Source organism: Schistocerca americana, unplaced genomic scaffold (assembly GCF_021461395.2).
Source record: "Schistocerca americana isolate TAMUIC-IGC-003095 unplaced genomic scaffold, iqSchAmer2.1 HiC_scaffold_33, whole genome shotgun sequence".
In the NCBI taxonomy this organism is placed as follows: domain Eukaryota; kingdom Metazoa; phylum Arthropoda; class Insecta; order Orthoptera; family Acrididae; genus Schistocerca; species Schistocerca americana.
In genome coordinates this window covers 1,479,257-1,551,345 of record NW_025726049.1, presented here as the reverse complement: position 1 = coordinate 1,551,345, position 72,089 = coordinate 1,479,257, and positions in this window count along the sequence as shown.

Here is a 72,089-nt window from a genome sequence, read left to right as displayed (position 1 = left end):
TTCAATAAGATGGTCCAAGGGATACAGTAAACCTGAAGTGACCCGACGGATTCAATAACTAGTGTCACATGAATGGTTCACATCATAGTCAGTAAGAAGAGTCAGTCTTCTTGCACTTAAGTCGCCATTGTGCCTTTTGTATTTAATTCCGATTCAATTTCTGTGTTTCATCGTCAATAAGAAGGTCCAAGGGATACAGTAAACCTGGAGTGAAGCATCGGAATCTATAACTAGTGTCACATGAATGGTTCAAAACATAGACAGTAAGAAGAGTCAGTCTGCTTGTACTTAATTCGGCATTGTGCCTTTTGTATTTAATTCCGATGCAATTTCTATGTTGCATTGTCAATAAGGAGGTCCAAGGGATACAGTAAACCTGGAGTGAAGCATCGGAATCTATAACTAGTGTCCCAGGAATGGTTCAAAACATAGTCAGTAAGAAGAGTCAGTATTCTTGTAATTGAGTCGGCATTGTGCTTTTTGTATTTAATTCCGATGCAATTTTTGTGTTTCATTCTCAATAAGAAGGTCCAAGGGATACAGTAAACCGGGAGTGAAGCATCGGAATCTATAACTAGTGTTACAGGAATGGTTCAAAACATTGTCAGTAAGAAGAGTCAGTCTTCTTGTACATAAGTCGGCATTGTGCCTTTTGTATTTAATTCCGATGCAAGTCCTGTGTTTCATCGTCAACAAGAAGGTCCAAGGGATACAGTAAACCTGGAGTGAAGCATCGGAATCTATAACTAGTGACACAGGGATGGTTCAAACATAGACAGTAAGAAGAGTCAGTATTCTTGTACTTAAGTCGGCATTGTGCCTTTTGTATTTAATTCCGATGCAATTTCTGTGTTTCATCGTCAATAAGAAGGTCCAAGGGATACAGTAAACCAGAAGTGAAGCACCGTAATCTATAACTAGTGTCACAGGAATGGTTCAAAGCATAGTCAGTAAGAAGAGTCAGCCTTCTTGTACTTAAGTCGGCATTGTGCCTTTTGTATTTAATTCCGATGCAATTTCTGTGTTTCTTCGTCAATAAGGAGGTCCAAGGTATACAGTAAACCTGGAGTGATGCATCGGAATCTATAACTAGTGTCACAGGAATGGTTCAAAAAATAGTCAGTAAGAAGAGTCAGACTTCTTGTACTTATGTAGGCAATGTGCCTTTTGTATTTAATTCCGATGCAATTTTTGTGTTTCATCGTCAATAAGAAGGACCAAGGGATACAGTAAACCGGGAGTGAAGCATCGGAATCTATAACTGTGTCACAGAAATGGTTCAAAACATAGTCAGTAAGAAGAGTCAGTCTTCTTGTACTTAAGTCGGCATTGTGCCTTTTGTATTTAATTTCGATGCAATTTCTGTGTTTCATCGTCAATAAGAAGGTCCAAGGGATACAGTAAACCAGGTGTGAAGCATCGGAATCTATAACTAGTGTGACAGGAATGAATCAAACATGGTCCGTAAGAAGAGTCAGTCTTCTTGTACTTAAGTCGTTATTGTGCCTTTTGTATTTAATTCCGATGCAATTTCTGTGTTTCATCGTCAATAAAAAGGTCCAAGGGATACAGTAAACTTGGAGTTAAGCATCAGAATCTATAACTAGTGTCACAGGGATGGTTCAAAACATAGACAGTAATTAGAGTCAGTATTCTTGCACTTAAGTCGGCACTGTGCCTTTTGTATTTAATTCCGATGCAATTTCTGTGTTTCATCTTCAATATGAAGCTCCAAAGGATACAGTAAACCTGAAGTGAAGCATCAGAGTCTATAACTAGTGTAACAAGAATGGTTCAAAACATAGTCAGGAAAAAGAGTCAGTCTTCTTGTACATAAGTCGGCATTGTGCCTTTTGTATTTCATTCCGATGCAATTTCTGTGTTTCATCGTCAATAAGAAGGTCCAAGGTATACAGTAAACCTGAAGTGAAGCATCGGAATCTATAACTAGTGTCACAGGAATGGTCCAAAACATAGTCAGTAAGAAGAGACAGTCTTCTTGTACTTAAGTCGGCATTGTGCCTTTTCTATTTAATTCCTATGCAATTTCTGTGTTTCATCGTCAATAAGAAGGTCCAAGGGATACAGTAAACCGGGAGTGAAGCATGGGAATGTATAACTGTGTCACAGAAATGGTTCAAAACATAGTCAGTAAGAAGAGTCAGTCTTCTTGTACTTAAGTCGGCATTGTGCCTTTTGTATTTATTTTCGATGCAATTTCTGTGTTTCATCGTCAATAAGAAGGTCCAAGGGATACAGTAAACCAGGTGTGAAGCATCGGAATCTATAACTAGTGTGACAGGAATGAATCAAAATCATGGTCCGTAAGAAGAGTCAGTCTTCTTGTACTTAAGTCGGCATTGTGCCTTTTGTATTTAATTCCGATGCAATTTCTGTGTTTCATCGTCAATAAGAAGGTCCAAGGGATACAGTAAACTTGGAGTTAAGCATCGGAATCTATAACTAGTGTCACAGGGATAGTTCAAAACATAGACAGTAATTAGAGTCAGTATTCTTGCACTTAAGTCGGCATTGTGCCTTTTGTTTTTAATTCCGATGCAATTTCTGTGTTTCATCTTCAATATGAAGGTCCAAAGGATACAGTAAACCTGAAGTGAAGCATCAGAGTCTATAAGTAGTGTAACAAGAATGGTTCAAAACATAGTCAGGAAAAAGAGTCAGTCTTCTTGTACATAAGTCGGCATTGTGCCTTTTTTATTTCATTCCGATGCAATTTCTGTGTTTCATCGTCAATAAGAAGGTCCAAGGTATACAGTAAACCTGAAGTGAAGCATCGGAATCTATAACTAGTGTCACAGGAATGGTTCAAAACATAGTCAGTAAGAAGAGACAGTCTTCTTGTACTTAAGTCGGCATTGTGCCTTTTGTATTTAATTCCGATGCAAGTCCTGTGTTTCATCGTCAACAAGAAGGTCCAAGGGATACAGTAAACCTGGAGTGAAGCATCGGAATCTATAACTAGTGACACAGGGATGGTTCAAACATAGACAGTAAGAAGAGTCAGTATTCTTGTACTTAAGTCGGCATTGTGCCTTTTGTATTTAATTCCGATGCAATTTCTGTGTTTCATCGTCAATAAGAAGGTCCAAGGGATACAGTAAACCAGAAGTGAAGCACCGTAATCTATAACTAGTGTCACAGGAATGGTTCAAAGCATAGTCAGTAAGAAGAGTCAGCCTTCTTGTACTTAAGTCGGCATTGTGCCTTTTGTATTTAATTCCGATGCAATTTCTGTGTTTCTTCGTCAATAAGGAGGTCCAAGGTATACAGTAAACCTGGAGTGATGCATCGGAATCTATAACTAGTGTCACAGGAATGGTTCAAAACATAGTCAGTAAGAAGAGTCAGACTTCTTGTACTTATGTAGGCAATGTGCCTTTTGTATTTAATTCCGATGCAATTTTTGTGTTTCATCGTCAATAAGAAGGACCAAGGGATACAGTAAACCGGGAGTGAAGCATCGGAATCTATAACTGTGTCACAGAAATGGTTCAAAACATAGTCAGTAAGAAGAGTCAGTCTTCTTGTACTTAAGTCGGCATTGTGCCTTTTGTATTTAATTTCGATGCAATTTCTGTGTTTCATCGTCAATAAGAAGGTCCAAGGGATACAGTAAACCAGGTGTGAAGCATCGGAATCTATAACTAGTGTGACAGGAATGAATCAAACATGGTCCGTAAGAAGAGTCAGTCTTCTTGTACTTAAGTCGTTATTGTGCCTTTTGTATTTAATTCCGATGCAATTTCTGTGTTTCATCGTCAATAAAAAGGTCCAAGGGATACAGTAAACTTGGAGTTAAGCATCAGAATCTATAACTAGTGTCACAGGGATGGTTCAAAACATAGACAGTAATTAGAGTCAGTATTCTTGCACTTAAGTCGGCACTGTGCCTTTTGTATTTAATTCCGATGCAATTTCTGTGTTTCATCTTCAATATGAAGCTCCAAAGGATACAGTAAACCTGAAGTGAAGCATCAGAGTCTATAACTAGTGTAACAAGAATGGTTCAAAACATAGTCAGGAAAAAGAGTCAGTCTTCTTGTACATAAGTCGGCATTGTGCCTTTTGTATTTCATTCCGATGCAATTTCTGTGTTTCATCGTCAATAAGAAGGTCCAAGGTATACAGTAAACCTGAAGTGAAGCATCGGAATCTATAACTAGTGTCACAGGAATGGTCCAAAACATAGTCAGTAAGAAGAGACAGTCTTCTTGTACTTAAGTCGGCATTGTGCCTTTTCTATTTAATTCCTATGCAATTTCTGTGTTTCATCGTCAATAAGAAGGTCCAAGGGATACAGTAAACCGGGAGTGAAGCATGGGAATGTATAACTGTGTCACAGAAATGGTTCAAAACATAGTCAGTAAGAAGAGTCAGTCTTCTTGTACTTAAGTCGGCATTGTGCCTTTTGTATTTATTTTCGATGCAATTTCTGTGTTTCATCGTCAATAAGAAGGTCCAAGGGATACAGTAAACCAGGTGTGAAGCATCGGAATCTATAACTAGTGTGACAGGAATGAATCAAAATCATGGTCCGTAAGAAGAGTCAGTCTTCTTGTACTTAAGTCGGCATTGTGCCTTTTGTATTTAATTCCGATGCAATTTCTGTGTTTCATCGTCAATAAGAAGGTCCAAGGGATACAGTAAACTTGGAGTTAAGCATCGGAATCTATAACTAGTGTCACAGGGATAGTTCAAAACATAGACAGTAATTAGAGTCGGTATTCTTGCACTTAAGTCGGCATTGTGCCTTTTGTATTTAATTCCGATGCAATTTCTGTGTTTCATCTTCAATATGAAGGTCCAAAGGATACAGTAAACCTGAAGTGAAGCATCAGAGTCTATAAGTAGTGTAAAAAGAATGGTTCAAAACATAGTCAGGAAAAAGAGTCAGTCTTCTTGTACATAAGTCGGCATTGTGCCTTTTTTATTTCATTCCGATGCAATTTCTGTGTTTCATCGTCAATAAGAAGGTCCAAGGTATACAGTAAACCTGAAGTGAAGCATCGGAATCTATAACTAGTGTCACAGGAATGGTTCAAAACATAGTCAGTAAGAAGAGACAGTCTTCTTGTACTTAAGTCGGCATTGTGCCTTTTCTATTTAATTCCTATGCAATTTCTGTGTTTCATCGTCAATAAGAAGGTCGAAGGGATATAGTAAACCTGGAGTGAAGCATCGGAATCAATAACTACTGTCACAGGAATGGTTCAAAACATAGACAGTAAGAAGAGTCAGTCTTCTTGTACTTAGGTCGGCATTGTGCTTTTTGTATTTAATTTCGATGCAATTTCTGTCTTTCATCGTCAATAAGAAGGTCCAAGGGATACAGTAAACCTGGAGTGAAGCATCTAAATGTATAACTAGTGTCACAGGAATGAATCCAAACATAGTCAGTAAGAAGAGTCAGTCTTCTTGTACTTAAGTCGGCATTGTGCATTTTGTATTTAATTCCGATGCAATTTCTGTAGTTTCAGCGTCAACAAGAAGGTCCAAGGGATACAGTAAACCAGAAGTGAAGCATCGGAATCTATAACTAGTGTCACAGGAATGGTTCAACACATAGACAGTAGGAAGAGACAGTCTTCTTGTAATTAAGTCTGCATTGTGCCTTTTCTATTTACTTCCGATGCAATTTCTGTGTTTCATCGTCAATAAGAAGGTCCCAGGGGTACAGTAAACCGGGAGTGAAGCATCGGAATCTATAACTAGTGTCTCAGGAATGGTTCAAAACATAGACAGTAGGAAGAGTCAGTCTTATTGTACTTAAGTCGGCATTGTGCCTTTAGTATTTTATTCCGATGCAATTTCTGTGCTTCATCGTCAATAAGAAGGTCCAAGGGATATAGTAAATCTGGAGTGAAGCATCGGAATCTATAACTAGTGTCACAGGAATGGTTCAAAACATAGACAGTAAGTAGGGTCAGTCTTCTTGTATTTAAGTCGGCATTGGGCATTTTTTATTTAATTCCGATGCAGTTTGTGTGCTTCATCGTCAATAAGAAGGTCCAAGGGATACAGTAAACCTGGAGTGAAGCATCGGAATCTATAACTACTGTCACAGGAATGGTTCATAACATCGACGGTAAGAAGAGTCAGTCTTCTTGTACTTAATTCGGCTTTGTTCCTTTGGTATTCAATTCCGATGCCATTTATGTGTTTCATCGTTAAAAAGAAGGTCAGAGGGATGCAGTAAATCTGAAGTCAAGCATCGGAATCTGTAACTAGTGTCACAGGAATGGTTCAAAACATAGACAGTAATTAGAGTCAGTATTCTTGCACTTAAGTCGGCATTGTGCCTTTTGTATTTAATTCCGATGCAATTTCTGTGTTTCATCTTCAATATGAAGCTCCAAAGGATACAGTAAACCTGAAGTGAAGCATCAGAGTCTATAACTAGTGTAACAAGAATGGTTCAAAACATAGTCAGGAAAAAGAGTCAGTCTTCTTGTACATAAGTCGGCATTGTGCCTTTTGTATTTCATTCCGATGCAATTTCTGTGTTTCATCGTCAATAAGAAGGTCCAAGGTATACAGTAAACCTGAAGTGAAGCATCGGAATCTATAACTAGTGTCACAGGAATGGTCCAAAACATAGTCAGTAAGAAGAGACAGTCTTCTTGTACTTAAGTCGGCATTGTGCCTTTTCTATTTAATTCCTATGCAATTTCTGTGTTTCATCGTCAATAAGAAGGTCCAAGGGATACAGTAAACCGGGAGTGAAGCATGGGAATGTATAACTGTGTCACAGAAATGGTTCAAAACATAGTCAGTAAGAAGAGACAGTCTTCTTGTACTTAAGTCGGCATTGTGCCTTTTCTATTTAATTCCTATGCAATTTCTGTGTTTCATCGTCAATAAGAAGGTCGAAGGGATATAGTAAACCTGGAGTGAAGCATCGGAATCAATAACTACTGTCACAGGAATGGTTCAAAACATAGACAGTAAGAAGAGTCAGTCTTCTTGTACTTAGGTCGGCATTGTGCTTTTTGTATTTAATTTCGATGCAATTTCTGTCTTTCATCGTCAATAAGAAGGTCCAAGGGATACAGTAAACCTGGAGTGAAGCATCTAAATGTATAACTAGTGTCACAGGAATGAATCCGATCATAGTCAGTAAGAAGAGTCAGTCTTCTTGTACTTAAGTCGTCATTGTGCCTTTTGTATTTATTTTCGATGCAATTTCTGTGTTTCATCGTCAATAAGAAGGTCCAAGGGATACAGTAAACCAGGTGTGAAGCATCGGAATCTATAACTAGTGTGACAGGAATGAATCAAAACATGGTCCGTAAGAAGAGTCAGTCTTCTTGTACTTAAGTCGGCATTGTGCCTTTTGTATTTAATTCCGATGCAATTTCTGTGTTTCATCGTCAATAAGAAGGTCCAAGGGATACAGTAAACTTGGAGTTAAGCATCGGAATCTATAACTAGTGTCACAGGGATAGTTCAAAACATAGACAGTAATTAGAGTCAGTATTCTTGCACTTAAGTCGGCATTGTGCCTTTTGTATTTAATTCCGATGCAATTTCTGTGTTTCATCTTCAATATGAAGGTCCAAAGGATACAGTAAACCTGAAGTGAAGCATCAGAGTCTGTAAGTAGTGTAACAAGAATGGTTCAAAACATAGTCAGGAAAAAGAGTCAGTCTTCTTGTACATAAGTCGGCATTGTGCCTTTTTTATTTCATTCCGATGCAATTTCTGTGTTTCATCGTCAATAAGAAGGTCCAAGGTATACAGTAAACCTGAAGTGAAGCATCGGAATCTATAACTAGTGTCACAGGAATGGTTCAAAACATAGTCAGTAAGAAGAGACAGTCTTCTTGTACTTAAGTCGGCATTGTGCCTTTTCTATTTAATTCCTATGCAATTTCTGTGTTTCATCGTCAATAAGAAGGTCGAAGGGATATAGTAAACCTGGAGTGAAGCATCGGAATCAATAACTACTGTCACAGGAATGGTTCAAAACATAGACAGTAAGAAGAGTCAGTCTTCTTGTACTTAGGTCGGCATTGTGCTTTTTGTATTTAATTTCGATGCAATTTCTGTCTTTCATCGTCAATAAGAAGGTCCAAGGGATACAGTAAACCTGGAGTGAAGCATCTAAATGTATAACTAGTGTCACAGGAATGAATCCGATCATAGTCAGTAAGAAGAGTCAGTCTTCTTGTACTTAAGTCGGCATTGTGCATTTTGTATTTAATTCCGATGCAATTTCTGTAGTTTCAGCGTCAACAAGAAGGTCCAAGGGATACAGTAAACCAGAAGTGAAGCATCGGAATCTATAACTAGTGTCACAGGAATGGTTCAACACATAGACAGTAGGAAGAGACAGTCTTCTTGTAATTAAGTCTGCATTGTGCCTTTTCTATTTACTTCCGATGCAATTTCTGTGTTTCATCGTCAATAAGAAGGTCCCAGGGGTACAGTAAACCGGGAGTGAAGCATCGGAATCTATAACTAGTGTCACAGGAAAGGTTCAAAACATAGACAGTAGGAAGAGACAGTGTTCTTGTATTTCAGTCGGCATTGTGCCTTTTGTATTTAATTCCGATGCAATTTCTGTGTTTCATCGTCAATAAGAAAGTAAGAGGGATACAGTATACCTGAAGTGAAGCATCGGAAACTATAACTAGTGTCTCAGGAATGGTTCAAAACATAGACAGTAGGAAGAGTCAGTCTTATTGTACTTAAGTCGGCATTGTGCCTTTAGTATTTTATTCCGATGCAATTTCTGTGTTTCATCGTCAATAAGAAGGTCCAAGGGAATAGTAAATCTGGAGTGAAGCATCGGAATCTATAACTAGTGTCACAGGAATGGTTCAAAACATAGACAGTAAGTAGGGTCAGTCTTCTTGTATTTAAGTCGGCATTGGGCATTTTTTATTTAATTCCGATGCAGTTTGTGTGCTTCATCGTCAATAAGAAGGTCCAAGGGATACAGTAAACCTGGAGTGAAGCATCGGAATCTATAACTACTGTCACAGGAATGGTTCATAACATCGACGGTAAGAAGAGTCAGTCTTCTTGTACTTAATTCGGCATTGTTCCTTTGGTATTCAATTCCGATGCCATTTATGTGTTTCATCGTTAAAAAGAAGGTCAGAGGGATGCAGTAAATCTGAAGTCAAGCATCGGAATCTATAACTAGTGTCACAGGAATGGTTCAAAACATAGTCAGTAACAAGAGTCAGTCTTCTTGTACTTAAGTCGGCATTGTGCCTTTTGTACTCAATTCCGATGCAAGTCCTGTGCTTCATCGTCAACAAGAAGGTCCAAGGGATACAGTAAACCTGGAGTGAAGCATCGGAATCTATAACTAGTGACACAGGGATGGTTCAAAACATAGACAGTAAGAAGAGTCAGTATTCTTGTACTTAAGTCGGCATTGTGCCTTTTGTATTTAATTCCGATGCAATTTCTGTGTTTCATCGTCAATAAGAAGGTCCAAGGGATACAGTAAACCAGAAGTGAAGCACCGTAATCTATAACTAGTGTCACAGGAATGGTTCAAAGCATAGTCAGTAAGAAGAGTCAGCCTTCTTGTACTTAAGTCGGCATTGTACCTTTCGTATTTAATTCCGATGCAATTTCTGTGTTTCTTCGTCAATAAGGAGGTCCAAGGGATACAGTAAACCTGGAGTGAAGCATCGGAATCTATAACTAGTGTCACAGGAATGGTTCAAATCATAGACAGTAGGAAGAGTCAGTCTTCTTGTAATTAAGTCGGCATTGTGCCTTTTGTATTTAATTCCGATGCAATTTCTGTGTTTCATCGTCAATAAGAAGGTCCAAGGGATACAGTAAACCAGAAGTGAAGCACCGTAATCTATAACTAGTGTCACAGGAATGGTTCAAAGCATAGTCAGTAAGAAGAGTCAGCCTTCTTGTACTTAAGTCGGCATTGTGCCTTTTGTATTTAATTCCGATGCAATTTCTGTGTTTCTTCGTCAATAAGGAGGTCCAAGGTATACAGTAAACCTGGAGTGATGCATCGGAATCTATAACTAGTGTCACAGGAATGGTTCAAAACATAGTCAGTAAGAAGAGTCAGACTTCTTGTACTTATGTAGGCAATGTGCCTTTTGTATTTAATTCCGATGCAATTTTTGTGTTTCATCGTCAATAAGAAGGTCCAAGGGATACAGTAAACCGGGAGTGAAGCATCGGAATCTATAACTGTGTCACAGAAATGGTTCAAAACATAGTCAGTAAGAAGAGTCAGTCTTCTTGTACTTAAGTCGGCATTGTGCCTTTTGTATTTAATTTCGATGCAATTTCTGTGTTTCATCGTCAATAAGAAGGTCCAAGGGATACAGTAAACCAGGTGTGAAGCATCGGAATCTATAACTAGTGTGACAGGAATGAATCAAACATGGTCCGTAAGAAGAGTCAGTCTTCTTGTACTTAAGTCGTTATTGTGCCTTTTGTATTTAATTCCGATGCAATTTCTGTGTTTCATCGTCAATAAAAAGGTCCAAGGGATACAGTAAACTTGGAGTTAAGCATCAGAATCTATAACTAGTGTCACAGGGATGGTTCAAAACATAGACAGTAATTAGAGTCAGTATTCTTGCACTTAAGTCGGCATTGTGCCTTTTGTATTTAATTCCGATGCAATTTCTGTGTTTCATCTTCAATATGAAGCTCCAAAGGATACAGTAAACCTGAAGTGAAGCATCAGAGTCTATAATTAGTGTAACAAGAATGGTTCAAAACATAGTCAGGAAAAAGAGTCAGTCTTCTTGTACATAAGTCGGCATTGTGCCTTTTGTATTTCATTCAGATGCAATTTCTGTGTTTCATCGTCAATAAGAAGGTCCAAGGTATACAGTAAACCTGAAGTGAAGCATCGGAATCTATAACTAGTGTCACAGGAATGGTCCAAAACATAGTCAGTAAGAAGAGACGGTCTTCTTGTACTTAAGTCGGCATTGTGCCTTTTCTATTTAATTCCTATGCAATTTCTGTGTTTCATCGTCAATAAGAAGGTCGAAGGGATATAGTAAACCTGGAGTGAACCATCGGAATCAATAACTACTGTCACAGGAATGGTTCAAATCATAGTCAGTAAGAAGAGTCAGTCTTCTTGTACTTAGGTCGGCATTGTGCTTTTTGTATTTAATTTCGATGCAATTTCTGTCTTTCATCGTCAATAAGAAGGTCCAAGGGATACAGTAAACCTGGAGTGAAGCATCTAAATGTATAACTAGTGTCACAGGAATGAATCCAAACATAGTCAGTAAGAAGAGTCAGTCTTCTTGTACTTAAGTCGGCATTGTGCATTTTGTATTTAATTCCGATGCAATTTCTGTAGTTTCAGCGTCAACAAGAAGGTCCAAGGGATACAGTAAACCGGGAGTGAAGCATCGGAATCTATAACTAGTGTCACAGGAAAGGTTCAAAACATAGACAGTAGGAAGAGGCAGTGTTCTTGTATTTCAGTCGGCATTGTGCCTTTTGTATTTAATTCCGATGCAATTTCTGTGTTTCATCGTCAATAAGAAAGTAAGAGGGATACAGTATACCTGAAGTGAAGCATCGGAAACTATAACTAGTGTCTCAGGAATGGTTCAAAACATAGACAGTAGGAAGAGTCAGTCTTATTGTACTTAAGTCGGCATTGTGCCTTTAGTATTTTATTCCGATGCAATTTCTGTGTTTCATCGTCAATAAGAAGGTCCAAGGGATATAGTAAATCTGGAGTGAAGCATCGGAATCTATAACTAGTGTCACAGGAATGGTTCAAAACATAGACAGTAAGTAGGGTCAGTCTTCTTGTATTTAAGTCGGCATTGGGCATTTTTTATTTAATTCCGATGCAGTTTGTGTGCTTCATCGTCAATAAGAAGGTCCAAGGGATACAGTAAACCTGGAGTGAAGCATCGGAATCTATAACTACTGTCACAGGAATGGTTCATAACATCGACGGTAAGAAGAGTCAGTCTTCTTGTACTTAATTCGGCATTGTTCCTTTGGTATTCAATTCCGATGCCATTTATGTGTTTCATCGTTAAAAAGAAGGTCAGAGGGATGCAGTAAATCTGAAGTCAAGCATCGGAATCTATAACTAGTGTCACAGGAATGGTTCAAAACATAGTCAGTAAGAAGAGTCAGTCTCCTTGTACTTAAGTCGGCATTGTGCCTTTTGTATTCAATTCCGATGCAAGTCCTGTGCTTCATCGTCAACAAGAAGGTCCAAGGGATACAGTAAACCTGGAGTGAAGCATCGGAATCTATAACTAGTGACACAGGGATGGTTCAAAACATAGACAGTAAGAAGAGTCAGTATTCTTGTACTTAAGTCGGCATTGTGCCTTTTGTATTTAATTCCGATGCAATTTCTGTGTTTCATCGTCAATAAGAAGGTCCAAGGGATACAGTAAACCAGAAGTGAAGCACCGTAATCTATAACTAGTGTCACAGGAATGGTTCAAAGCATAGTCAGTAAGAAGAGTCAGCCTTCTTGTCCTTAAGTCGGCATTGTGCCTTTTGTATTTAATTCCGATGCAATTTCTGTGTTTCTTCGTCAATAAGGAGGTCCAAGGGATACAGTAAACCTGGAGTGAAGCATCGGAATCTATAACTAGTGTCACAGGAATGGTTCAAAACATAGACAGTAGGAAGAGTCAGTCTTCTTGTAATTAAGTCTGCATTGTGCCTTTTCTATTTACTTCCGATGCAATTTCTGTGTTTCATCGTCAATAAGAAGGTCCCAGGGGTACAGTAAACCGGGAGTGAAGCATCGGAATCTATAACTAGTGTCACAGGAAAGGTTCAAAACATAGACAGTAGGAAGAGTCAGTCTTCTTGTACTTAAGTCGGCATTGGGCCTTTAGTATTTTATTCCGATGCAATTTCTGTGTTTCATCGTCAATAAGAAGGTCCAAGGGATATAGTAAATCTGGAGTGAAGCATCGGAATCTATAACTAGTGTCACAGGAATGGTTCAAAACATAGTCAGTAAGAAGAGTCAGCATTCTTGTAATTAAGTCGTCATTGTGCTTTTTGTATTTAATTCCGATGCAATTGTTGTGTTTCATCCTCAATAAGAAGGTCCAAGGGATACAGTAAACCGGGAGTGAAGCATCGGAATCTATAACTAGTGTCACAGGAATAGTTCAAAGCATAGTCAGTAAGAAGAGTCAGTCTTCTTGTACTTATGTCGGCAGTGTGCCTTTTGTATTTAATTCCGATGCAAGTCCTGTGTTTCATCGTCAACAAGAAGGTCCAAGTGATACAGTAAACCTGGAGTGAATCATCGGAATCTATAACTACTGACACAGGGATGGTTCAAAACATAGACAGTAAAAAGAGTCAGTATTCTTGTACTTAAGTCGGCATTGTGCCTTTTGTATTTAATTTCGATGCAATTTCTGTGTTTCTTCGTCAATAAGGAGGTCCAAGGGATACAGTAAACCAGGAGTGAAGCATCTGAATTCATAACTAGTGTCACAGGAATGGTTCAAAACATAGACAGTAGGTAGAGTCAGTCTTCTTGTAATTAAGTCTGCATTGTGCCTTTTCTATTTACTTCCGATGCAATTTCTGTGTTTCATCGTCAATAAGAAGGTCCCAGGGGTACAGTAAACCGGGAGTGAAGCATCGGAATCTATAACTAGTGTCACAGGAAAGGTTCAAAACATAGACAGTAAGAAGAGTCAGTCTGCTTGTACTTAATTCGGCATTGTGCCTTTTGTATTTAATTCCGATGCAATTTCTATGTTTCATTGTCAATAAGGAGGTCCAAGGGATACAGTAAACCTGGAGTGAAGCATCGGAATCTATAACTAGTGTCACAGGAATGGTTCAAAACATAGTCAGTAAGAAGAGTCAGTATTCTTGTAATTAAGTCGGCATTGTGCTTTTTGTATTTAATTCCGATGCAATTTTTGTGTTTCATTCTCAATAAGAAGGTCCAAGGGATACAGTAAACCGGGAGTGAAGCATCGGAATCTATAACTAGTGTCACAGGAATGGTTCAAAACATAGTCAGTAAGAAGAGTCAGTCTTCTTGTACTTAAGTCGGCATTGTGCCTTTTGTATTTAATTCCGATGCAAGTCCTGTGTTTCATCGTCAACAAGAAGGTCCAAGGGATACAGTAAACCTGGAGTGAAGCATCGGAATCTATAACTAGTGACACAGGGATGGTTCAAACATAGACAGTAAGAAGAGTCAGTATTCTTGTACTTAAGTTGGCATTGCGCCTTTTGTATTTAATTCCGATGCAATTTCTGTGTTTCATCGTCAATAAGAAGGTCCAAGGGATACAGTAAACCAGAAGTGAAGCACCGTAATCTATAACTAGTGTCACAGGAATGGTTCAAAGCATAGTCAGTAAGAAGAGTCAGCCTTCTTGTACTTAAGTCGGCATTGTGCCTTTTGTATTTAATTCCGATGCAATTTCTGTTTTTCTTCGTCAATAAGGAGGTCCAAGGTATACAGTAAACCTGGAGTGATGCATCGGAATCTATAACTAGTGTCACAGGAATGGTTCAAAACATAGTCAGTAAGAAGAGTCAGTCTTTATGTACTTATGTCGGCAATGTGCCTTTTGTATTTAATTCCGATGCAATTTTTGTGTTTCATCGTCAATAAGAAGGTCCAAGGGATACAGTAAACCAGGTGTGAAGCATCGGAATCTATAACTAGTGTGACAGGAATTAATCAAAACATGGTCCGTAAGAAGAGTCAGTCTTCTTGTACTTAAGTCGGCATTGTGCCTTTTGTATTTAATTCCGATGCAATTTCTGTGTTTCATCGTCAATAAGAAGGTCCAAGGGATACAGTAAACCAGGTGTGAAGCATCGGAATCTATAACTAGTGTGACAGGAATTAATCAAAACATGGTCCGTAAGAAGAGTCAGTCTTCTTGTACTTAAGTCGGCATTGTGCCTTTTGTATTTAATTCCTATGCAATTTCTGTGTTTCATCGTCAATAAGAAGGTCGAAGGGATATAGTAAACCTGGAGTGAACCATCGGATTCAATAACTACTGTCACAGGAATGGTTCAAATCATAGACAGTAAGAAGAGTCAGTCTTCTTGTACTTAGGTCGGCATTGTGCTTTTTGTATTTAATTTCGATGCAATTTCTGTCTTTCATCGTCAATAAGAAGGTCCAAGGGATACAGTAAACCTGGAGTGAAGCATCTAAATGTATAACTAGTGTCACAGGAATGAATCCAAACATAGTCAGTAAGAAGAGTCAGTCTTCTTGTACTTAAGTCGGCATTGTGCATTTTGTATTTAATTCCGATGCAATTTCTGTAGTTTCAGCGTCAACAAGAAGGTCCAAGGGATACAGTAAACCAGAAGTGAAGCATCGGAATCTATAACTAGTGTCACAGGAATGGTTCAACACATAGACAGTAGGAAGAGACAGTCTTCTTGTAATTAAGTCTGCATTGTGCCTTTTCTATTTACTTCCGATGCAATTTCTGTGTTTCATCGTCAATAAGAAGGTCCCAGGGGTACAGTAAACCGGGAGTGAAGCATCGGAATCTATAACTAGTGTCACAGGAAAGGTTCAAAACATAGACAGTAGGAAGAGGCAGTGTTCTTGTATTTCAGTCGGCATTGTGCCTTTTGTATTTAATTCCGATGCAATTTCTGTGTTTCATCGTCAATAAGAAAGTAAGAGGGATACAGTATACCTGAAGTGAAGCATCGGAAACTATAACTAGTGTCTCAGGAATGGTTCAAAACATAGACAGTAGGAAGAGTCAGTCTTATTGTACTTAAGTCGGCATTGTGCCTTTAGTATTTTATTCCGATGCAATTTCTGTGTTTCATCGTCAATAAGAAGGTCCAAGGGATATAGTAAATCTGGAGTGAAGCATCGGAATCTATAACTAGTGTCACAGGAATGGTTCAAAACATAGACAGTAAGTAGGGTCAGTCTTCTTGTATTTAAGTCGGCATTGGGCATTTTTTATTTAATTCCGATGCAGTTTGTGTGCTTCATCGTCAATAAGAAGGTCCAAGGGATACAGTAAACCTGGAGTGAAGCATCGGAATCTATAACTACTGTCACAGGAATGGTTCATAACATCGACGGTAAGAAGAGTCAGTCTTCTTGTACTTAATTCGGCATTGTTCCTTTGGTATTCAATTCCGATGCCATTTATGTGTTTCATCGTTAAAAAGAAGGTCAGAGGGATGCAGTAAATCTGAAGTCAAGCATCGGAATCTATAACTAGTGTCACAGGAATGGTTCAAAACATAGTCAGTAAGAAGAGTCAGTCTCCTTGTACTTAAGTCGGCATTGTGCCTTTTGTATTCAATTCCGATGCAAGTCCTGTGCTTCATCGTCAACAAGAAGGTCCAAGGGATACAGTAAACCTGGAGTGAAGCATCGGAATCTATAACTAGTGACACAGGGATGGTTCAAAACATAGACAGTAAGAAGAGTCAGTATTCTTGTACTTAAGTCGGCATTGTGCCTTTTGTATTTAATTCCGATGCAATTTCTGTGTTTCATCGTCAATAAGAAGGTCCAAGGGATACAGTAAACCAGAAGTGAAGCACCGTAATCTATAACTAGTGTCACAGGAATGGTTCAAAGCATAGTCAGTAAGAAGAGTCAGCCTTCTTGTCCTTAAGTCGGCATTGTGCCTTTTGTATTTAATTCCGATGCAATTTCTGTGTTTCTTCGTCAATAAGGAGGTCCAAGGGATACAGTAAACCTGGAGTGAAGCATCGGAATCTATAACTAGTGTCACAGGAATGGTTCAAAACATAGACAGTAGGAAGAGTCAGTCTTCTTGTAATTAAGTCTGCATTGTGCCTTTTCTATTTACTTCCGATGCAATTTCTGTGTTTCATCGTCAATAAGAAGGTCCCAGGGGTACAGTAAACCGGGAGTGAAGCATCGGAATCTATAACTAGTGTCACAGGAAAGGTTCAAAACATAGACAGTAGGAAGAGTCAGTCTTCTTGTACTTAAGTCGACATTGGGCCTTTAGTATTTTATTCCGATGCAATTTCTGTGTTTCATCGTCAATAAGAAGGTCCAAGGGATATAGTAAATCTGGAGTGAAGCATCGGAATCTATAACTAGTGTCACAGGAATGGTTCAAAACATAGTCAGTAAGAAGAGTCAGCATTCTTGTAATTAAGTCGTCATTGTGCTTTTTGTATTTAATTCCGATGCAATTGTTGTGTTTCATCCTCAATAAGAAGGTCCAAGGGATACAGTAAACCGGGAGTGAAGCATCGGAATCTATAACTAGTGTCACAGGAATAGTTCAAAGCATAGTCAGTAAGAAGAGTCAGTCTTCTTGTACTTAAGTCGGCAGTGTGCCTTTTGTATTTAATTCCGATGCAAGTCCTGTGTTTCATCGTCAACAAGAAGGTCCAAGTGATACAGTAAACCTGGAGTGAATCATCGGAATCTATAACTACTGACACAGGGATGGTTCAAAACATAGACAGTAAAAAGAGTCAGTATTCTTGTACTTAAGTCGGCATTGTGCCTTTTGTATTTAATTTCGATGCAATTTCTGTGTTTCTTCGTCAATAAGGAGGTCCAAGGGATACAGTAAACCAGGAGTGAAGCATCTGAATCTATAACTAGTGTCACAGGAATGGTTCAAAACATAGACAGTAGGTAGAGTCAGTCTTCTTGTAATTAAGTCTGCATTGTGCCTTTTCTATTTACTTCCGATGCAATTTCTGTGTTTCATCGTCAATAAGAAGGTCCCAGGGGTACAGTAAACCGGGAGTGAAGCATCGGAATCTATAACTAGTGTCACAGGAAAGGTTCAAAACATAGACAGTAAGAAGAGTCAGTCTGCTTGTACTTAATTCGGCATTGTGCCTTTTGTATTTAATTCCGATGCAATTTCTATGTTTCATTGTCAATAAGGAGGTCCAAGGGATACAGTAAACCTGGAGTGAAGCATCGGAATCTATAACTAGTGTCACAGGAATGGTTCAAAACATAGTCAGTAAGAAGAGTCAGTATTCTTGTAATTAAGTCGGCATTGTGCTTTTTGTATTTAATTCCGATGCAATTTTTGTGTTTCATTCTCAATAAGAAGGTCCAAGGGATACAGTAAACCGGGAGTGAAGCATCGGAATCTATAACTAGTGTCACAGGAATGGTTCAAAACATAGTCAGTAAGAAGAGTCAGTCTTCTTGTACTTAAGTCGGCATTGTGCCTTTTGTATTTAATTCCGATGCAAGTCCTGTGTTTCATCGTCAACAAGAAGGTCCAAGGGATACAGTAAACCTGGAGTGAAGCATCGGAATCTATAACTAGTGACACAGGGATGGTTCAAACATAGACAGTAAGAAGAGTCAGTATTCTTGTACTTAAGTTGGCATTGCGCCTTTTGTATTTAATTCCGATGCAATTTCTGTGTTTCATCGTCAATAAGAAGGTCCAAGGGATACAGTAAACCAGAAGTGAAGCACCGTAATCTATAACTAGTGTCACAGGAATGGTTCAAAGCATAGTCAGTAAGAAGAGTCAGCCTTCTTGTACTTAAGTCGGCATTGTGCCTTTTGTATTTAATTCCGATGCAATTTCTGTTTTTCTTCGTCAATAAGGAGGTCCAAGGTATACAGCAAACCTGGAGTGATGCATCGGAATCTATAACTAGTGTCACAGGAATGGTTCAAAACATAGTCAGTAAGAAGAGTCAGTCTTTATGTACTTATGTCGGCAATGTGCCTTTTGTATTTAATTCCGATGCAATTTTTGTGTTTCATCGTCAATAAGAAGGTCCAAGGGATACAGTAAACCAGGTGTGAAGCATCGGAATCTATAACTAGTGTGACAGGAATTAATCAAAACATGGTCCGTAAGAAGAGTCAGTCTTCTTGTACTTAAGTCGGCATTGTGCCTTTTGTATTTAATTCCGATGCAATTTCTGTGTTTCATCGTCAATAAGAAGGTCCAAGGGATACAGTAAACCAGGTGTGAAGCATCGGAATCTATAACTAGTGTGACAGGAATTAATCAAAACATGGTCCGTAAGAAGAGTCAGTCTTCTTGTACTTAAGTCGGCATTGTGCCTTTTGTATTTAATTCCTATGCAATTTCTGTGTTTCATCGTCAATAAGAAGGTCGAAGGGATATAGTAAACCTGGAGTGAACCATCGGATTCAATAACTACTGTCACAGGAATGGTTCAAATCATAGACAGTAAGAAGAGTCAGTCTTCTTGTACTTAGGTCGGCATTGTGCTTTTTGTATTTAATTTCGATGCAATTTCTGTCTTTCATCGTCAATAAGAAGGTCCAAGGGATACAGTAAACCTGGAGTGAAGCATCTAAATGTATAACTAGTGTCACAGGAATGAATCCAAACATAGTCAGTAAGAAGAGTCAGTCTTCTTGTACTTAAGTCGGCATTGTGCATTTTGTATTTAATTCCGATGCAATTTCTGTAGTTTCAGCGTCAACAAGAAGGTCCAAGGGATACAGTAAACCAGAAGTGAAGCATCGGAATCTATAACTAGTGTCACAGGAATGGTTCAACACATAGACAGTAGGAAGAGACAGTCTTCTTGTAATTAAGTCTGCATTGTGCCTTTTCTATTTACTTCCGATGCAATTTCTGTGTTTCATCGTCAATAAGAAGGTCCCAGGGGTACAGTAAACCGGGAGTGAAGCATCGGAATCTATAACTAGTGTCACAGGAAAGGTTCAAAACATAGACAGTAGGAAGAGGCAGTGTTCTTGTATTTCAGTCGGCATTGTGCCTTTTGTATTTAATTCCGATGCAATTTCTGTGTTTCATCGTCAATAAGAAAGTAAGAGGGATACAGTATACCTGAAGTGAAGCATCGGAAACTATAACTAGTGTCTCAGGAATGGTTCAAAACATAGACAGTAGGAAGAGTCAGTCTTATTGTACTTAAGTCGGCATTGTGCCTTTAGTATTTTATTCCGATGCAATTTCTGTGTTTCATCGTCAATAAGAAGGTCCAAGGGATATAGTAAATCTGGAGTGAAGCATCGGAATCTATAACTAGTGTCACAGGAATGGTTCAAAACATAGACAGTAAGTAGGGTCAGTCTTCTTGTATTTAAGTCGGCATTGGGCATTTTTTATTTAATTCCGATGCTGTTTGTGTGCTTCATCGTCAATAAGAAGGTCCAAGGGATACAGTAAACCTGGAGTGAAGCATCGGAATCTATAACTACTGTCACAGGAATGGTTCATAACATCGACGGTAAGAAGAGTCAGTCTTCTTGTACTTAATTCGGCATTGTTCCTTTGGTATTCAATTCCGATGCCATTTATGTGTTTCATCGTTAAAAAGAAGGTCAGAGGGATGCAGTAAATCTGAAGTCAAGCATCGGAATCTATAACTAGTGTCACAGGAATGGTTCAAAACATAGTCAGTAAGAAGAGTCAGTCTCCTTGTACTTAAGTCGGCATTGTGCCTTTTGTATTCAATTCCGATGCAAGTCCTGTGCTTCATCGTCAACAAGAAGGTCCAAGGGATACAGTAAACCTGGAGTGAAGCATCGGAATCTATAACTAGTGACACAGGGATGGTTCAAAACATAGACAGTAAGAAGAGTCAGTATTCTTGTACTTAAGTCGGCATTGTGCCTTTTGTATTTAATTCCGATGCAATTTCTGTGTTTCATCGTCAATAAGAAGGTCCAAGGGATACAGTAAACCAGAAGTGAAGCACCGTAATCTATAACTAGTGTCACAGGAATGGTTCAAAGCATAGTCAGTAAGAAGAGTCAGCCTTCTTGTCCTTAAGTCGGCATTGTGCCTTTTGTATTTAATTCCGATGCAATTTCTGTGTTTCTTCGTCAATAAGGAGGTCCGAGGGATACAGTAAACCTGGAGTGAAGCATCGGAATCTATAACTAGTGTCACAGGAATGGTTCAAAACATAGACAGTAGGAAGAGTCAGTCTTCTTGTAATTAAGTCTGCATTGTGCCTTTTCTATTTACTTCCGATGCAATTTCTGTGTTTCATCGTCAATAAGAAGGTCCCAGGGGTACAGTAAACCGGGAGTGAAGCATCGGAATCTATAACTAGTGTCACAGGAAAGGTTCAAAACATAGACAGTAGGAAGAGTCAGTCTTCTTGTACTTAAGTCGGCATTGGGCCTTTAGTATTTTATTCCGATGCAATTTCTGTGTTTCATCGTCAATAAGAAGGTCCAAGGGATACAGTAAACCGGGAGTGAAGCATCGGAATCTATAACTAGTGTCACAGGAATAGTTCAAAGCATAGTCAGTAAGAAGAGTCAGTCTTCTTGTACTTAAGTCGGCAGTGTGCCTTTTGTATTTAATTCCGATGCAAGTCCTGTGTTTCATCGTCAACAAGAAGGTCCAAGGGATACAGTAAACCTGGAGTGAATCATCGGAATCTATAACTACTGACACAGGGATGGTTCAAAACATAGACAGTAAAAAGAGTCAGTATTCTTGTACTTAAGTCGGCATTGTGCCTTTTGTATTTAATTTCGATGCAATTTCTGTGTTTCTTCGTCAATAAGGAGGTCCAAGGGATACAGTAAACCAGGAGTGAAGCATCTGAATCTATAACTAGTGTCACAGGAATGGTTCAAAACATAGACAGTAGGTAGAGTCAGTCTTCTTGTAATTAAGTCTGCATTGTGCCTTTTCTATTTACTTCCGATGCAATTTCTGTGTTTCATCGTCAATAAGAAGGTCCCAGGGGTACAGTAAACCGGGAGTGAAGCATCGGAATCTATAACTAGTGTCACAGGAAAGGTTCAAAACATAGACAGTAAGAAGAGTCAGTCTGCTTGTACTTAATTCGGCATTGTGCTTTTGTATTTAATTCCGATGCAATTTCTATGTTTCATTGTCAATAAGGAGGTCCAAGGGATACAGTAAACCTGGAGTGAAGCATCGGAATCTATAACTAGTGTCACAGGAATGGTTCAAAACATAGTCAGTAAGAAGAGTCAGTATTCTTGTAATTAAGTCGGCATTGTGCTTTTTGTATTTAATTCCGATGCAATTTTTGTGTTTCATTCTCAATAAGAAGGTCCAAGGGATACAGTAAACCGGGATTGAAGCATCGGAATCTATAACTAGTGTCACAGGAATGGTTCAAAACATAGTCAGTAAGAAGAGTCAGTCTTCTTGTACTTAAGTCGGCATTGTGCCTTTTGTATTTAATTCCGATGCAAGTCCTGTGTTTCATCGTCAACAAGAAGGTCCAAGGGATACAGTAAACCTGGAGTGAAGCATCGGAATCTATAACTAGTGTCACAGGGATGGTTCAAAATATAGACAGTAAGAAGAGTAAGTATTCTTGTACTTAAGTCGGCATTGTGCCTTTTGTATTTAATTGCGATGCAATTTCTGTGTTTCATCTTCAATATGAAGGTCCAAGGGATACACTAAACCTGAAGTGCAGCATCAGAAACTATAACTAGTGTCACAGGAATGGTTCAAACATAGTCAGTAAGAAGAGTCAGTCTTCTTGTACTTAAGTCGGCATTGTGCCTTTTGTATTTATTTCCGATGCAATTTCTGTGTTTCATCTTCAATAAGAAGGTCCAAGGGATACCGTGAACCTGAAGTGAGGCGACGGAATCAATAACTAGTGTCACATGAATGGTTCAAATCATAGTCAGTAAGAAGAGTCAGTCTTCTTGTACTTAAGTCGCCATTGTGCCTTTTGTATTTAATTCCGATGCAATTTCTGTGTTTCATCGCCAATAAGAATTTCCAAGGGATACACCAAACCTGAAGCGTAGCATCAGAATCCATAACTAGTGTCACAGGAATGGTTCAAACATAGTCAGTAAGAAGAGTCAGTCTTCTTGTACTTAAGTCGGCATTGTGCCTTTTGTATTTAATTTCGATGCAATTTCTGTGTTTCTTCGTCAATAAGGAGGTCCAAGGGATACAGTAAACCAGGAGTGAAGCATCGGAATCTATAACTAGTGTCACAGGAATGGTTCAAAACATAGACAGTAGGAAGAGTAAGTCTTCTTGTAATTAAGTCTGCATTGTGCCTTTTCTATTTACTTCCGATGCAATTTCTGTGTTTCATCGTCAATAAGAAGGTCCCAGGGGTACAGTAAACCGGGAGTGAAGCATCGGAATCTATAACTAGTGTCACAGGAAAGGTTCAAAACATAGTCAGTAAGAAGAGTCAGTCTTCTTGTACTTAAGTCGTCATGGTGCCTTTTGTATTTAATTCCGATGCAATTTCTGTGTTTCATCGTCAATTAGAAGGTCCAAGGGATACAGTAAACCTGGAGTTAATCATCGGAATCTATAACTAGTGTCACAGGGATGGTTCAAATCATAGACAGTAAGAAGAGTAAGTATTCTTGTACTTAAGTCGGCATTGTGCCTTTTGTATTTAATTGCGATGCAATTTCTGTGTTTCATCTTCAATAAGATGGTCCAAGGGATACAGTAAACCTGAAGTGACCCGACGGATTCAATAACTAGTGTCACATGAATGGTTCAAATCATATTCAGTAAGAAGAGTCAGTCTTCTTGCACTTAAGTCGGCATTGTGCCTTTTGTATTTAATTCCGATTCAATTTCTGTGTTTCATCGTCAATAAGAAGGTCCAAGGGATACAGTAAACCTGGAGTGAAGCATCGGAATCTATAACTAGTGTCACATGAATGGTTCAAAACATAGACAGTAAGAAGAGTCAGTCTGCTTGTACTTAATTCGGCATTGTGCATTTTGTATTTAATTCCGATGCAATTTCTATGCTTCATTGTCAATAAGGAGGTCCAAGGGATACAGTAAACCTGGAGTGAAGCATCGGAATCTATAACTAGTGTCACAGGAATGGTTCAAAACATAGTCAGTAAGAAGAGTCAGTATTCTTGTAATTAAGTCGGCATTGTGCTTTTTGTATTTAATTCCGATGCAATTTTTGTGTTTCATTCTCAATAAGAAGGTCCAAGGGATACAGTAAACCGGGAGTGAAGCATCGGAATCTATAACTAGTGTCACAGGAATGGTTCAAAACATAGTCAGTAAGAAGAGTCAGTCTTCTTGTACTTAAGTCGGCATTGTGCCTTTTGTATTTAATTCCGATGCAAGTCCTGTGTTTCATCGTCAACAAGAAGGTCCAAGGGATACAGTAAACCTGGAGTGAAGCATCGGAATCTATAACTAGTGACACAGGGATGGTTCAAACATAGACAGTAAGAAGAGTCAGTATTCTTGTACTTAAGTTGGCTCTGCGCCTTTTGTATTTAGCTCCGATGCAATTTCTGTGTTTCATCGTCAATAAGAACGTCCAAGGGATACAGTAAACCAGAAGTGAAGCACCGTAATCTATAACTAGTGTCACAGGAATGGTTCAAAGCATAGTCAGTAAGAAGAGTCAGCCTTCTTGTACTTAAGTCGGCATTGTGCCTTTTGTATTTAATTCCGATGCAATTTCTGTTTTTCTTCGTCAATAAGGAGGTCCAAGGTATACAGTAAACCTGGAGTGATGCATCGGAATCTATAACTAGTGTTACAGGAATGGTTCAAAACATAGTCAGTAGGAAGAGTCAGTCTTTATGTACTTATGTCGGCAATGTGCCTTTTGTATTTAATTCCGATGCAATTTTTGTGTTTCATCGTCAATAAGAAGGTCCAAGGGATACAGTAAACCGGGAGTGAAGCATCGGAATCTATAACTGTGTCACAGAAATGGTTCAAAACATAGTCAGTAAGAAGAGTCAGTCTTCTTGTACTTAAGTCGGCATTGTGCCTTTTGTATTTAATTTCGATGCAATTTCTGTGTTTCATCGTCAATAAGAAGGTCCAAGGGATACAGTAAACCAGGTGTGAAGCATCGGAATCTATAACTAGTGTGACAGGAATGAATCAAAGCATGGTCCGTAAGAAGAGTCAGTCTTCTTGTACTTAAGTCGGCATTGTGCCTTTTGTATTTAATTCCGATGCAATTTCTGTGTTTCATCTTCAATATGAAGGTCCAAGGGATACATTAAACCTGAAGTGCAGCATCAGAAACTATAACTAGTGTCACAGGAATGGTTCAAACATAGTCAGTAAGAAGAGTCAGTCTTCTTGTACTTAAGTCGGCATTGTGCCTTTTGTATTTATTTCCGATGCAATTTCTGTGTTTCATCTTCAATAAGAAGATCCAAGGGATACCGTGAACCTGAAGTGAGGCGACGGAATCAATAACTAGTGTCACATGAATGGTTCAAATCATAGTCAGTAAGAAGAGTCAGTCTTTTTGTACTTAAGTCGCCATTGTGCCTTTTGTATTTAATTCCGATGCAATTTCTGTGTTTCATCGCCAATAAGAATTTCCAAGGGATACACCAAACCTGAAGCGTAGCATCAGAATCCATAACTAGTGTCACAGGAATGGTTCAAACATAGTCAGTAAGAAGAGTCAGTCTTCTTGTACTTAAGTCGGCATTGTGCCTTTTGTATTTAATTTCGATGCAATTTCTGTGTTTCTTCGTCAATAAGGAGGTCCAAGGGATACAGTAAACCAGGAGTGAAGCATCGGAATCTATAACTAGTGTCACAGGAATGGTTCAAAACATAGACAGTAGGAAGAGTCAGTCTTCTTGTAATTAAGTCTGCATTGTGCCTTTTCTATTTACTTCCGATGCAATTTCTGTGTTTCATCGTCAATAAGAAGGTCCCAGGGGTAGAGTAAACCGGGAGTGAAGCATCGGAATCTATAACTAGTGTCACAGGAAAGGTTCAAAACGTAGTCAGTAAGAAGAGTCAGTCTTCTTGTACTTAAGTCGTCATGGTGCCTTTTGTATTTAATTCCGATGCAATTTCTGTGTTTCATCGTTAATAAGAAGGTCCAAGGGATACAGTAAACCTGGAGTTAATCATCGGAATCTATAACTAGTGTCACAGGGATGGTTCAAAACATAGACAGTAAGAAGATTAAGTATTCTTGTACTTAAGTCGGCATTGTGCCTTTTGTATTTAATTGCGATGCAATTTCTGTGTTTCATCTTTAATAAGATGGTCCAAGGGATACAGTAAACCTGAAGTGACCCGACGGATTCAATAACTAGTGTCACATGAATGGTTCAAATCATAGTCAGTAAGAAGAGTCAGTCTTCTTGCACTTAAGTCGGCATTGTGCCTTTTGTATTTAATTCCGATTCAATTTCTGTGTTTCATCGTCAATAAGAAGGTCCAAGGGATACAGTAAACCTGGAGTGAAGCATCGGAATCTATAACTAGTGTCACATGAATGGTTCAAAACATAGACAGTAAGAAGAGTCAGTCTGCTTGTACTTAATTCGGCATTGTGCATTTTTTTTTTAATTCCGATGCAATTTCGATGTTTCATTGTCAATAAGGAGGTCCAAGGGATACAGTAAACCTGGAGTGAAGCATCGGAATCTATAACTAGTGTCACAGGAATGTTTCAAAACATAGTCAGTAAGAAGAGTCAGTATTCTTGTAATTAAGTCGGCATTGTGCTTTTTGTATTTAATTCCGATGCAATTTTTGTGTTTCATTCTCAATAAGAAGGTCCAAGGGATACAGTAAACCGGGAGTGAAGCATCGGAATCTATAACTAGTGTCACAGGAATGGTTCAAAACATAGTCAGTAAGAAGAGTCAGTCTTCTTGTACTTAAGTCGGCATTGTGCCTTTTGTATTTAATTCCGATGCAAGTCCTGTGTTTCATCGTCAACAAGAAGGTCCAAGGGATACAGTAAACCTGGAGTGAAGCATCGGAATCTATAACTAGTGACACAGGGATGGTTCAAACATAGACAGTAAGAAGAGTCAGTATTCTTGTACTTAAGTTGGCATTGCGCCTTTTGTATTTAGCTCCGATGCAATTTCTGTGTTTCATCGTCAATAAGAAGGTCCAAGGGATACAGTAAACCAGAAGTGAAGCACCGTAATCTATAACTAGTGTCACAGGAATGGTTCAAAGCATAGTCAGTAAGAAGAGTCAGCCTTCTTGTACTTAAGTCGGCATTGTGCCTTTTGTATTTAATTCCGATGCAATTTCTGTTTTTCTTCGTCAATAAGGAGGTCCAAGGTATACAGTAAACCTGGAGTGATGCATCGGAATCTATAACTAGTGTCACAGGAATGGTTCAAAACATAGTCAGTAAGAAGAGTCAGTCTTTATGTACTTATGTCGGCAATGTGCCTTTTGTATTTAATTCCGATGCAATTTTTGTGTTTCATCGTCAATAAGAAGGTCCAAGGGATACAGTAAACCGGGAGTGAAGCATCGGAATCTATAACTGTGTCACAGAAATGGTTCAAAACATAGTCAGTAAGAAGAGTCAGTCTTCTTGTACTTAAGTCGGCATTGTGCTTTTTGTATTTAATTTCGATGCAATTTCTGTGTTTCATCGTCAATAAGAAGGTCCAAGGGATACAGTAAACCAGGTGTGAAGCATCGGAATCTATAACTAGTGTGACAGGAATGAATCAAAACATGGTCCGTAAGAAGAGTCAGTCTTCTTGTACTTAAGTCGGCATTGTGCCTTTTGTATTTAATTCCGATGCAATTTCTGTGTTTCATCGTCAATAAGAAGGTCCAAGGGATACCGTGAACCTGAAGTGAGGCGACGGAATCAATAACTAGTGTCACATGAATGGTTCAAATCATAGTCAGTAAGAAGAGTCAGTCTTCTTGTACTTAAGTCGCCATTGTGCCTTTTGTATTTAATTCCGATGCAATTTCTGTGTTTCATCGCCAATAAGAATTTCCAAGGGATACACCAAACCTGAAGCGTAGCATCAGAATCCATAACTAGTGTCACAGGAATGGTTCAAACATAGTCAGTAAGAAGAGTCAGTCTTCTTGTACTTAAGTCGGCATTGTGCCTTTTGTATTTATTTCCGATGCAATTTCTGTGTTTCTTCGTCAATAAGGAGGTCCAAGGTATACAGTAAACGTGGAGTGAAGCATCGGAATCTATAACTAGTGTCACAGGGATGGTTCAAAACATAGACAGTAAGAAGAGTAAGTATTCTTGTACTTAAGTCGGCATTGTGCCTTTTGTATTTAATTGCGATGCAATTTCTGTGTTTCATCTTCAATATGAAGGTCCAAGGGATACACTAAACCTGAAGTGCAGCATCAGAAACTATAACTAGTGTCACAGGAATGGTTCAAACATAGTCAGTAAGAAGAGTCAGTCTTCTTGTACTTAAGTCGGCATTGTGCCTTTTGTATTTGTTTCCGATGCAATTTCTGTGTTTCATCTTCAATAAGAAGGTCCAAGGGATACCGTGAACCTGAAGTGAGGCGACGGAATCAATAACTAGTGTCACATGAATGGTTCAAATCATAGTCAGTAAGAAGAGTCAGTCTTCTTGTACTTAAGTCGCCATTGTGCCTTTTGTATTTAATTCCGATGCAATTTCTGTGTTTCATCGCCAATAAGAATTTCCAAGGGATACACCAAACCTGAAGCGTAGCATCAGAATCCATAACTAGTGTCACAGGAATGGTTCAAACATAGTCAGTAAGAAGAGTCAGTCTTCTTGTACTTAAGTCGGCATTGTGCCTTTTGTATTTATTTCCGATGCAATTTCTGTGTTTCATCTTCAATAAGATGGTCCAAGGGATACAGTAAACCTGAAGTGACCCGACGGATTCAATAACTAGTGTCACATGAATGGTTCAAATCATAGTCAGTAAGAAGAGTCAGTCTTCTTGCACTTAAGTCGCCATTGTGCCTTTTGTATTTAATTCCGATTCAATTTCTGTGTTTCATCGTCAATAAGAAGGTCCAAGGGATACAGTAAACCTGGAGTGAAGCATCGGAATCTATAACTAGTGTCACATGAATGGTTCAAAACATAGACAGTAAGAAGAGTCAGTCTGCTTGTACTTAAGGGGATACGGAATCACCTATCCCCGCAATGTTAATATATGCCTAATATAGGGAACATTTTCTCACAAACTACTGGAGACAGAGAGGTAAAAATTTTACTGTATGTGCATTCATATGTTACAACAATACTGAAACAACAGTTTATTGTCAAAGTATTTTCTTACAGAGATATTGTACATTTATTTTTAAGTAAATTTTTTCCATCGCTTTTTACTAGACTATCACCCCTAAGTCTTTTGTAAATCAAGTAATTAAAAAATCGTTGTTTCAGTATGTAATAGGGACCTATGTCACTACGTCATAAAAATTTCAGACTTCTAGGTTGACCAGTACCTGAGATAATGTTCCTAGATGAAGTAAAAAGTAAACTTACGGGAAACGGAGAAAGAAGATTAAAACATTCCTGATCCGTAGCTAATACCCCCTTCACAGTCTTCATAATCATCTTCAAGTCTTCTTTAGGCACCCCTCTGCACCTGTCTTGCTTTTTTCACTAATGTCTTGATTATATTATCAGCATGCCTTAGTCTGTGCTGATCTAAAAAGAACATAGCACGTACTGTACGGGAACCAACACACATACCCAACTTTTGAAGGACCTGGCATTTAGTTATATTTCCAAGATTGAAGGTTGCCACAGCATCATACACACCAAAATGTAGTGTATTAATTCCGACAAACACTGTTTTGGGAGACGATGCCATATCACACTATTCAAGCACTCGTTGGGGTTCTGCGTTTTTCCGTGAAGACATTTCATCAGAAGACTTCTGTCAGCCAGATCTCTGAAAATGGGCTTTATTTCTGCCATGATGGCTGATGGTAGACTGTGGTGGTGAATGTATTTCTCTCCTGTTGTTAGTCCCCTATTGTATTTACACCAGCTGTTTTCACCTTTGGGGCACAAACCATGTTGTGGATGCTCATCCGTGGATGCGGTGTGGAAATATAAAGCCCATATAGCTCTCCTCATTTCTTCAAGATTGCCTGTATTTTGCCTGATTGCAAGGCCATAGCAGTTCTGAATGTGGTCTATTATGGAATCAGTCAATCTTCCTCTGCCATCCAAGGTTTTCCCATCATCTAGTTTTTCCCCTTTCATAACTGATTTTAACCTTCTCAACCTGGCACCCATTCTCTTCTGCACATGTCCTATACATTCAAGTTTGCTTATATTTACACTGTTCCCATATGGTTTGCTTTCCAAAACTTCTTTGAATGCTTTAGAGTCACCATCTCCCAGATATTTGACATAGCGAACATTATACCACTGTGAAGAGCGATGAAAAGTTTTCTTCACCCCAGCAACCTCCATGCCACCACTACTACCATAATAATTAGCAATACAGTCATCACTGTGTTCATTTTTCAGCCTGCCTGTGCACCTACAGTATTTAGACATTATTGCAACATCAATAACCTTGCCAGTATCAACACTAGTTGCTGTTACAACACCATTGTTGGAGGTGTGGCCCCTTTTCTGCCACGTGCCATCAAACGCCACTGTGAGGTCACGACTGCCGTCATTTTCTTCCACTGCTTCTTCCACAGCAACCTGCATTGACTTCTGTGCTACATCTTCAACTGCAGATCCTAGTACATAATTGTAAGCTTCAAACTTTGAAGGTGCACTTGGAAGATTTAGAACACCACATAGCATATCACCAGCTGCTTTGCCCTTACCAATTGCTCGCAATCCATAAACTAACCTAATATTTACACTATAAAGTTCAGTTTTCTTATATCCATTATTTACAGTTACTGAAACCGAACTTGGAAACTTACAGCTGTATTTACAAACACTGCATATTAAATTAAACTGGGCAGCCAGGCCAACATGGGATTCTACTTTCAGAGAAACGTTTCCATGACATTTTTTGCAGCACAAACTGTTTTCAAGAGCTTCACACAATATATTCGTATCAATGAGTTCAAAAACTTCATTCCCTCTATCAAGTAAATTATATTTCTCTTCCAAATCTCTTAGTTTTTTATGAGAAGCACTGTTTTCATTTGGTATAAGTTCGTTCGGCAAATCAGTAATAAGTGGATTCACATTTTCCAACAGTGATGATGATGAACTGCTTTGCTTTGCTAATGAATCATTATTTCTTTTCTTTTGCCAGTTCACACGCTTTTTAAATACTTTTGCTTTAGCTCTAGGCATTTTCACTGCGAAAAATGAAGCACTAAATACGAAATAACTCAACAACAACTACTTTCTTATATCACACTGTTTACAAAACAGTCCCGCCACAAAGTCAAAGAGTAACTTGAGGAAACCAGAGAGAAACATTTTCGGGCAACTAGTGTATAAATAGTCGCTGGAAACCGGGATATTTGAATTCATGTCACCTTAAAGGTACTGCCAAAAAGTTCATGGTCAGCCACGAGAGACGTGTATAACTAAAGCGCAATACCCGATCTCACAAACATATAAAAATAAAATAGTTATAATTGTAGTAGAGCTATGTATGATACGTCATTTTAAAGAGGAAACATGGCTGAATATAATACGCCAATAAAAAAATTCGATTTTTTAACCCAAAATCCGATTCCGTATCCCCTTAATTCGGCATTGTGCCTTTTGTATTTAATTCCGATGCAATTTCTATGTTTCATTGTCAATAAGGAGGTCCAAGGGATACAGTAAACCTGGAGTGAAGCATCGGAATCTATAACTAGTGTCACAGGAATTGTTCAAAACATAGTCAGTAAGAAGAGTCAGTCTTCTTGTACATAAGTCGGCATTGTGCCTTTTGTATTTAATTCCGATGCAAGTCCTGTGCTTCATCGTCAACAAGAAGGTCCAAGGGATACAGTAAACCTGGAGTGAAGCATCGGAATCTATAACTAGTGTCACAGGAATGGTTCAAAACATAGTCAGTAAGAAGAGACAGTCTTCTTGTACTTAAGTCGGCATTGTGCCTTTTCTATTTAATTCCTATGCAATTTCTGTGTTTCATCGTCAATAAGAAGGTCGAAGGGATATAGTAAACCTGGAGTGAAGCATCGGAATCAATAACTACTGTCACAGGAATGGTTCAAAACATAGACAGTAAGAAGAGTCAGTCTTCTTGTACTTAGGTCGGCATTGTGCTCTTTGTATTTAATTTCGATGCAATTTCTGTCTTTCATCGTCAATAAGAAGGTCCAAGGGATACAGTAAACCTGGAGTGAAGCATCTAAACGTATAACTAGTGTCACAGGAATGAATCAAAACATAGTCAGTAAGAAGAGTCAGTCTTCTTGTACTTAAGTCAGCATTGTGCATTTTGTATTTAATTCCGATGCAATTTCTGTAGTTTCAGCGTCAACAAGAAGGTCCAAGGGATACAGTAAACCAGAAGTGAAGCATCGGAATCTATAACTAGTGTCACAGGAATGGTTCAACACATAGACAGTAGGAAGAGACAGTCTTCTTGTAATTAAGTCTGCATTGTGCCTTTTCTATTTACTTCCGATGCAATTTCTGTGTTACATCGTCAATAAGAAGGTCCCAGGGGTACAGTAAACCGGGAGTGAAGCATCGGAATCTATAACTAGTGTCACAGGAAAGGTTCAAAACATAGACCGTAGGAAGAGACAGTGTTCTTGTATTTAAGTCGGCATTGTGCCTTTTGTATTTAATTCCGATGCAATTTCTGTATTTCATCGTCAATAAGAAAGTAAGAGGGATACAGTATACATGAAGTGAAGCATCGGAAACTATAACCAGTGTCTCAGGAATGGTTCAAAACATAGACAGTAGGAAGAGTCAGTCTTATTGTACTTAAGTCGGCATTGTGCCTTTAGTATTTTATTCCGATGCAATTTCTGTGTTTCATCGTCAATAAGAAGGTCCAAGGGATATAGTAAATCTGGAGTGAAGCATCGGAATCTATAACTAGTGTCACAGGAATGGTTCAAAACATAGGCAGTAAGTAGGGTCAGTCTTCTTGTACTTAAGTCGGCATTGTGTCTTTTGTATTTAATTCCGATGCAATTTCTGTGTTTCATCGCCAATAAGAATTTCCAAGGGATACACCAAACCTGAAGCGTAGCATCAGAATCCATAACTAGTGTCACAGGAATGGTTCAAACATAGTCAGTAAGAAGAGTCAGTCTTCTTGTACTTAAGTCGGCATTGTGCCTTTTGTATTTATTTCCGATGCAATTTCTGTGTTTCATCTTCAATAAGATGGTCCAAGGGATACAGTAAACCTGAAGTGACCGGACGGATTCAATAACTAGTGTCACATGAATGGTTCAAATCATAGTCAGTAAGAAGAGTCAGTCTTCTTGCACTTAAGTCGCCATTGTGCCTTTTGTATTTAATTCCGATTCAATTTCTGTGTTTCATCGTCAATAAGAAGGTCCAAGGGATACAGTAAACCTGGAGTGAAGCATCGGAATCTATAACTAGTGTCACATGAATGGTTCAAAACATAGACAGTAAGAAGAGTCAGTCTGCTTGTACTTAAGGGGATACGGAATCACCTATCCCCGCAATGTTAATATATGCCTAATATAGGGAACATTTTCTCACAAACTACTGGAGACAGAGAGGTAAAAATTTTACTGTATGTGCATTCATATGTTACAACAATACTGAAACAACAGTTTATTGTCAAAGTATTTTCTTACAGAGATATTGTACATTTATTTTTAAGTAAATTTTTTCCATCGCTTTTTACTAGACTATCACCCCTAAGTCTTTTGTAAATCAAGTAATTAAAAAATCGTTGTTTCAGTATGTAATAGGGACCTATGTCACTACGTCATAAAAATTTCAGACTTCTAGGTTCACCAGTACCTGAGATAATGTTCCTAGATGAAGTAAAAAGTAAACTTACGGGAAACGGAGAAAGAAGATTAAAACATTCCTGATCCGTAGCTAATACCCCCTTCACAGTCTTCATAATCATCTTCAAGTCTTCTTTTGGCACCCCTGTGCACCTGTCTTGCTTTTTTCACTAATGTCTTGATTATATTATCAGCATGCCTTAGTCTGTGCTGATCTAAAAAGAACATAGCACGTACCGTATGGGAACCAACACACATACCCAACTTTTGAAGGACCTGGCATTTAGTTATATTTCCAAGATTGAAGGTTGCCACAGCATCATACACACCAAAATGTAGTGTATTAATTCCGACAAACACTGTTTTTGGGAGACGATGCCATATCACACTATTCAAGCACTCGTTGGGGTTCTGCGTTTTTCCGTGAAGACATTTCATCAGAAGACTTCTGTCAGCCAGATCTCTGAAAATGGGCTTTATTTCTGCCATGATGGCTGATGGTAGACTGTGGTGGTGAATGTATTTCTCTCCTGTTGTTAGTCCCCTATTGTATTTACACCAGCTGTTTTCACCTTTGGGGCACAAACCATGTTGTGGATGCTCATCCGTGGATGCGGTGTGGAAATATAAAGCCCATATAGCTCTCCTCATTTCTTCAAGATTGCCTGTATTTTGCCTGATTGCAAGGCCATAGCAGTTCTGAATGTGGTCTATTATGGAATCAGTCAATCTTCCTCTGCCATCCAAGGTTTTCCCATCATCTAGTTTTTCCCCTTTCATAACTGATTTTAACCTTCTCAACCTGGCACCCATTCTCTTCTGCACATGTCCTATACATTCAAGTTTGCTTATATTTACACTGTTCCCATATGGTTTGCTTTCCAAAACTTCTTTGAATGCTTTAGAGTCACCATCTCCCAGATATTTGACATAGCGAACATTATACCACTGTGAAGAGCGATGAAAAATTTTCTTCACCCCAGCAACCTCCATGCCACCACTACTACCATAATAATTAGCAATACAGTCATCACTGTGTTCATTTTTCAGCCTGCCTGTGCACCTACAGTATTTAGACATTATTGCAACATCAATAACCTTGCCAGTATCAACACTAGTTGCTGTTACAACACCATTGTTGGAGGTGTGGCCCCTTTTCTGCCACGTGCCATCAAACGCCACTGTGAGGTCACGACTGCCGTCATTTTCTTCCACTGCTTCTTCCACAGCAACCTGCATTGACTTCTGTGCTACATCTTCAACTGCAGATCCTAGTACATAATTGTAAGCTTCAAACTTTGAAGGTGCACTTGGAAGATTTAGAACACCACATAGCATATCACCAGCTGCTTTGCCCTTACCAATTGCTCGCAATCCATAAACTAACCTAATATTTACACTATAAAGTTCAGTTTTCTTGTATCCATTATTTACAGTTACTGAAACCGAACTTGGAAACTTACAGCTGTATTTACAAACACTGCATATTAAATTAAACTGGGCAGCCAGGCCAACATGGGATTCTACTTTCAGAGAAACGTTTCCATGACATTTTTTGCAGCACAAACTGTTTTCAAGAGCTTCGCACAATATATTCGTATCAATGAGTTCAAAAACTTCATTCCCTCTATCAAGTAAATTATATTTCTCTTCCAAATCTCTTAGTTTTTTATGAGAAGCACTGTTTTCATTTGGTATAAGTTCGTTCGGCAAATCAGTAATAAGTGGATTCACATTTTCCAACAGTGATGATGATGAACTGCTTTGCTTTGCTAATGAATCATTATTTCTTTTCTTTTGCCAGTTCACACGCTTTTTAAATACTTTTGCTTTAGCTCTAGGCATTTTCACTGCGAAAAATGAAGCACTAAATACGAAATAACTCAACAACAACTACTTTCTTATATCACACTGTTTACAAAACAGTCCCGCCACAAAGTCAAAGAGTAACTTGAGGAAACCAGAGAGAAACATTTTCGGGCAACTAGTGTATAAATAGTCGCTGGAAACCGGGATATTTGAATTCATGTCACTTTAAAGGTACTGCCAAAAAGTTCATGGTCAGCCACGAGAGACGTGTATAACTAAAGCGCAATACCCGATCTCACAAACATATAAAAATAAAATAGTTATAATTGTAGTAGAGCTATGTATGATACGTCATTTTAAGGAGGAAACATGGCTGAATATAATACGCCAATAAAAAAATTCGATTTTTTAACCCAAAATCCGATTCCGTATCCCCTTAATTCGGCATTGTGCCTTTTGTATTTAATTCCGATGCAATTTCTATGTTTCATTGTCAATAAGGAGGTCCAAGGGATACAGTAAACCTGGAGTGAAGCATCGGAATCTATAACTAGTGTCACAGGAATGGTTCAAAACATAGTCAGTAAGAAGAGACAGTCTTCTTGTACTTAAGTCGGCATTGTGCCTTTTCTATTTAATTCCGATGCAATTTTTGTGTTTCATCCTCAATAAGAAGGTCCAAGGGATACAGTAAACCGGGAGTGAAGCATCGGAATCTATAACTAGTGTCACAGGAATAGTTCAAAGCATAGTCAGTAAGAAGAGTCAGTCTTCTTGTACTTAAGTCGGCATTGTGCCTTTTGTATTTAATTTCGATGCAATTTCTGTCTTTCATCGTCAATAAGAAGGTCCAAGGGATACAGTAAACCTGGAGTGAAGCATCTAAATCTATAACTAGTGTCACAGGAATGAATCAAAACATAGTCAGTAAGAAGAGTCAGTCTTCTTGTACTTAAGTCGGCATTGTGCATTTTGTATTTAATTCCGATGCAATTTCTGTAGTTTCAGCGTCAACAAGAAGGTCCAAGGGATACAGTAAACCAGAAGTGAAGCATCGGAATCTATAACTAGTGTCACAGGAATGGTTCAACACATATACAGTAGGAAGAGACAGTCTTCTTGTAATTAAGTCTGCATTGTGCCTTTTCTATTTACTTCCGATACAATTTCTGTGTTTCATCGTCAATAAGAAGGTCCCAGGGGTACAGTAAACCGGGAGTTAAGCATCGGAATCTATAACTAGTGTCACAGGAAAGGTTCAAAACATAGACAGTAGGAAGAGACAGTGTTCTTGTATTTAAGTCGGCATTGTGCCTTTTGTATTTAATTCCGATGCAATTTCTGTGTTTCATCGTCAATAAGAAAGTAAGAGGGATACAGTATACCTGAAGTGAAGCATCGGAAACTATAACCAGTGTCTCAGGAATGGTTCAAAACATAGACAGTAGGAAGAGTCAGTCTTATTGTACTTAAGTCGGCATTGTGCCTTTAGTATTTTATTCCGATGCAATTTCTGTGTTTCATCGTCAATAAGAAGGTCCAAGGGATATAGTAAATCTGGAGTGAAGCATCGGAATCTATAACTAGTGTCACAGGAAAGGTTCAAAACATAGACAGTAGGAAGAGACAGTGTTCTTGTACTTAAGTCGGCATTGGGCATTTTTTATTTAATTCCGATGCAGTTTGTGTGCTTCATCGTCAATAAGAAGGTCCAAGGGATACAGTAAACCTGGAGTGAAGCATCGGAATCCATAACTACTGTCACAGGAATGGTTCATAACATCGACGGTAAGAAGAGTCAGTCTTCTTGTACTTAATTCGGCATTGTTCCTTTGGTATTCAATTCCGATGCAATTTATGTGTTTCATCGTTAAAAAGAAGGTCAGAGGGATGCAGTAAATCTGAAGTCAAGCATCGGAATCTATAACTAGTGTCACAGGAATGGTTCAAAACATAGTCAGTAAGAAGAGTCAGTCTTCTTGTACTTAAGTCGGCATTGTGCCTTTTGTATTTAATTCCGATGCAAGTCCTGTGCTTCATCGTCAACAAGAAGGTCAAAGGGATACAGTAAACCTGGAGTGAAGCATCGGAATCTATAACTGGTGACACAGGGATGGTTCAAAACATAGACAGTAAGAAGAGTCAGTATTCTTGTACTTAAGTCGGCATTGTGCATTTTGTATTTAATTCCGATGCAATTTCTGTGTTTCATCGTCAATAAGAAGGTCCAAGGGATTCAGTAAATCAGAAGTGAAGCACCGTAATCTATAACTAGTGTCACAGGAATGATTCAAAGCATAGTCAGTAAGAAGAGTCAGCCTTCTTGTACTTAAGTCGGCATTGTGCCTTTTGTGTTTAATTCCGATGCAATTTCTGTGTTTCTTCGTCAATAAGGAGGTCCAAGGGATACAGTAAACCTGGAGTGAAGCATCGGAATCTATAACTAGTGTCACAGGAATGGTTCAAAACATAGACAGTAGGAAGAGTCAGTCTTCTTGTAATTAAGTCTGCATTGTGCCTTTTCTATTTACTTCCGATGCAATTTCTGTGTTTCATCGTCAATAAGAAGGTTCCAGGGGTACAGTAAACCGGGAGTGAAGCATCGGAATCTATAACTAGTGTCACAGTAAAGGTTCAAAACATAGACAGTAGGAAGAGTCAGTCTTCTTCTACTTAAGTCGGCATTGGGCCTTTAGTATTTTATTCGGATGCAATTTCTGTGTTTCATCGTCAATAAGAAGGTCCAAGGGATATAGTAAATCTGGAGTGAAGCATCGGAATCTATAACTAGTGTCACAGGAATGGTTCAAAACATAGTCAGTAAGAAGAGTCAGTATTCTTGTAATTAAGTCGTCATTGTACTTTTTGTATTTAATTCCGATGCAATTTTTGTGTTTCATCCTCAACAAGAAGGTCCAAGGGATACAGTAAACCGGGAGTGAAGCATCGGAATCTATAACTAGTGTCACAGGAATAGTTCAAAGCATAGTCAGTAAGAAGAGTCAGTCTTCTTGTACTTAAGTCGGCATTGTGCCTTTTGTATTTAATTCCGATGCAAGTCCTGTGCTTCATCGTCAACAAGAAGGTCCAAGGGATACAGTAAACCTGGAGTGAATCATCGGAATCTATAACTACTGACACAGGGATGGTTCAAAACATAGACAGTAAGAAGAGTCAGTATTCTTGTACTTAAGTCTTTATTGTGCCTTTTGTATTTAATTCCGATGCAATTTCTGTGTTTCATCGTCAATAAGAAGGTCCAAGGGATACAGTAAATCAGCAGTGAAGCACCGTAATCTATAACTAGTGTCACAGGAATGGTTCAAAGCATAGTCAGTAAGAAGAGTCAGCCTTCTTGTACTTAAGAAGGCATTGTGCCTTTTGTGTTTAATTCCGATGCAATTTCTGTGTTTCTTCGTCAATAAGGAGGTCCAAGGGATACAGTAAACCTGGAGTGAAGCATCGGAATCTATAACTAGTGTCACAGGAATGGTTCAAAACATAGACAGTAGGAAGAGTCAGTCTTCTTGTAATTAAGTCTGCATTGTGCCTTTTCTATTTACTTCCGATGCAATTTCTGTGTTTCATCGTCAATAAGAAGGTCCCAGGGGTACAGTAAACCGGGAGTGAAGCATCGGAATCTATAACTAGTGTCACAGGAAAGGTTCAAAACATAGACAGTAGGAAGAGTCAGTCTTCTTGTACTTAAGTCGGCATTGGGCCTTTAGTATTTTATTCCGATGCAATTTCTGTAATTCATCGTCAATAAGAAGGTCCAAGGGATATAGTAAATCTGGAGTGAGGCATCGGAATCTATAACTAGTGTCACAGGAATGGTTCAAAACATAGTCAGTAAGAAGAGTCAGTATTCTTGTAATTAAGTCGTCATTGTGCTTTTTGTATTTAATTCCGATGCAATTTTTGAGTTTCTTCCTCAACAACAAGGTCCAAGGGATACAGTAAACCGGGAGTGAAGCATCGGAATCTATAACTAGTGTCACAGGAATAGTTCAAAGCATAGTCAGTAAGAAGAGTCAGTCTTCTTGTACTTAAGTCGGCATTGTGCCTTTTGTATTTAATTCCGATGCAAGTCCTGTGTTTCATCGTCAACAAGAAGGTCCAAGGGATACAGTAAACCTGGAGTGAATAATCGGAATCTATAACTACTGACACAGGGATGGTTGAAGACATAGACAGTAAGAAGAGTCAGTATTCTTGTACTTAAGTCGGCATTGTGCCTTTTGTATTTAATTTCGATGCAATTTCTGTGTTTCTTCGTCAATAAGGAGGTCCAAGGGATACAGTAAACCTGGAGTGAAGCATCGGAATCTATAACTAGTGTCACAGGAATGGTTCAAAACATAGACAGTAGGAAGAGTCAGTCTTCTTGTAATTAAGTCTGCATTGTGCCTTTTCTATTTACTTCCGATGCAATTTCTGTGTTTCATCGTCAATAAGAAGGTCCAGGGGATACAGTAAACCCGGAGTTAATCATCGGAATCTATAACTAGTGTCACAGGGATGGTTCAAAACATAGGCAGTAAGAAGAGTAAGTATTCTTGTACTTAAGTCGGCATTGTGCCTTTTGTATTTAATTGCGATGCAATTTCTGTAATTCATCTTCAATAAGATGGTCCAAGGGATACAGTAAACCTGAAGTGACCCGACGGATTCAATAACTAGTGTCACATGAATGGTTCAAATCATAGTCAGTAAGAAGAGTCAGTCTTCTTGCACTTAAGTCGGCATTGTGCCTTTTGTATTTAATTCCGATTCAATTTCTGTGTTTCATCGTCAATAAGAAGGTCCAAGGGATACAGTAAACCTGGAGTGAAGCATCGGAATCTATAACTAGTGTCACATGAATGGTCCAAAACATAGACAGTAAGAAGAGTCAGTCTGCTTGTACTTAATTCTGCATTGTGCTTTTTGTATTTAATTCCGATGCAATTTTTGTTTTTCATTCTCAATAAGAAGGTCCAAGGGATACAGTAAACCGGGAGTGAAGCATCGGAATCTATAACTAGTGTCACAGGAATGGTTCAAAACATAGTCAGTAAGAAGAGTCAGTCTTCTTGTACTTAAGTCGGCATTGTGCCTATTGTATTTAATTCCGATGCAATTTCTGTGTTTCATCGTCAATAAGAAGGTCCAGGGGATACAGTAAACCCGGAGTTAATCATCGGAATCTATAACTAGTGTCACAGGGATGGTTCAAAACATAGACAGTAAGAAGAGTAAGTATTCTTGTACTTAAGTCGGCATTGTGCCTTTTGTATTTAATTGCGATGCAATTTCTGTAATTCATCTTCAATAAGATGGTCCAAGGGATACAGTAAACCTGAAGTGACCCGACGGATTCAATAACTAGTGTCACATGAATGGTTCAAATCATAGTCAGTAAGAAGAGTCAGTCTTCTTGCACTTAAGTCGGCATTGTGCCTTTTGTATTTAATTCCGATTCAATTTCTGTGTTTCATCGTCAATAAGAAGATCCAAGGGATACAGTAAACCTGGAGTGAAGCATCGGAATCTATAACTAGTGTCACATGAATGGTTCAAAACATAGACAGTAAGAAGAGTCAGTCTGCTTGAACTTAATTCGGCATTGTGCTTTTTGTATTTAATTCCGATGCAATTTTTGTTTTTCATTCTCAATAAGAAGGTCCAAGGGATACAATAAACCGGGAGTGAAGCATCGGAATCTATAACTAGTGTCACAGGAATGGTTCAAAACATAGTCAGTAAGAAGAGTCAGTCTTCTTGTACTTAAGTCGGCGTTGTGCCTTTTGTATTTAATTCCGATGCAAGTCCTGTGTTTCATCGTCAACAAGAAGGTCCAAGGGATACAGTAAACCTGGAGTGAAGCATCGGAATCTATAACTAGTGACACAGGGATGGTTCAAACATAGACAGTAAGAAGAGTCAGTCTTCTTGTACTTAAGACGCCATTGTGCCTTTTGTATTTAATTCCGATGCAATTTCTGTGTTTCATCGTCAATAAGAAGGTCCAAGGGATACAGTAAACCAGAAGTGAAGCACCGTAATCTATAACTAGTGTCACAGGAATGGTTCAAAACATAATCAGTAAGAAGAGTCAGTCTTTATGTACTTATGTCGGCAATGTGCCTTTTGTATTTAATTACGATGCAATTTTTGTGTTTAATCGTCAATAAGAAGGTCCAAGGGATACAGTAAACCGGGAGTGAAGCATCGGAATCTATAACTGTGTCACAGAAATGGTTCAAAACATAGTCATTAAGAAGAGTCAGTCTTCTTGTACTTAAGTCGGCATTGTGCCTTTTGTATTTAATTTCGATGCAATTTCTGTGTTTCATCGTCAATAAGAAGGTCCAAGGGATACAGTAAACCAGGTGTGAAGCATCGGAATCTATAACTAGTGTGACAGGAATGAATCAAAACATGGTCCGTAAGAAGAGTCAGTCTTCTTGTACTTAAGTCGGCATTGTGCCTTTTGTATTTAATTCCGATGCAATTTCTGTGTTTCATCGTCAATAAGAAGGTCCAAGGGATACCGTGAACCTGAAGTGAGGCGACGGAATCAATAACTAGTGTCACTTGAATGGTTCAAATCATAGTCAGTAAGAAGAGTCAGTCTTCTTGTACTTAAGACGCCATTGTGCCTTTTGTATTTAATTCCGATGCAATTTCTGTGTTTCATCGCCAATAAGAATTTCCAAGGGATACACCAAACCTGAAGCGTAGCATCAGAATCCATAACTAGTGTCACAGGAACGGTTCAAACATAGTCAGTAAGAAGAGTCAGTCTTCTTGTACTTAAGTCGGCATTGTGCCTTTTGTATTTATTTCCGATGCAATTTCTGTGTTTCTTCGTCAATAAGGAGGTCCAAGGTATACAGTAAACGTGGAGTGAAGCATCGGAATCTATAACTAGTGTCACAGGGATGGTTCAAAACATAGACAGTAAGAAGAGTAATTATTCTTGTACTTAAGTCGGCATTGTGCCTTTTGTATTTAATTGCGATACAATTTCTGTGTTTCATCTTCAATATGAAGGTCCAAGGGATACACTAAACCTGAAGTGCAGCATCAGAAACTATAACTAGTGTCACAGGAATGGTTCAAACATAGTCAGTAAGAAGAGTCAGTCTTCTTGTACTTAAGTCGGCATTGTGCCTTTTGTATTTCTTTCCGATGCAATTTCTGTGTTTCATCTTCAATAAGAAGGTCCAAGGGATACCGTGAACCTGAAGTGAGGCGACGGAATCAATAACTAGTGTCACATGAATGGTTCAAATCATAGTCAGTAAGAAGAGTCAGTCTTCTTGTACTTAAGTCGCCATTGTGCCTTTTGTATTCAATTCCGATGCAATTTCTGTGTTTCATCGCCAATAAAAATTTCCAAGGGATACACCAAACCTGAAGCGTAGCATCAGAATCCATAACTAGTGTCACAGGAATGGTTCAAACACAGTCAGTAAGAAGAGTCAGTCTTCTTGTACTTAAGTCGGCATTGTGCCTTATGTATTTATTTCCGCTGCAATTTCTGTGTTTCATCTTCAATAAGATGGTCCAAGGGATACAGTAAACCTGAAGTGACCCGACGGATTCAATAACAAGTGTCACATGAATGGTTCAAATCATAGTCAGTAAGAAGAGTCAGTCTTCTTGCACTTAAGTCGCCATTGTGCCTTTTGTATTTAATTCCGATTCAATTTCTGTGTTTCATCGTCAATAAGAAGGTCCAAGGGATACAGTAAACCTGGAGTGAAGCATCGGAATCTATAACTAGTGTCACAGGAATGGTTCAAAACATAGTCAGTAAGAAGAGTCAGTCTTCTTGTACATAAGTCGGCATTGTGCCTTTTGTATTTAATTCCGATGCAAGTCCTGTGTTTCATCGTCAACAAGAAGGTCCAAGGGATACAGTAAACCTGGAGTGAAGCATCGGAATCTATAACTAGTGACACAGGGATGGTTCAAACATAGACAGTAAGAAGAGTCAGTATTCTTGTACTTAAGTCGGCATTGTGCCTTTTGTATTTAATTCCGATGCAATTTCTGTGTTTCATCGTCAATAAGAAGGTCCAAGGGATACAGTAAACCAGAAGTGAAGCACCGTAATCTATAACTAGTGTCACAGGAATGGTTCAAAACATAGTCAGTAAGAAGAGTCAGTCTTCTTGTACTTATGTCGGCAATGTGCCTTTTGTATTTAATTCCGATGCAATTTTTGTGTTTCATCGTCAATAAGAAAGACCAAATGATACAGTAAAACGGGAGTGAAGCATCGGAATCTATAACTGTGTCACAGAAATGGTTCAAAACATAGTCAGTAAGAAGAGTCAGTCTTCTTGTACTTATGTCGGCATTGTGCCTTTTGTATTTAATTTCGATGCAATTTCTGTGTTTCATCGTCAATAAGAAGGTCCAAGGGATACAGTAAACCAGGTGTGAAGCATCGGAATCTATAACTAGTGTGACAGGAATGAATCAAAGCATGGTCCGTAAGAAGAGTCAGTCTTCTTGTACTTAAGTCGGCATTGTGCCTTTTGTATTTAATTCCGATGCAATTTCTGTGTTTCATCGTCAATAAGAAGGTCCCAGGGGTACAGTAAACCGGGAGTGAAGCATCGGAATCTATAACTAGTGTCACAGGAAAGGTTCAAAACATAGACAGTAGGAAGAGTCAGTCTTCTTGTACTTAAGTCGGCATTGGGCATTTAGTATTTTATTCCGATGCAATTTCTGTGTTTCATCGTCAATAAGAAGGTCCAAGGGATATAGTAAATCTGGAGTGAAGCATCGGAATCTATAACTAGTGTCACAGGAATGGTTCAAAGCATAGTCAGTAAGAAGAGTCAGTATTCTTGTAATTAAGTCGTCATTGTGCTTTTTGTATTTAATTCCGATGCAATTTTTGTGTTTCATCCTCAATAAGAAGGTCCAAGGGATACAGTAAACCGGGAGTGAAGCATCGGAATCTATAACTAGTGTCACAGGAATAGTTCAAAGCATAGTCAGTAAGAAGAGTCAGTCTTCTTGTACTTAAGTCGGCATTGTGCCTTTTGTATTTAATTCCGATGCAAGTCCTGTGTTTCATCGTCAACAAGAAGGTCCAAGGGATACAGTAAACCTGGAGTGAATCATCGGAATCTATAACTACTGACACAGTTATGGTTCAAAACATAGACAGTAAGAAGAGTCAGTATTCTTGTACTTAAGTCGGCATTGTGCCTTTTGTATTTAATTTCGATGCAATTTCTGTGTTTCTTCGTCAATAAGGAGGTCCAAGGGATACAGTAAACCTGGAGTGAAGCATCGGAATCTATAACTAGTGTCACAGGAATGGTTCAAAATATAGACAGTAGGAAGAGTCAGTCTTCTTGTAATTAAGTTTGCATTGTGCCTTTTCTATTTACTTCCGATGCAATTTCTGTGTTTCATCGTCAATAAGAAGGTCCCAGGGGTACAGTAAACCGGGAGTGAAGCATCGGAATCTATAACTAGTGTCACAGGAAAGGTTCAAAACGTAGTCAGTAAGAAGAGTCAGTCTTCTTGTACTTAAGCCGTCATTGTGCCTTTTGTATTTAATTCCGATGCAATTTCTGTGTTTCATCGTCAATAAGAAGGTCCAAGGGATACAGTAAACCTGGAGTTAATCATCGGAATCTATAACTAGTGTCACAGGGATTTTTCAAATCATAGACAGTAAGAAGAGTAAGTATTCTTGTACTTAAGTCGGCATTGTGCCTTTTGTATTTAATTGCGATGCAATTTCTGTGTTTCATCTTCAATAAGATGGTCCAAGGGATACAGTAAACCTGAAGTGACCCGACGGATTCAATAACTAGTGTCACATGAATGGTTCAAATCATAGTCAGTAAGAAGAGTCAGTCTTCTTGTACTTAAGTCGCCATTGTGCCTTTTGTAGTTAATTCCGATGCAATTTCTGTGTTTCATCGCCAATAAGAATTTCCACGGGATACACCAAACCTGAAGCGTAGCATCAGAATCCATAACTAGTGTCACAGGAATGGTTCAAACATAGTCAGTAAGAAGAGTCAGTCTTCTTGTACTTAAGTCGGCATTGTGCCTTTTGTATTTATTTCCGATGCAATTTCTGTGTTTCTTCGTCAATAAGGAGGTCCAAGGTATACAGTAAACGTGGAGTGAAGCATCGGAATCTATAACTAGTGTCACAGGGATGGTTCAAATCATAGACAGTAAGAAGAGTAAGTATTCTTGTACTTAAGTCGGCATTGTGCCTTTTGTATTTAATTGCGATGCAATTTCTGTGTTTCATCTTCAATATGAAGGTCCAAGGGATACACTAAACCTGAAGTGCAGCATCAGAAACTATAACTAGTGTCACAGGAATGGTTCAAACATAGTCAGTAAGAAGAGTCAGTCTTCTTGTACTTAAGTCGGCATTGTGCCTTTTGTATTTATTTCCGATGCAATTTCTGTGTTTCATCTTCAATAAGAAGGTCCAAGGGATACCGTGAACCTGAAGTGAGGCGACGGAATCAATAACTAGTGTCACATGAATCGTTCAAATCATAGTCAGTAAGAAGAGTCAGTCTTCTTGTACTTAAGTCGCCATTGTGCCTTTTGTATTTAATTCCGATGCAATTTCTGTGTTTCATCGCCAATAAGAATTTCCAAGGGATACACCAAACCTGAAGCGTAGCATCAGAATCCATAACTAGTGTCACAGGAATGGTTCAAACATAGTCAGTAAGAAGAGTCAGTCTTCTTGTACTTAAGTCGGCATTGTGCCTTTTGTATTTATTTCCGATGCAATTTCTTTGTTTCATCTTCAATAAGATGGTCCAAGGGATACAGTAAACCTGAAGTGACCCGACGGATTCAATAACTAGTGTCACATGAATGGTTCAGATCATAGTCAGTAAGAAGAGTCAGTCTTCTTGCACTTAAGTCGCCATTGTGCCTTCTGTATTTAATTCCGATTCAATTTCTGTGTTTCATCGTCAATAAGAAGGTCCAAGGGATACAGTAAACCTGGAGTGAAGCATCGGAATCTATAACTAGTGTCACATGAATGATTCAAAACATAGACAGTAAGAAGAGTCAGTCTGCTTGTACTTAATTCGGCATTGTGCCTTTTGTATTTAATTCCGATGCAATTTCTATGTTTCATTGTCAATAAGGAGGCCCAAGGGATACAGTAAACCTGGAGTGAAGCATCGGAATCTATAACTAGTGTCACAGGAATGGTTCAAAACATAGTCAGTAAGAAGAGTCAGTATTCTTGTAATTGAGTCGGCATTGTGCTTTTTGTATTTAATTCCGATGCAATTTTTGTGTTTCATTCTCAATAAGAAGGTCCAAGGGATACAGTAAACCGGGAGTGAAGCATCGGAATCTGTAACTAGTGTCACAGGAATGGTTCAAAACATAGTCAGTAAGAAGAGTCAGTCTTCTTGTACATAAGTCGGCATTGTGCCTTTTGTATTTAATTCCGATGCAAGTCCTGTGTTTCATCGTCAACAAGAAGGTCCAAGGGATACAGTAAACCTGGAGTGAAGCATCGGAATCTATAACTAGTGACACAGGGATGGTTCAAACATAGACAGTAAGAAGAGTCAGTATTCTTGTACTTAAGTCGGCATTGTGCCTTTTGTATATAATTCCGATGCAATTTCTGTGTTTCATCGTCAATAAGAAGGTCCAAGGGATACAGTAAACCAGAAGTGAAGCACCGTAATCTATAACTAGTGTCACAGGAATGGTTCAAAACATAGTCAGTAAGAAGAGTCAGTCTTCTTGTACTTATGTCGGCAATGTGCCTTTTGTATTTAATTCCGATGCAATTTTTGTGTTTCATCGTCAATAAGAAGGTCCAAGGGATACAGTAAACTGGGAGTGAAGCATCGGAATCTATAACGGTGACACAGAAATGGTTCAAAACATAGTCAGTAAGAAGAGTCAGTCTTCTTGTACTTAAGTCGGCATTGTGCCTTTTGTATTTAATTTCGATGCAATTTCTGTGTTTCATCGTCAATAAGAAGGTCCAAGGGATACAGTAAACTAGGTGTGAAGCATCGGAATCTATAACTAGTGTGACAGGAATGAATCAAAACATGGTCCGTAAGAAGAGTCAGTCTTCTTGTACTTAAGTCGGCATTGTGCCTTTTGTATTTAATTCCGATGCAATTTCTGTGTTTCATCGGCAATAAGAAGGTCCCAGGGGTACAGTAAACCGGGAGTGAAGCATCGGAATCTATAACTAGTGTCACAGGAAAGGTTCAAAACATAGACAGTAGGAAGAGTCAGTCTTCTTGTACTTAAGTCGGCATTGGGCCTTTAGTGTTTTATTCCGATGCAATTTCTGTGTTTCATCGTCAATAAGAAGGTCCAAGGGATATAGTAAATCTGGAGTGAAGCATCGGAATCTATAACTAGTGTCACAGGAATGGTTCAGAACATAGTCAGTAAGAAGAGTCAGTATTCTTGTAATTAAGTCGTCATTGTGCTTTTTGTATTTAATTCCGATGCAATTTTTGTGTTTCATCCTCAATAAGAGGGTCCAAGGGATACAGTAAACCGGGAGTGAAGCATCGGAATCTATAACTAGTGTCACAGGAATAGTTCAAAGCATAGTCAGTAAGAAGAGTCAGTCTTCTTGTACTTAAGTCGGCATTGTGCCTTTTGTATTTAATTCCGATGCAAGTCCTGTGTTTCATCGTCAACAAGAAGGTCCAAGGGATACAGTAAACCTGGAGTGAAACATCGGAATCTATAACTACTGACACAGGGATGGTTCAAAACATAGACAGTAAGAAGAGTCAGTATTCTTGTACTTAAGTCGGCATTGTGCCTTTTGTATTTAATTTCGATGCAATTTCTGTGTTTCTTCGTCAATAAGGAGGTCCAAGGGATACAGTAAACCTGGAGTGAAGCATCGGAATCTATAACTAGTGTCACAGGAATGGTTCAAAACATAGACAGTAGGAAGAGTCAGTCTTCTTGTAATTAAGTCTGCATTGTGCCTTTTCTATTTACTTCCGATGTAATTTCTGTGTTTCATCGTCAATAAGAAGGTCCCAGGGGTACAGTAAACCGGGAGTGAAGCATCGGAATCTATAACCAGTGTCACAGGAAAGGTTCAAAACATAGTCAGTAAGAAGAGTCAGTCTTCTTGTACTTAAGTCGTCATTGTGCCTTTTGTATTTAATTCCGATGCAATTTCTGTGTTTCATCGTCAATAAGAAGGTCCAAGGGATACAGTAAACCTGGAGTTAATCATCGGAATCTATAACTAGTGTCACAGGGATGGTTCAAAACATAGACAGTAAGAAGAGTAAGTATTCTTGTACTTAAGTCGGCATTGTGCCTTTTGTATTTAATTGCGATGCAATTTCTGTGTTTCATCTTCAATAAGATGGTCCAAGGGATACAGTAAACCTGAAGTGACCCGACGGATTCAATAACTAGTGTCACATGAATGGTTCAAATCATAGTCAGTAAGAAGAGTCAGTCTTCTTGCACTTAAGTCGGCATTGTGCCTTTTGTATTTAATTCCGATTCAATTTCTGTGTTTCATCGTCAATAAGAAGGTCCAAGGGATACAGTAAACCTGGAGTGAAGCATCGGAATCTATAACTAGTGTCACATGAATGGTTCAAAACATAGACAGTAAGAAGAGTCAGTCTGCTTGTACTTAATTCGGCATTGTGCCTTTTGTATTTAATTCCGATGCAATTTCTATGTTTCATTGTCAATAAGGAGGTCCAAGGGATACAGTAAACCTGGAGTGAAGCATCGGAATCTATAACTAGTGTCACAGGAATGGTTCAAAGCATAGTCAGTAAGAAGAGTCAGTATTCTTGTAATTAAGTCGGCGTTGTGCTTTTTGTATTTAATTCCGATGCAATTTTTGTGTTTCATTCTCAATGAGAAGGTCCAAGGGATACAGTAAACCGGGAGTGAAGCATCGGAATCTATAACTAGTGTCACAGGAATGGTTCAAAACATAGTCAGTAAGAAGAGTCAGTCTTCTTGTACTTAAGTCGCCATTGTGCCTTTTGTATTTAATTCCGATGCAAGTCCTGTGTTTCATCGTCAACAAGAAGGTCCAAGGGATATAGTAAACCTGGAGTGAAGCATCGGAATCTATAACTAGTGACACAGGGATGGTTCAAACATAGACAGTAAGAAGAGTCAGTATTCTTGTACTTAAGTCGGCATTGTGCCTTTTGTATTTAATTCCGATGCAATTTCTGTGTTTCATCGTCAATAAGAAGGTCCAAGGGATACAGTAAACCAGAAGTGAAGCACCGTAATCTATAACTAGTGTCACAGGAATGGTTCAAAGCACAGTCAGTAAGAAGAGTCAGCCTTCTTGTACTTAAGTCGGCATTGTGCCTTTTGTATTTAATTCCGATGCAATTTCTGTGTTTCTTCGTCAATAAGGAGGTCCAAGGTATACAGTAAAAGTGGAGTGATGCATCGGAATCTATAACTAGTGTCACAGGAATGGTTCAAAACATAGACAGTAAGAAGAGTCAGTCTTTATGTACTTATGTCGGCAATGTGCCTTTTGTATTTAATTCCGATGCAATTTTTGTGTTTCATCGTCAATAAGAAGGTCCAAGGGATACAGTAAACCGGGAGTGAAGCATCGGAATCTATAACTGTGTCACAGAAATGGTTCAAAACATAGTCAGTAAGAAGAGTCAGTCTTCTTGTACTTAAGTCGGCATTGTGCCTTTTGTATTTAATTTCGATGCAATTTCTGTGTTTCATCGTCAATAAGAAGGTCCAAGGGATACAGTAAACCAGGTGTGAAGCATCGGAATCTATAACTAGTGTGACAGGAATGAATCAAAACATGGTCCGTAAGAAAAGTCAGTCTTCTTGTACTTACGTCGGCATTGTGCCTTTTGTACTTAATTCCGATGCAATTTCTGTGTTTCATCGTCAATAAGAAGGTCCAAGGGATACCGTGAACCTGAAGTGAGGCGACGGAATCAATAACTAGTGTCACATGAATGGTTCAAATCATAGTCAGTAAGAAGAGTCAGTCTTCTTGTACTTAAGTCGCCATTGTGCCTTTTGTATTTAATTCCGATGCAATTTCTGTGTTTCATCGCCAATAAGATTTTCCAAGGGATACACCAAACCTGAAGCGTAGCATCAGAATCCATAACTAGTGTCACAGGAATGGTTCAAACATAGTCAGTAAGTAGAGTCAGTCTTCTTGTACTTAAGTCAGCATTGTGCCTTTTGTATTTATTTCCGATGCAATTTCTGTGTTTCTTCGTCAATAAGGAGGTCCAAGGTATACAGTAAACGTGGAGTGAAGCATCGGAATCTATAACTAGTGTCACAGGGATGGTTCAAAACATAGACAGTAAGAAGAGTAAGTATTCTTGTACTTAAGTCGGCATTGTGCCTTTTGTATTTAATTGCGATGCAATTTCTGTGTTTCATCTTCAATATGAAGGTCCAAGGGATACACTAAACCTGAAGTGCAGCATCAGAAACTATAACTAGTGTCACAGGAATGGTTCAAACATAGTCAGTAAGAAGAGTCAGTCTTCTTGTACTTAAGTCGGCATTGTGCCTTTTGTATTTATTTCCGATTCAATTTCTGTGTTTCATCTTCAATAAGAAGGTCCAAGGGATACCATGAACCTGAAGTGAGGCGACGGAATCAATAACTAGTGTCACATGATTGGTTCAAATCATAGTCAGTAAGAAGAGTCGGTCTTCTTACACTTAAGTCGCCATTGTGCCTTTTGTATTTAATTCCGATTCAATTTCTGTGTTTCATCGTCTATAAGAAGGTCCAAAGGATACAGTAAACCTGAAGTGAAGCATCAGAGTCTATAACTAGTGTAACAAGATTGGTTCAAAACATAGTCAGGAAAAAGAGTCAGTCTTCTTGTACATAAGTCGGCATTGTGCCTTTTGTATTTCATTCCGATGCAATTTTTGTGTTTCATTCTCAATGAGAAGGTCCAAGGGATACAGTAAACCGGGAGTGCAGCATCAGAAACTATAACTAGTGTCACATGAATGGTTCCAATCATAGTCAGTAAGAAGAGTCAGTCTTCTTGAACTTAAGTCGCCATTGTGCCTTTTGTATTTAATTCCGATGCAATTTCTGTGTTTCATCGCCAATATGAATTTCCAAGGGATACATCAAACCTGAAGCGTAGCATCAGTATCCATAACTAGTGTCACAGTAATGGTTCAAACATAGTCAGTAAGAAGAGTCAGCCTTCTTGTACTTAAGTCGGCATTGTGCCTTTTGTATTTATTTCCGATGCAATTTCTGTGTTTCATCTTCAATAAGATGGTCCAAGGGATACAGTAAACCTGAAGTGACCCGACGGATTCAATAACTGGTGTCACATGATTGGTTCAAATCATAGTGAGTAAGAAGAGTCGGTCTTCTTACACTTAAGTCGCCATTGTGCCTTTTGTATTTAATTCCGATTCAATTTCTGTGTTTCATCGTCAATAAGAAGGTCCAAAGGATACAGTAAACCTGAAGTGAAGCATCAGAGTCTATAACTAGTGTAACAAGATTGGTTCAAAACATAGTCAGGAAAAAGAGTCAGTCTTCTTGTACATAAGTCGGCATTGTGCCTTTTGTATTTCATTCCGATGCAATTTCTGCGTTTCATCGTCAATAAGAAGGTCCAAGGTATACAGTAAACATGAAGTGAAGCATCGGAATCTATAACTAGTGTCACAGGAATGGTTCAAAACATAGTCAGTAAGAAGAGACAGTCTTCTTGTACTTAAGTCGGCATTGTGCCTTTTCTATTTAATTCCTATGCAATTTCTGTGTTTCATCGTCAATAAGAAGGTCCAAGGGATACAGTAAACCGGGAGTGAAGCATCGGCATTTATAACTGTGACACAGAAATGGTTCAAAACATAGTCAGTAAGAAGAGTCAGTCTTCTTGTACTTAAGTCGGCATTGTGCCTTTTGTATTTAATTTCGATGCAATTTCTGTGTTTCATCGTCAATAAGAAGGTCCAAGGGATACAGTAAACCTGGAGTGAAGCATCGGAATCAATAACTACTGTCACAGGAATGGTTCAAAACATAGACAGTAAGAAGAGTCAGTCTTCATGTACTTAGGTCGGCATTGTGCTTTTTGTATTTAATTCCGATGCAATTTCTGTCTTTCATCGTCAATAAGAAGGTCCAAGGGATACAGTAAACATGGAGTGAAGCATCTAAATGTATAACTAGTGTCACAGGAATGAATCAAAACATAGTCAGTAAGAAGAGTCAGTCTTCTTGTACTTAAGTCGGCATTGTGCATTTTGTATTTAATTCCGATGCAATTTCTATAGTTTCAGCGTCAACAAGAAGGTCCAAAGGAAACAGTAAACCAAAAGTGAAGCATCGGAATCTATAACTAGTGTCACAGGAATGGTTCAAAACATAGACAGTAGGAAGAGACAGTCTTCTTGTAATTAAGTCTGCATTGTGCCTTTTCTATTTACATCCGATGCAATTTCTGTGTTTCATCGTCAATAAGAAGGTCCCAGGGGTACAGTAAACCGGGAGTGAAGCATCGGAATCTATAACTAGTGTCACAGGAAAGGTTCAAAACATAGACAGTAGGAAGAGACAGTCTTCTTGTATTTAAGTCGGCATTGTGCCTTTTGTATTTAATTCCGATGCCATTTCTGTGTTTCAGCGTCAATACGAAAGTAAGAGGGATACAGTATACCTGAAGTGAAGCATCGGAAACTATAACTAGTGTCTCAGGAATGGATCAAAACATAGACAGTAGGAAGAGTCAGTCTTGTTGTACTTATGTCGGCATTGTGCCTTTAGTATTTTATTCGGATGCAATTTCTGTGTTTCATCGTCAATAAGAAGGTCCAAGGGATATAGTAAATCTGGAGTAAAGCATCGGAATCTATAACTAGTGTCACAGGAATGGTTCAAAACATAGACAGTAAGTAGGGTCAGTCTTCTTGTACTTAAGTCGGCATTGGGCCTTTTTTATTTAATTCCGATGCAGTTTGTGTGCTTCATCGTCAATAAGAAGGTCCACGTTATACAGTAAACCTGGAGTGAAGCATCGGAATCTATAACTACTGTCACAGGAATGGTTCATAACATCGACGGTAAGAAGAGTCAGTCTTCTTGTACTTAATTCGGCATTGTTCCTTTGGTATTCAATTCCGATGCAATTTATGTGTTTCATCGTTAAAAAGAAGGTCAGAGGGATGCAGTAAATCTGAAGTCAAGCATCGGAATCTATAACTAGTGTCACAGGAATGGTTCAAAACATAGTCAGTAAGAAGAGTCAGTCTTCTTGTACTTAAGTCGGCATTGTGCCTTTTGTATTTAATTCCGATGCAAGTCCTGTGCTTCATCGTCAACAAGAAGGTCCAAGGGATACAGTAAACCTGGAGTGAAGCATCGGAATCTATAACTAGTGACACAGGGATGGTTCAAAACATAGACAGTAAGAAGAGTCAGTATTCTTGTACTTAAGTCGGCATTGTGCCTTTTGTATTTAATTCCGATGCAATTTCTGTGTTTCATCGTCAATAAGAAGGTCCAAGGGATACAGTAAATCAGAAGTGAAGCACCGTAATCTATAACTAGTGTCACAGGAATGGTTCAAAGCATAGTCAGTAAGAAGTAGTCAGCCTTCTTGTACTTAAGTCGGCATTGTGCCTTTTGTATTTAATTCCGATGCAATTTCTGTGTTTCTTCGTCAATAAGGAGGTCCAAGGGATACAGTAAACCTGGAGTGAAGCATCGGAATCTATAACTAGTGTCACAGGAATGGTTCAAAACATAGACAGTAGGAAGAGTCAGTCTTCTTGTAATTAAGTCTGCATTGTGCCTTTTCTATTTACTTCCGATGCAATTTCTGTGTTTCATCGTCAGTAAGAAGGTCCCAGGGGTACAGTAAACCGGGAGTGAAGCATCGGAATCTATAACTAGTGTCACAGGAAAGGTTCAAAACATAGACAGTAGGAAGAGTCAGTCTTCTTGTACTTAAGTCGGCATTGGGCGTTTAGTATTTTATTCCGATGCAATTTCTGTGTTTCATCGTCAATAAGAAGGTCCAAGGGATATAGTAAATCTGGAGTGAAGCATCGGAATCTATAACTAGTGTCACAGGAATGGTTCAAAACATAGTCAGTAAGAAGAGTCAGCATTCTTGTAATTAAGTCGGCATTGTGCTTTTTGTATTTAATTCCGATGCAATTTTTGTGTTTCATCCTCAATAAGAAGGTCCAAGGGATACAGTAAACCGGGAGTGAAGTATCGGAATCTATAACTAGTGTCACAGGAATAGTTCAAAGCATAGTCAGTAAGAAGAGTCAGTCTTCTTGTACTTAAGTCGGCATTGTGCCTTTTGTATTTAATTCCGATGCAAGTCCTGTGTTTCATCGTAAACAAGAAGGTCCAAGGGATACAGTAAACCTGGAGTGAAGCATCGGAATCTATAACTACTGACACAGGGATGGTTCAAAACATAGACAGTAAGAAGAGTCAGTATTCTTGTACTTAAGTCGGCATTGTGCCTTTTGTATTTAATTTCGATGCAATTTCTGTGTTTCTTCGTCAATAAGGAGGTCCAAGGGATACAGTAAACCTGGAGTGAAGCATCGGAATCTATAACTAGTGTCACAGGAATGGTTCAAAACATAGTCAGTAAGAAGAGACAGTCTTCTTGTACTAATGTCGGCAGTGTGCCTTTTGTATTTAATTCCGATGCAATTTTTGTGTTTCATCGTCAATAAGAAGGTCCAAGGGATACAGTAAACCGGGAGTGAAGCATCGGAATCTATAACTGTGTCACAGAAATGGTTCAAAACATAGTCAGTAAGAAGAGTCAGTCTTCTTGTACTTAAGTCGGCATTGTGCCTTTTGTATTTAATTTCGATGCAATTTCTGTGTTTCATTGTCAATAAGAAGGTCCAAGGGATACAGTAAACCTGCTGTGAAGCATCGGAATCTATAACTAGTGTCACAGGAATGAATCAAAACATGGTCAGTAAGAAGAGTCAGTCTTCTTGTACTTAAGTCGGCATTGTGCCTTTTGTATTTAATTCCGATGCAATTTCTATGTTTCATTGTCAATAAGGAGGTCCAAGGGATACAGTAAACCTGGAGTGAAGCATCATAATCTATAACTAGTGTCACAGGAATGGTTCAAAACATAGTCAGTAAGAAGAGTCAGTATTCTTGTAATTAAGTCGGCATTGTGCCTTTTGTATTTCATTCCGATGCAAGTCCTGTGTTTCATCGTCAACAAGAAGGTCCAAGGGATACAGTAAACCTGGAGTGAAGCATCGGAATCTATAACTAGTGACACAGGGATGGTTCAAAACATAGACAGTAAGAAGAGTCAGTATTCTTGTACTTAAGTCGGCATTGTGCCTTTTGTATTTCATTCCGATGCAATTTCTGTGTTTCATCGTCAATAAGAAGGTCCAAGGTATACAGTAAACCTGAAGTGAAGCATCGGAATCTATAACTAGTGTCACAGGAATGGTTCAAAACATAGTCAGTAAGAAGAGACAGTCTTCTTGTAGTTAAGTCGGCATTGTGCCTTTTCTATTTAATTCCTATGCAATTTCTGTGTTTCATCGTCAATAAGAAGGTCGAAGGGATATAGTAAACCTGGAGTGAAGCATCGGAATCAATAACTACTGTCACAGGAATGGTTCAAAACATAGACAGTAAGAAGAGTCAGTCTTCTTGTACTTAGGTCGGCATTGTGCTTTTTGTATTTAATTCCGATGCAATTTCTGTCTTTCATCGTCAATAAGAAGGTCCAAGGGATACAGTAAACCTGGAGTGAAGCATCTAAATGTATAACTAGTGTCGCAGGTATGAATCAAAACATAGTCAGTAAGAAGAGTCAGTCTTCTTGTACTTAAGTCGGCATTGTGCATTTTGTATTTAATTCCGATGCAATTTCTGTAGTTTCAGCGTCAACAAAAAGGTCCAAGGGATACAGTAAACCAGAAGTGAAGCATCGGAATCTATTACTAGTGTCACAGGAATGGTTCAAAACATAGACAGTAGGAAGAGACAGTCTTCTTGCAATTAAGTCTGCATTGTGCCTTTTCTATTTACTTCCGATGCAATTTCTGTGTTTCATCGTCAATAAGAAGGTCCCAGGGGTACAGTAAACTGGGAGTGAAGCATCGGAATCTATAACTAGTGTCACAGGAAAGGTTCAAAACATAGACAGTAGGAAGAGACAGTCTTCTTGTATTTAAGTCGGCATTGTGCCTTTTGTATTTAATTCCGATGCAATTTCTGTGATTCATCGTCAATAAGAAAGTAAGAGGGATACAGTATACCTGAAGTGAAGCATCGGAAACTATAACTAGTGTCTCAGGAATGGTTCAAAACATAGACAGTAGGAAGAGTCAGTCTTATTGTACTTAAGTCGGCATTGTGCCTTTAGTATTTTATTCCGATGCAATTTCTGTGTTTCATCGTCAATAAGAAGGTGCAAGGGATATTGTAAATCTGGAGTGAAGCATCGGAATCTATAACTAGTGTCACAGGAATGGTTCAAAACATAGACAGTAAGTAGGGTCAGTCTTCTTGTACTTAAGTCGGCATTGGGCCTTTTTTATTTAATTCCGATGCAGTTTCTGTGCTTCATCGTCAATACGAAGGTCCAAGGGATACAGTAAACCTGGAGTGAAGCATCGGAATCTATAACTACTGTCACAGGAATGGTTTATAACATCGACGGTAAGAAGAGTCAGCCTTCTTGTACTTAATTCGGCATTGTTCCTTTGGTATTCAATTCCGATGCAATTTATGTGTTTCATCGTTAAAAAGAAGGTCAGAGGGATGCAGTAAATCTGAAGTCAAGCATCGGAATCTATAACTAGTGTCACAGGAATGGTTCAAAACATAGTCAGTAAGAAGAGTCAGTCTTCTTGTACTTAAGTCGGCATTGTGCCTTTTGTATTTAATTCCGATGCAAGTCCTGTGCTTCATCGTCAACAAGAAGGTCCAAGGGATACAGTAAACCTGGAGTGAAGCATCGGAATCTATAACTAGTGACACAGGGATGGTTCAAAACATAGACAGTAAGAAGAGTCAGTATTCTTGTACTTAAGTCGGCATTGTGCATTTTGTATTTAATTCCGATGCAATTTCTGTGTTTCATCGTCAATAAGAAGGTCCAAGGGATACAGTAAATCAGAAGTGAAGCACCGTAATCTATAACTAGTGTCACAGGAATGGTTCAAAGCACAGTCAGTAAGAAGAGTCAGCCTTCTTGTACTTAAGTCGGCATTGTGCCTTTTGTATTTAATTCCGATGCAATTTCTGTGTTTTTTCGTCAATATGGAGGTCCAAGGGATACAGTAAACCTGGAGTGACGCATCGGAATCTATAACTAGTGTCACAGGAATGGTTCAAAACATAGACAGTAGGAAGAGTCAGTCTTCTTGTAATTAAGTCTGCATTGTGCCTTTTCTATTTACTTCCGATGCAATTTCTGTGTTTCATCGTCAATAAGAACGTCCCAGGGGTACAGTAAACCGGGAGTGAAGCATCGGAATCTATAACTAGTGTCACAGGAAAGGTTCAAAACATAGACAGTAGGAAGAGTCAGTCTTCTTGTACTTAAGTCGGCATTGGGCCTTTAGTATTTTATTCCGATGCAATTTCTGTGTTTCATCGTCAATAAGAAGGTCCAAGGGATACAGTAAACCTGGAGTGAAGCATCGGAATCTATAACTACTGACACGGGGATGGTTCAAAACATAGACAGTAAGAAGAGTCAGTATTCTTGTACTTAAGTCGGCATTGTGCCTTTTGTATTTAATTTCGATGCAATTTCTGTGTTTCTTCGTCAATAAGGAGGTCCAAGGGATACAGTAAACCTGGAGTGAAGCATCGGAATCTATAACTAGTGTCACAGGAATGGTTCAAAACATAGTCAGTAAGAAGAGTCAGTCTTCTTGTACTTAAGTCGGCATTGTGCCTTTTGTATTTAATTCCGATGCAATTTCTATGTTTCATTGTCAATAAGGAGGTCCAAGGGATACAGTAAACCTGGAGTGAAGCATCGGAATCTATAACTAGTGTCACAAGAATGGTTCAAAACATAGTCAGTAAGAAGAGTCAGTATTCATGTAATTAAGTCGGCATTGTGCCTTTTGTATTTAATTCCGATGCAAGTCCTGTGTTTCATCGTCAACAAGAAGGTCCAAGGGATACAGTAAACCTGGAGTGAAGCATCCGAATCTATAACTAGTGACACAGGGATGGTTCAAAACATAGACAGTAAGAATAGTCAGTATTCTTGTACTTAAGTCGGCATTGTGCCTTTTGTATTTAATTTCGATGCAATTTCTGTGTTTCTTCGTCAATAAGGAGGTCCAAGGGATACAGTAAACCTGGAGTGAGGCATCGGAATCTATAACTAGTGTCACAGGAATGGTTCAAAACATAGTCAGTAAGAAGAGACAGTCTTCTTGTACTTATGTCGGCAGTGTGCCTTTTGTATTTAATTCCGATGCAATTTTTGTGTTTCATCGTCAATAAGAAGGTCCAAGGGATACAGTAAACCGGGAGTGAAGCATCGGAATCTATAACTGTGTCACAGAAATGGTTCAAAACATAGTCAGTAAGAAGAGTCAGTCTTCTTTTACTTAACTCGGCATTGTGCCTTTTGTATTTAATCCCGATGCGATTTCTATGTTTCATTGCCAATAAGGAGGTCCAAGGGTTACAGTAAACCTGGAGTGAAGCATCGGAATCTATATTTAGTGTCATAGGAATGGTTCAAAACATAGACAGTAAGGAGAGTCAGTCTTCTTGTACTTAAGTCGGCATTGTGCCATTTGTATTTAATTCCGATGCAATTTCTGTGTTTCATCATCCATAAGAAGGTCAGAGGGATACAGTAACCCTGAAGTGAGGCATCGGAATCTACAACTAGTGTCACAGGAATGGTTCAAAACAGTCAGTGAGAAGAGTGAGTCTTCTTGTACTTAAGTCGGCATTGTGCCTTATGTATTTAATTCCGATGCTATTTCTGTGATTCATCGTCAATAAGAAGGTCCATGGGATACAATAAACCTGAAGTGAAGCATCGGAATCTATATCTAGTGTCATACGAATGGTTCAAAACATAGACAGTAAGGAGAGTCAGTCTTCTTGTACTTAAATCGGCATTGTGCCTTTTCTATTTAATTCCGATGCAATTTTTGTGTTTCATCGTCAATAGGAAGGTCCAAGGGATACAATAAACTGGAAGTGAATCATCGGAATCAATAACTAGTGTCACAGGAATGGTTCAAAGCATAGTCAGTAAGAAGAGTCAGTCCACTTGTACTTGAGTCGGCATTGTGCCTTTTGTATTTAATTCCGATGCAATTTCTGTGTTTCATCGTCAATAAGAAGGTCCAAGGGATACAGTAAACCTGAAGTGAAGCATCGGAATATATTACTAGTGTCACAGGAATGGTTCAAAACATAGACAAAAAGAAGAGTCAGCCTTCTTGTACTGAAGTCGGCATTGTGCCTTTTGTATGTAATTCCGATGCAATTTCTGTGTTTCATCGTCAATAAGAAGGTCAAAGGGATACAGTAAACCAGAAGTGAAGCTTCGGAATCTACAACTAGTGTCACAGGTATGGTTCAAAACAGTCAGTAAGAAGAGTCAGTCTTCTTGTACTTAAGTCGGCATTGTGCCTTTTGTATTTAATTCCGACGCAATTTCTGTGTTTCATCGCCAATAAGAAGGTCCAAGGGATACAGCAAATCTGAATTGAAGCATCGGAATCTATAACTAGTGTCACAGGAATGGTTGAAAACATACATAGTAAGAAGAGTCAGTCTTCTAGTACTTAAGTCGACATTGTGCGTTTTGAATTTAATTCCGATCCAATTTCTGTGTTTCATCGTCAATAAGAAGGTCAGAGGGATACAGTAAACCTGAAGTGAAGCATCGGAATCTATAACTAGTGTCACAGGAATGGTTCAAAACATAGTCAGTAAGAAGAGTCAGTCTTCTTGTACTTAAGTCGGCATTGTGCCTTTTGTATTTAATTCCGATGCAATATCTGTGTTTCATCGTCAATAAGAAGGTCCAAGGGATACAATAAACCTGAAATGAAGCATCGGAATCTATATCTAGTGTCATATGAATGGTTCAAAACATAGACAGTAAGGAGTGTCAGTCTTCTTGTACTTAAGTCGGCATTGTGCCATTTGTATTTAATTCCGATGAAATTTCTGTGTTTCATCGTCAACAAGAACGTCAGAGGGATACAGTAAACCTGAAGTGAAGCATCGGAATTTATAACTAGTGTCACAGGATTGGTTCAAAACAGTCAGTAAGAAGAGTACGTCTTATTGTACTTAAGACGGCATTGTGCCTTTTGTATTTAATTCCAATCCAATTTCTGTGTTTCATCGTCAATAAGAAGGTCCAAGGGATACAGTAAACCTGGAGTGAAGCATCGGAATCTATAACTACTGTCACAGGAATGGTTTATCACATCGACGGTAAGAAGAGTCAGCCTTCTTGTACTTAATTCGGCATTGTTCCTTTGGTATTCAATTCCGATGCAATTTATGTGTTTCATCGTTAAAAAGAAGGTCAGAGAGATGCAGTAAATCTGAAGTCAAGCATCGGAATCTATAACTAGTGTCACAGGAATGGTTCAAAACATAGTCAGTAAGAAGAGTCAGTCTTCTTGGCTTAAGTCGGCATTGTGCCTTTTGTATTTAATTCCGATGCAAGTCCTGTGCTTCATCGTCAACAAGAAGGTCCAAGGGATACAGTAAACCTGGAGTGAAGCATCGGAATCTATAACTAGTGACACAGGGATGGTTCAAAACATAGACAGTAAGAAGAGTCAGTATTCTTGTACTTAAGTCGGCATTGTGCATTTTGTATTTAATTCCGATGCAATTTCTGTGTTTCTTCGTCAATATGGAGGTCCAAGGGATACAGTAAACCTGGAGTGACGCATCGGAATCTATAACTAGTGTCACAGGAATGGTTCAAAACGTAGACAGTAGGAAGAGTCAGTCTTCTTGTAATTAAGTCTGCATTGTGCCTTTTCTATTTACTTCCGATGCAATTTCTGTGTTTCATCGTCAATAAGAACGTCCCAGGGGTACAGTAAACCGGGAGTGAAGCATCGGAATCTATAACTAGTGTCACAGGAAAGGTTCAAAACATAGACAGTAGGAAGAGTCAGTCTTCTTGTACTTAAGTCGGCATTGGGCCTTTAGTATTTTATTCCGATGCAATTTCTGTGTTTCATCGTCAATAAGAAGGTCCAAGGGATACAGTAAACCTGGAGTGAAGCATCGGAATCTATAACTACTGACACGGGGATGGTTCAAAACATAGACAGTAAGAAGAGTCAGTATTCTTGTACTTAGGTCGGCATTGTGCCTTTTGTATTTAATTTCGATGCAATTTCTGTGTTTCTTCGTCAATAAGGAGGTCCAAGGGATACAGTAAACCTGGAGTGAAGCATCGGAATCTATAACTAGTGTCACAGGAATGGTTCAAAACATAGTCAGTAAGAAGAGACAGTCTTCTTGTACTTATGTCGGCAGTGTGCCTTTTGTATTTAATTCCGATGCAATTTTTGTGTTTCATCGTCAATAAGAAGGTCCAAGGGATACAGTAAACCGGGAGTGAAGCATCGGAATCTATAACTGTGTCACAGAAATGGTTCAAAACATAGTCAGTAAGAAGAGTCAGTCTTCTTGTACTTAAGTCGGCATTGTGCCTTTTGTATTTAATTCCGATGCAATTTCTATGTTTCATTGTCAATAAGGAGGTCCAAGGGATACAGTAAACCTGGAGTGAAGCATCGGAATCTATAACTAGTGTCACAAGAATGGTTCAAAACATAGTCAGTAAGAAGAGTCAGTATTCATGTAATTAAGTCGGCATTGTGCCTTTTGTATTTAATTCCGATGCAAGTCCTGTGTTTCATCGTCAACAAGAAGGTCCAAGGGATACAGTAAACCTGGAGTGAAGCATCCGAATCTATAACTAGTGACACAGGGATGGTTCAAAACATAGACAGTAAGAAGAGTCAGTATTCTTGTACTTAAGTCGGCATTGTGCCTTTTGTATTTAATTTCGATGCAATTTCTGTGTTTCTTCGTCAATAAGGAGGTCCAAGGGATACAGTAAACCTGGAGTGAGGCATCGGAATCTATAACTAGTGTCACAGGAATGGTTCAAAACATAGTCAGTAAGAAGAGACAGTCTTCTTGTACTTATGTCGGCAGTGTGCATTTTGTATTTAATTCCGATGCAATTTTTGTGTTTCATCGTCAATAAGAAGGTCCAAGGGATACAGTAAACCGGGAGTGAAGCATCGGAATCTATAACTGTGTCACAGAAATGGTTCAAAACATAGTCAGTAAGAAGAGTCAGTCTTCTTGTACTTAAGTCGGCATTGTGCCTTTTGTATTTAATTTCGATGCAATTTCTGTGTTTCATTGTCAATAAGAAGGTCCAAGGGATACAGTAAACCTGGTGTGAAGCATCGGAATCTATAACTAGTGTCACAGGAATGAATCAAAACATGGTCAGTAAGAAGAGTAAGTCTTCTTTTACTTAACTCGGCATTGTGCCTTTTGTATTTAATTCCGATGCGATTTCTATGTTTCATTGCCAATAAGTAGGTCCAAGGGTTACAGTAAACCTGGAGTGAAGCATCGGAATCTATATCTAGTGTCATAGGAATGGTTCAAAACATAGACAGTAAGGAGAGTCAGTCTTCTTGTACTTAAGTCGGCATTGTGCCATTTGTATTTAATTCCGATGCAATTTCTGTGTTTCATCGTCCATAAGAAGGTCAGAGGGATACAGTAACCCTGAAGTGAGGCATCGGAATCTACAACTAGTGTCACAGGAATGGTTCAAAACAGTCAGTGAGATGAGTGAGTCTTCTTGTACTTAAGTCGGCATTGTGCCTTATGTATTTAATTCCGATGCTATTTCTGTGATTCATCGTCAATAAGAAGGTCCAAGGGATACAATAAACCTGAAGTGAAGCATCGGAATCTATATCTAGGGTCATACGAATGGTTCAAAACATAGACAGTAAGGAGAGTCAGTCTTCTTGTACTTAAATCGGCATTGTGCCTTTTCTATTTAATTCCGATGCAATTTTTGTGTTTCATCGTCAATAGGAAGGTCCAAGGGATACAATAAACTGGAAGTGAATCATCGGAATCAATAACTAGTGTCACAGGAATGGTTCAAAACATAGTCAGTAAGAAGAGTCAGTCCACTTGTACTTGAGTCGGCATTGTGCCTTTTGTATTTAATTCCGATGCAATTTCTGTGTTTCATCGTCAATAAGAAGGTCCAAGGGATACAGTAAACCTGAAGTGAAGCATCGGAATATATTACTAGTGTCACAGGAATGGTTCAAAACATAGACAAAAAGAAGAGTCAGCCTTCTTGTACTGAAGTCGGCATTGTGCCTTTTGTATGTAATTCCGATGCAATTTCTGTGTTTCATCGTCAATAAGAAGGTCAAAGGGATACAGTAAACCAGAAGTGAAGCTTCGGAATCTACAACTAGTGTCACAGGTATGGTTCAAAACAGTCAGTAAGAAGAGTCAGTCTTCTTGTACTTAAGTCATCATAGTGCCTTTTGTATTTAATTCCGACGCAATTTCTGTGTTTCATCGCCAATAAGAAGGTCCAAGGGATACAGCAAATCTGAATTGAAGCATCGGAATCTATAACTAGTGTCACAGGAATGGTTGAAAACATACATAGTAAGAAGAGTCAGTCTTCTAGTACTTAAGTCGACATTGTGCCTTTTGAATTTAATTCCGATCCAATTTCTGTGTTTCATCATCAATAAGAAGGTCAGAGGGATACAGTAAACCTGAAGTGAAGCATCGGAATCAATAACTAGTGTCACAGGAATGGTTCAAAACATAGTCAGTAAGAAGAGTCAGTCTTCTTGTACTTAAGTCGGCATTGTGCCCTTTGTATTTAATTCCGATGCAATATCTGTGTTTCATCGTCAATAAGAAGGTCCAAGGGATACAATAAACCTGAAATGAAGCATCGGAATCTATATCTAGTGTCATAGGAATGGTTCAAAACATAGACAGTAAGGAGTGTCAGTCTTCTTGTACTTAAGTCGGCATTGTGCCATTTGTATTTAATTCCGATGAAATTTCTGTGTTTCATCGTCAACAAGAACGTCAGAAGGATACAGTAAACCTGAAGTGAAGCATCGGAATTTATAACTAGTGTCACAGGATTGGTTCAAAACAGTCAGTAAGAAGAGTAAGTCTTCTTGTACTTAAGACGGCATTGTGCCTTTTGTATTTAATTCCAATCCAATTTCTGTGTTTCATCGTCAATAAGAAGGTCCAAGGGATACAGTAAACCTGAAGTGAAGCATCGGAATCAATAACTAGTGTCACAGGAATGGTTCAAAACATAGTCAGTAAGAAGAGTCAGTCTTCTTGTACTTAAGTCGGCATTGTGCCTTATCGATTTAATTCCGATGCAATTTCTGTGTTTCATCGTCAATAAAAAGGTCAGGGGGATACAGTAAACCTGAAGTGAAGCATCGTAATCTATAACGAGTGTCACAGGAATGGTTCAAAATATAGACAGTAAGAAGAGTCAGACTTCTTGTACTTAAGTCGGCATTATGCCCTTTTCAATTTATTTCCGATGCAATTACTGTGTTTCATCCACAATTAGAAGGTCAGAGGGATACAGTAAACCTGAAGTGTAGCATCGGAATCTATAACTAGTGTCACAGGAATGGTTCAAAACACAGACAGTAGGAAGAGTGAGTCTTCTTGTACTTAAGTCGGCATTGTGCCTTTTCTATTTAATTCTTATGCAATTTCTGTGTTTCATCGTCAATAAGAATGTCAGAGGGACACAGTAAACCTGAAGTGAAGCATCGGAATCTGTAACTAGCGTCACAGGAATGGTTCAAAGCATAGACAGTAAGAAGAGTCAGTGTTCTTGTTCTCAAATCGGCATTGTGCCTTTTCTATTTAATTCCGATGCAATTTCTGTGTTTCATCGTCAATAAGAAGGTCCAAGGATACAGTAAACCTGAAGTGAAGCATCGGAATCTATAACTAGTGTCACAGGAATGGTTCAAATCATAGACAGTAAGAAGAGTCAGTCCTCTTGTACTTAAGTCGGCATTGTGCCTTTTCTATTTAATTCCGATGCAATTTCTGTGTTTCATCGTCAATAAGAGGGTCTGAGGAATACAGTAAATCTGAAGTGAAGCATCGGAATCTATAACTAGTGTCACAGGAATGGTTCAAATCATAGTCAGTAAGAAGAGTCAGTCTTCTTGTACTTAAGTCGGCATTGTGGCTTTTCTATTTAATTCCGATGCAATATCTGTGTTTCATCGTCAATAAGAAGGTCCAAGGGATACAGTAAACCTGAAGTGAAGCATCGGAATCAATAACTAGTGTCACAAGAATGGTTCCAAACATAGTCAGTAAGAGGAGTCAGTCTTCTCGTACTTAAGTCGGCATTGTGCCTTTTCTATTTAATTCCGATGCAATTTTTGTGTTTCATCGTCAATAGGAAGGTCCAAGGCATACAGTAAACCTGAAGTGAATCATCGGAATCTATAACTAGTGTCACAGGAATGTTTCAAAACATAGACAAAAAGAAGAGTCAGTCTTCTTGTACTGAAGTCGTCCTTGTGCTTTTGTATGTAATTCCAATGCATTTCTGTGTTTCATCGTCAATAAGAAGGTCAAAGGGTTACAGTAAACCTGAAGTGAAGCTTCGGAATCCATAACTAGTGTCACACAAATGGTTCAAAACAGAAAGTACGAAGAGTCAGTCTTCATGTACTTAAGTCAGCATTGTGCCTTTTGTATTTAATTCCGATTCAATTTCTGTGTTTCATCGCCAATAAGAAGGTCCAAGGGATACAGTAAATCTGAAGTGAAGCATCGGAATCTATAACTAGTGTCACAGGAATGGTTCAAAACTTAGATAGTAAGAAGAGTCAGTCTTATAGTACTTAAGTCGGCATTGTGCCTTTTGTATTTAATTCCGATCCAATTTCTGTGATTCATCGTCAATAGGAAGGTCAGAGGGATACAGTAAACCCGAAGTGAAGCATCGGAATCTATAACTAGTGTCACAGGAATGGTTCAATACATAGTCAGTAAGAAGAGTCAGTCTTCTTCTACTTAAGCAGACATTGTGCCCTTTGTATTTAATTCCGATGCAATATCTGTGTTTCATCGTCAATAAGAAGGTCCAAGGGATACAATAAACCTGAAGTGAAGCATCGAAATCTATATGTAGTGTCATAGGAATGGTTCAAAACATAGACAGTAAGGAGAGTCAGTCTTCTTGTGCCATTTGTATTTATTACCGATGCAATTTCTGTGTTTCATCGTAAATAAGAAGGTCAGAAGGATACAGTAAACTTGAAGAGAAGCATCGGAATCAATAACTAGTGTCACAGGAATGGTTCAAAACAGTCAGTAAGAAGAGTTAGTCTTCTTGTACTTAAGGCGGCACTGTGCCTTTTGTATTTAATTCCGATATAATTTCTGTGTTTCAACGTCAATAAGAAGGTCCAAGGAATACAGTAAACCTGAAGTGAAGCATCGGAATCTATAACTAGTGTCACAGGAATGGTTCAAAACATAGTCAGTAAGAAGAGTCAGTCTTCTTGTACTTAGGTCGGCATTGTGCCTTTTGTATTTAATTCCGATGCAATTTCTGTGTTTCATCGTCAATAAGAAGGTCCAAGGGATACAGTAAACCTGAAGTGAAGCATCGGAATCTATAACTAGTGTCACAGGAATTTTTCAAATCATAGTCAGTAAGAAGAGTCAGTCTTCTTGTACTTAAGTCGGCATTGTGCCTTTTCAATTTAATTCCGATGCAATTTCTGTGTTTCATCGTCAATAAGAAGGTCAGAGGGATACAGTAAACCTGAAGTGAAGCATCGGAATCCATAACTAGTGTCACAGGAATGGTTCAAATCATAGTCAGTAAGAAGAGAAAGTCTTCTTGTACTTTAGTCGGCATTGTGCCTTTTCTATTTAATTCCGATGGAATATCTGTGTTTCATCGTCAATAAGAAGGTCCAAGGGATACAGTAAACTTGAAGTGAAGCATCGGAATCTATAACTAGTGTCACTAGAATGGTTCCAAACACAGTCAGTAAGAAGAGTCAGTCTTCTTGTACTTATGTCGGCATTGTGCCTTATCCATTTAATTCCGATGCAATTTTTGTGTTTCATCGTCAATAAGAAGGTCCAAGGAATACAGTAAACCTGAAGTGAATCATCGGAATAAATAACTAGTGTCACAGGAATGGTTCAAAACATAGTCAGTACGAAGAGTCAGTCTTCTTGTACTTAAGTCGGCTTTGTGCCTTTTGTATTTAATTCCGATGCAATATCTGTGTTTCATCGTCAATAAGAAGGTCCAAGGGATACAGTAAACCTGAAGTGAAGCATCGGAATCTATAACTAGTGTCACAGGAATGGTTCAAAACATAGACAAAAAGAAGAGTCAGTCTTCATGTACTGAAGTCGGCATTGTGCCTTTTGTATGTAATTCCGATGCAATTTCTGTGTTTCATCGTCAATAAGAAGGTCCAAGGGATACAGTAATCCTGAATTGAAGCTTCGGAATCTATAACTAGTGTCACAGGAATGGTTCAAAACAGTCAGTAAGAAGAGTCAGTCTTCTTGTACTTAAGTCGGCACTGTGCCTTTTGTATTTAATTCCGATGCAGTTTCTGTGTTTCATCGTCAATAAGAAGGTCCAAGGGATACAGTAAATCTGAAGTGAAGCATCGGAATCTGTAACTAGTGTCACAGGAATGGTTCAAAACATAGATAGTAAGAAGAGTCAGTCTTCTAGTACTTAAGTCGGCATTGTGCCTTTCGTATTTAATTCCGATCCAATTTCTGTGTTTCATCGTCAATAAGAAGGTCCAAGGGATACAATAAACCTGAAGTGAAGCATCGGAATCTACAACTAGTGTCACAGGAATGGTTCAAAACAGTCAGTAAGAAGAGTCAGTCTTCTTGTGCTTAAGTCGTCATTGTGCCTTTTGTTTTTAATTCCGATCCAATTTCTGTGTTTCATCGTCAATAAGAAGGTCCAAGGGATACAATAAAACTGAAGTGAAGCATCGGAATCTATATCTAGTGTCGTAGGAATATTTCAAAATATAGACAGTAAGGACAGTCAGTCTTCTTGTACTTAAGTCGGCATTGTGCAATTTGTATTTAATTCCGATGCAATTTCTGTGTTTCATCGTCAATACGAAGGTCAGAGGGATACAGTAATCCTGTAGTGAAGCATCGGAATCTACAACTAGTGTCACAGGAATGGTTCAAAACAGTCAGTAAGAAGAGTCAGTCTTCTTGTACTTAAGTTGGCATTGTGCCCTTTGTATTTAATTCCGATGCAATATCTGTGTTTCATCGTCAATAAGAAGGTCCAAGGGATACAATAAACCTGAAGTGAAGCTTCGGAATCTATATCTAGTGTCATAGGAATGGTTCAAAACATAGACAGTAGGGAGAGTCAGTCTTCTTGTACTTAAGTCGGCATTGTGCCATTTGTATTTAATTCCGATGCAATTTCTGTGTTTCATCGTCAATAAGAAGGTCAGAGGGATAAAATAAACCTAAAGTGAAGCATCGGAATCTATAACTAGTGTCACAGGAATGGTTCAAAGCAGTCAGTAAGAAGAGTCAGTCTTCTTGTACTTAAGTCGGCATTGTGCCTTTTGTATTTAATTCCGATCCAATATCTGTGTTTCATCGTCAATAAGAAGGTCCAAGGGATACAGTAAATCTGAAGTGAAGCATCGGAATCTATAACTAGTGTCACAGGAATGGTTCAAAACTTAGATAGTAAGAAGAGTCAGTCTTATAGTACTTAAGTCGGCATTGTGCCTTTTGTATTTAATTCCGATGCAATATCTGTGTTTCATCGTCAATAAGAAGGTCCAAGGGATACAATAAACCTGAAGTGAAGCATCGGAATCTATATGTAGTGTCATAGGAACGGTTCAAAACATAGACAGTAAGGAGAGTCAGTCTTCTTGTGCCATTTGTATTTATTACCGATGCAATTTCTGTGTTTCATCGTAAATAGGAAGGTCAGAGGGATACAGTAAACTTGAAGGGAAGCATCGGAATCAATAACTAGTGTCACAGGAATGGTTCAAAACAGTCAGTAAGAAGAGTTAGTCTTCTTGTACTTAAGTCGGCACTGTGCCTTTTGTATTTAATTCCGATATAATTTCTGTGTTTCAACGTCAATAAGAAGGTCCAAGGAATACAGTAAACCTGAAGTGAAGCATCGGAATCTATAACTAGTGTCACAGGAATGGTTCAAAACATAGTCAGTAAGAAGAGTCGGTCTTCTTGTACTTAGGTCGGCATTGTGCCTTTTGTATTTAATTCCGATGCAATTTCTGTGTTTCATCGTCAATAAGAAGGTCCAAGGGATACAGTAAACCTGAAGTGAAGCATCGGAATCTATAACTAGTGTCACAGGAATTTTTCAAATCATAGTCAGTAAGAAGAGTCAGTCTTCTTGTACTTAAGTCGGCATTGTGCCTTTTCAATTTAATTCCGATGCAATTTCTGTGTTTCATCGTCAATAAGAAGGTCAGAGGGATACAGTAAACCTGAAGTGAAGCATCGGAATCTATAACCAGTGTCACAGGAATGGTTCAAATCATAGTCAGTAAGAAGAGAAAGTCTTCTTGTACTTTAGTCGGCATTGTGCCTTTTCTATTTAATTCCGATGGAATATCTGTGTTTCATCGTCAATAAGAAGGTCCAAGGGATACAGTAAACTTGAAGTGAAGCATCGGAATCTATAACTAGTGTCACTAGAATGGTTCCAAACACAGTCAGTAAGAAGAGTCAGTCATCTTGTACTTATGTCGGCATTGTGCCTTATCTATTTAAATCCGATGCAATTTTTGTGTTTCATCGTCAATAAGAAGGTCCAAGGGATACAGTAAATCTGAAGTGAAGCATCGGAATCTGTAACTAGTGTCACAGGAATGGTTCAAAACATAGATAGTAAGAAGAGTCAGTCTTCTAGTACTTAAGACGGCATTGTGCCTTTTGTATTTAATTCCGATCCAATTTCTGTGTTTCATCGTCAATAAGAAGGTCCAAGGGATACAGTAAACCTGAAGTGAAGCATCGGAATCTACAACTAGTGTCACAGGAATGGTTCAAAACAGTCAGTAAGAAGAGTCAGTCTTCTTGTGCTTAAGTCGTCATTGTGCCTTTTGTATTTAATTCCGATCCAATTTCTGTGTTTCATCGTCAATAAGAAGGTCCAAGGGATACAATAAAACTGAAGTGAAGCATCGGAATCTATATCTAGTGTCATAGGAATGGTTCAAAATATAGACAGTAAGGAGAGTCAGTCTTCTTGTACTTAAGTCGGCATTGTGCCATTTGTATTTAATTCCGATGCAATTTCTGTGTTTCATCGTCAATAAGAAGGTCAGAGGGATACAGTAAACCTGAAGTGAAGCATCGGAATCTATAACTAGTGTCACAGGAATGGTTCAAAACATAGACAAAAAGAAGAGTCAGTCTTCATGTACTGAAGTCGGCATTGTGCCTTATGTATGTAATTCCGATGCAATTTCTGTGTTTCATCGTCAATAAGAAGGTCCAAGGGATACAGTAAACCTGAATTGAAGCTTCGGAATCTATAACTAGTGTCACAGGAATGTTTCAAAACAGTCAGTAAGAAGAGTCAGTCTTCTTGTACTTAAGTCGGCACTGTGCCTTTTGTATTTAATTCCGATGCAATTTCTGTGTTTCATCGTCAATAAGAAGGTCCAAGGGATACAGTAAATCTGAAGTGAAGCATCGGAATCTGTAACTAGTGTCACAGGAATGGTTCAAAACATAGATAGTAAGAAGAGTCAGTCTTCTAGTACTTAAGACGGCATTGTGCCTTTTGTATTTAATTCCGATCCAATTTCTGTGTTTCATCGTCAATAAGAAGGTCCAAGGGATACAGTAAACCTGAAGTGAAGCATCGGAATCTACAACTAGTGTCACAGGAATGGTTCAAAACAGTCAGTAAGAAGAGTCAGTCTTCTTGTGCTTAAGTCGTCATTGTGCCTTTTGTATTTAATTCCGATCCAATTTCTGTGTTTCATCGTCAATAAGAAGTTCCAAGGGATACAATAAAACTGAAGTGAAGCATCGGAATCTATATCTAGTGTCATAGGAATTGTTCAAAATGTAGACAGTAAGGAGAGTCAGTCTTCTTGTACTTAAGTCGGCATTGTGCCATTTGTATTTAATTCCGATGCAATTTCTGTGTTTCATCGTCAATAAGAAGGTCAGAGGGATACAGTAATCCTGTAGTGAAGCATCGGAATCTACAACTAGTGTCACAGGAATGGTTCAAAACAGTCAGTAAGAAGAGTCAGTCTTCTTGTACTTAAGTTGGCATTGTGCCCTTTGTATTTAATTCCGATGCAATATCTGTGTTTCATCGTCAATAAGAAGGTCCAAGGGATACAATAAACCTGAAGTGAAGCTTCGGAATCTATATCTAGTGTCATAGGAATGGTTCAAAACATAGACAGTAGGGAGAGTCAGTCTTCTTGTACTTAAGTCGGCATTGTGCCATTTGTATTTAATT